We start from the raw sequence: 58336 nt of genomic DNA, 5'->3' as shown, positions 1-58336 counted from the left end.
AGAGCGTCATTCACGCTTTAGTCTTCGTTTGTTCGACTGACAGCGAAGCAAGCAAAATTAGACAGTACTGCAATGACATTACAATTTAAATTCAACGTTTTAGCTTTTTCATATTCCTTTACATGTCACTACGTTTAAATAGGTTGACTTGGGACATTTTTTCGTGGTTTTTGTATTAGACCCGTCGTCCATTTATTTGTAAGTCAACGACTAAATGTGACCAAGTTCTGCTGGCCCGATTTTTTTCATCCCATACAATGAATGAAATGATCCTTATATGAAACTGAGTTGATCAGAACTAAACAAAATTTTAATCATAAACATGAAATGTTAATAGTATGTACAGAATTTTAAATGTAACAAAAACAATAAACACGAAAATAACTCTAGTACATTATGAAATATCACGAAATAGACAATATGACATTTGAAAAGGAATAAATTCTTAATCTTAAAAGTTTGTTTAAAGTTAGCTATTGGCAAAAACCGCACGGACTTTTTAGCAAACCCATTATTTCGTGTGATATACATAAAGTAAATATAAACAATGTGAAATTGTGCTACAGGTTACGTAGTTGCATAATTGGTTGTCTATCACTTAAGTAAATAAATATAATATATACATGTTAATAAATGAGGTTATCACTTACCTAACATTCTTGTCCTGGTACAATGACCTACAGCTGCTCTTGAACTTCATCAAGAAGACACCATTATGATGTTTAGGAGCGGATTTATATTATTCTATAGCTCGGAGCTCGCTCTTTTTTATAATATCAAGTGATTGGACGAAAAGGTTGTGCACCTAATACTGTTGCAGTGTCACTCAGAGCTTCAAATCTCAAAGATCTGAAGGAGACTACCACTGCGCTTGTCACCCTGAGACATAAGTTGACAAGTCCCACGTGCGTGTAATTCCGCCAGCACCCTTAAAACTGGAACGCAGTAATGCTCACAATTTACTGCTTGGCGACAGAAATAGGTAAGGTGGCAGAACTTCTCTGGATGAACTCTTTCATAAGGAGTTATAACACAACCGCAGTGTCCTGTGACAATGTCCGAACATAGCTTCCGTCTTAAACAGTTCTTGTATCGCACTACGGATGTATTACGTTCATTACGCGGGTTTGTTAAATGACACTTAGTTGTCTTGGTAAGGCCTAAGTCCGACACAGTGACCCGCGTTGATAAGATCGGAAGGACGAGATCGCGTGAGATACACTCGGGCACGTCTTAGCGGCACGATCCTGCGTATGCTGCGTCGTTATGTTAATTTTAAGGACAACTCACGTGCCCCACGCATCTCCTCAACTTAGGCCCTCGTCTAGACCGCTGCTATACTATACACGATAGTGTCGCGCGGGATGCACGGGCGTTCATAGCGTTCGGTCACATGCTACCCAGGGTAGGCGAACGTGTTCATCCCTACAGCTAACTATATGCCCCGGCGATTTCCACACCCAGTCTGGGCTTGGCCCAGACACCCTTCCTACCCTGATCTTATCGGAGTGCCCTCCCTATCTCTCGGATTAGTAAATAATTATTTTTCTGTTTAAACCTTTTGTTTATTTTTCTGTTTGGCCCAATTGTTGACTGGTACAGAATCCCCTATGGCATTAAGTCCGCCATTTGTACATTAATGTATTGTACAAAAAGATTAAATAAATAAATAAATAAATAGGGACAACTTGTTACGGACAGCCGAGATTTGTTTAGCCGGTCAAGGCAAAGGAGACTAAAACTCGCGAGATAATTTACGCGCTCTGATAGGTCATGAGCGCCCGCGGTGAATTGATTAGACAGGTGCGGTGTGGAAGACACTACCGTGCCTATATAACAGTACAAATCTTTCTAGTTTCCAAAAAGTTTGAAAGTTTGTAAGACAGTTTACAGTAAGAATTTAAGACAATCAAGATTGTTCGATCCATATCTTAAGTTTCAAGTGTATACGGAGTGGTGTATACAGTCCACTTTTCAAGATTCAATACAATGAGAAGATTAGAACAAGTTTTATTGAAGGACCGAACAAAAACTTGTCACATTGTTACATAATGTTAATTAGGTACCAAAAATGCACAATGGAACCGCGCACTACAACCACGCCGTGTCTCTTATTAGAAATTAAATCAATACCTACGAAGTACAAATGAAATATAAAAGATAATCAGTAGCAAAACTATTTCATTTCAATCTTAACATAAGACGAAGTTTTGATCCTTGTTTCATTATGGGTTTTCTAAATTACGTGTGGCGAAAACTTACCCCTACGAAGCGGTTAGAAATGACCAGCGGAAAATTCGAACTGGTTTTTTTCGATTCTATTTATCGAGCTATGTATTTGACAGGTATTTGTTGAAGTTTTATTTTGATATTTATAAGTATAAACTGCCTTCCATAGTTTGTGCCATTAACCACGATCCTGTGCTAATCTCCGCCATCTACGGCTCGCAACTTTAAGGCTGTCATTCGTCCACATCTCCATCTCGCTACAGAACGTCTCACGTTTCTACAACAATTTCTTGGGTACCATTCGGTTATCACTTTACTGGGTCTGTCTTCACCACGTTTCGCAATATGTCCTGCCCAGCTACATTTAAAGTTTGTTATCCGATCTCCTATGACCTGTATCTTAGATTTTTTTTATAATATCAAGTAACGGGACGAACAAGTCGTGCGCCTGATAATAAGCCCTGCCCCTGCGCCCGTCACCCTGGACGTAAATTGCCAAGTCCCATGTGCTTGTAATTTCACCAGCTCCCTTACCCTTTAAAACTGGATTTCAGTAATGCTGACATTACTGTTTGGCGGCAAAAACATGTAAGGTTATTCTTCGGATTTCGAAATTTGGAATTCGATCTGTATGTTCGATGCTGCGCATGATTCGCTTCATGGCAGTGGCGGATTTACAGTCTTGGCCGCCCTAGACCTCAGGCCATGTAGTGAGAAACCCAGTGAACATGTCTGACTTTTGTCTCCACTGAAATCTGCCGCCCCTAGGACGCTGCCGCCCCTAGACCGCGGCCTATACGGCCTATTTATAAATCCAGGACTGCTTCATGGCTTTGTGCAACTTTCATTCTGTACACAGCATTCTGTCCGTAACAGGCTTTTTAATTTTTTTAATTAAAAATAAGTGTTCATTTGTCCACCATCTGACGATGAAGTCGACACCCAAGTTTTAATGATGAAGTCGAAACCTTATTCATTCTCGCCTTGAAAAGATCCAAGTTATAGCGTTCAGGGAATAAGTCTGCAGGCAGGGAATTCCATTCCATGGCTGTTCGTCATATAAATGCGGAAGCGTAACGCTTCATATATATGCTTAGAATGTCCACAAAATAGGGGCGAAACCCAAAGCCTACGTCTAGTCTGCTAATGATGGCAAGGAGAAGAAGGTATCAAATCTTGAAATTACGCACCTTTTTTGAACTTACTCTCTGTCACTGTCGATTTTATGCGACACAATATAGAATTGATTTTAATTGTAGTAATAATTAATATGGCATTCCTACCGGGATTTTTTCACAAATTGATATACAGTTGTTCGTTAATTACAAAATAAATACTTCGAAATGTGTTACCACAAAGATGTTTCATTTAAAGAAGAGCCGGATAAGAATAATTACTTATTGATTAATTAATACATACAGTTAAAATACATTTCAATAATATTTCAATTATGTTTATTAATATTATACAACTGTTTGATGGCTAATAACATCTAGTGAACCGTGAACCGTGCCAGAAAAGACAAATATTCGCGACTTAGATTTAAAAAAAAGATTAATACAGGTTTTTACCACGATGTGATTTCTTTTTATTTTCTCGATATATTTGAAACCTGTAATTAGTGATAATCATGTAGCGAATAACCACGAAAGCCTCAAAATCTATATTACATAAGAAACAATACTTTGTTTTCCAATATTATAAAAATGGTTTACAGAATTACCTTTTCTTAAAAGGTTTTACAAGAATTTAATATAGATTCAGGCGTCAGATTGTGTAAATGTATATTAATAAAAAAGCAAAAAACCACCTTGCTACATCGCAAACCCTGAGTGAACGTTAAATTGTTGCAAAATAGCATTGATTTTTTTTCCAGTAGATAAATAAAAAAATATCTGCTTGAGAAAATATCTAACATGTCTATCTATTTCCACGTTACTTCGTAATTCGTAAGAAGTGGTACGTCTTAAAAAAACTATCGTATCCCACTTTATTGCGAGATAGGCATTTGACTGTGTTGTACACTCGATTTTGCTCAAACAACTTCTAATGGCTTAGTATAAAAGTGTTGTTCATCCGACATAAAGCACTGTTTGTGCATGACTAATATAAATAATTATTTAATCGGCCCATATTACGTACCATTGGTATAATAAAGCCCCATGTCAAAAATGTTTATAAAGTAATAAAAATAATACAAAGTACATGAAACAAATTTCACAAATCTCCAATTTAAACTTAAGAATTTATAGACTAATTTTGATCATAGAATCTTTAAACCTGTTTTTGTTGAAAAGTTGGCATTTTGCAGATGTGGCCTTATTACACTAAGAGTGCGATTATATGTCCACAATGTCGATAAACAATTCCTTTACAATTTTGACTTTCGAATATTAGTTAATTAATTGACAAGTTAAGTTATTTCTTATATTATTCGGCGAACCCTTTGCAATCATATTGAAAGAAATCCGACAATTTTGAACATAACAGTTAATATGAGTTATGATTACGATCACTAGATGGTATATGATAGAACCTTTTGATTACATTCGCTACGCAGATCACTATTATAAAGAGTTTATTTTGAAAAATGCTTTCTGTAAACATAAATAATTTCATAATAGCATATTAAAAAGCCTTTTAGTGAGGTAATGCCGCCAATAATACTCAACGCAATAAAGCTTACATTCGAAATCTGGTCCTCCTTGGAATCAAAATTTATCTAAAAAGTTTGGTTTTCATCTAGATGTATATACTTCAATTAAGGCCCGTATTGCAAATATATTTCTAATAAGTCCTGTAATTGAGTTTTCCAAAGTGTAATTCTTCTTAGAGCACTGACTCAAATATCTGAAATAAGTATTGGTTGTCACGAATTTTCGTAATTTACGGAATTTCTTAGTTCTAAAGCAGTTGCCAGTCTGGGTTTATTTAGACTATAATACTCCACTGTTTATCTCCAGAATTTCTCCTGACAAACTGTTCACAAATATTTAACTTAGTAATTCTCAGAAAATGTAAAAGGGTAAAGTTAATTGCTTCAGGTATCACGAGATAAACCCAACTTCATTAGAAGTTTTAACTTGTTTGCAGGTCTGTCCCAATGCGATAGAGGATTTTACTTGATTTACAGATACGCAATCAAGTGTATGATATTTATATTTGTCCTGAGCGAGGTGTGGTTTTTTGCTGTTGCGAAGAATTCGAAGGACAGAATTGATAACATAAACGTTACACTGCAACATTTGTTTACGTACTACCGGTATTGGACGATGGTAAGATTATTACAGTGCAATCCCATTGGTCTCTCGGGTCAGTAGATAGGGACAGTATTAAAGGCAGTGAGTATTAAGGACAGCCCCATATCTTTCAAAATTAGTTTTGATTATAGTGACCCTCCCTACCGACCCTTAGATTATACCAGAAGGGCGCTATAACCTGTGCGCGCACAAGAACCTCATAAGTTCAGGTTCTGACCCCAAATGAGTGACGTCACGGACGTCTGTGTGGCTACTTGCTCCTTGGACTTACGTTCAGTTATTATATACAATAAAACATAAACAAATAAAAATAGAAACAGTGCAAATAGTACCTAAAAAACACTTAGTAAAAAGTATCACAGTACCGTGTTCACATTACACTAAACAGCGCGCGAAAGTGTAGTGAATTCATGCAATAAAACAGCTATTTAATCAGTAATTCACCAAATTTAATAGACACTTAAGGTACTATACAAAAACAATTTTAAACAAATACCGGCAATTACAATAAACATTACATTGACTTAATTAAGTACAGCGAAATTAGTCGCACCTATTAGTGATGCCCGCACCTCTAAATCAAAGAGCAAATTCTTTACGGTCAATATGGTAGCCAAATGTAGTGTATGTTGTAAATTTATGCCACCTGCGTGTAGACGATCGTATCATAGGGACTGCGCAGGGGTAAATAAAAATAGGATGGTGCCGTCATCTTGGGTTTGCCCAAGATGAAGATTTTTCTATGTGCTTGCGTCGTGTCTTTGTGGTTTTTCAGCGACTTTTTAGTCGTAGCGCCATCTATGAGACATCTATGAAAGATTTATCACCCAGTTAGTACCTTTACAGCTACCAGTCCTGGCGAGAGATGTCGCTATTCACTGTATTAATTAAATTTTTATTGAATTGATATTCAATTATTTTTTAACATTTTTAAACATTCGTGAGGTGCGTTGGTTCGATCCGTGGCTTAGTTGGTATAGCGTCTGGCACGGTATGCAAGAAGACGTCGGTTCGAATCCAACCGGATCGAAGGATTTTTTCTGAGTGTTCGATCTTTGTATTAATAATTATAACAAACTATTGGAGTAATTTCACAAAATAGAACTGAATATCAATTCAATAAACATTTAATTAATACTTAAACTTAAGTTAGGGTTATTAAATGTGGGTTCATTAGGTACACGCCATGATGAATTTTTGGTTGCAATGAACTGACACGATGTTGATATTAAGGCCATTAACGAGACTTGGTTAAGAGAAGGCGAAGAGGGTCGCGCACCGTCGGTATCTGGTTACCGGCTACGTCATAACCCCGTCCTGGCATGCGTTCGCGCGGTGGTGAAGTCGATTTCTACATACGACAGAGCATCGCGGCCCGTACATTGCTTCATCCGCCGGCTCCACTCGTAGAACAAATGTGGTTGTATGTGAATATTTCTGACACAAAGCTGCTGATAGGGACAGCGTACAGACTCCGTGGTTAAATGTAGACACTTTAGTGGATGTATTGGCAGAGAGTTCTGTTCTGCTCTGCTGTGCTCTGCTCCGCTCTGTTCTGTTCAGTTCTGTTCTATTCTAAATCAGCCAGTGTACAGAGTTGTCATAGACCTCTGTCACTTGACTTCATCCGGTTCACGAGAGGCTAGTACCTTGGGTGAGCCGCCCCGGGTGCACGTACAGCACCCTCCCTATTTTCCAGATAGGTACCGGAGCTGTAGGCACCGCTCACTTCCCGTTGCACGTTGCACAACTAGCGGTTGCCACCGCTAAGCCGTCGACTCTGAGTCCACTACCAAATCTCCTCATTCGTGGCGGAGCTGTAAGGCACGCTCATCCCGACGCCGAAGCGTCTCTCTAGTTCCCAAAAACCTAAGCGGCTGGAAGGACCGAAGGATACTACAGGAGGATACAATCGTGCCATCGCCTCGCTATTGAAAAGCAGAATACTAAAAAATTGCAATCGCAGTTGAATGGCTCGATGGCTAGCCACGGACAAGCCACTAATCTTATCTTTTACAAGAATACCAAACGTAGAAAATGCTGCCATTGACCACTGAGATTATTTAAAATTTAGCAATAGTGGGGCCCTGTTCTCTCGCTGGTCTGTCACTGCTGTATCTAGTATAGTAATGCTGCCTATATTAATAGGATCTTTGTCCTGCAAAAACGTGCGGTCAAGGCAATTTACAATGTAGGCCCCAGAGTGTGTTTCAAAGATAAGTTTAAATAAATTAACATAGAGTAGCGTCATAGTACATATTATATGAAAATGTAATTTTTATTAAGAAGAATAGTATTTTTTTTATCAAAAATAGTGACAAGTGACAAACATAACATTAATACGATAAATAAAAACAAACTGGCTGTCAGTCGTCTTCACAAAGTGACAGATTTTCATTTATTTATTATTATTCATTTAAGGGACAATGTATATACACTCTTCTGTAATGAGATTCCGGTTGATATTGATCACAGACCACATAAATATTGATTTAAAACTATAGTGTAATAAAAACTTGCAAGTCAAAAATCCATTGTAGTAAACCCGTATAGGTTGCCACAATCCGTAACTGCTTCCGTAGCCGAACGGTTACCGTGCTGGACTGCCACGCAGAGGTCCCGGGTTCAATTCATTTAAGGGGCAATGTACATACACTCTTCTGTAATGCGATTCCGGTTGATATTGATCACAGACCACATAAATATTGATTTGAAGCTATAGTGTAATAAAAACTTGCATGTCAAAAATCCATTGTAGCAAACCCGTATAGGTTGCCTCAATCCATAACTGCTTCCGTGGCCGAACGGTTACCGTGCTGGACTGCCACGCAGAGGTCCCGGGTTCAACTCCCGGGCCGGGAGAAATATTTGTATCGCCTACACTTATTTGTCTCGTGAGTTTGGGTGTAATTTGTAGTTGTCTATGTGTGTGTCCATGGCACCCGCGATACAGGGTTTCCCTAGTGTGGGGCTATGAGTGTGTGTGTCATTATTATTATTTACTTTATTCTTCTCAGCTTGTTAGCTGGTTTGAACCACATTTACTAATATAAGTCAAGTAAATGCAGTATGGTGTATATCTACGAGTATGTGGTGGGTGTGTTATTATTATTATTATTATTATGCTCTTGAAATAAATATTATAAATGACAAATGTGTACAAATGTTTATTTACAAAGAGCACAACCCCTAGAGTTTCTTGGTCATTATTCTCAGGAGAATCAGCTTTATGAACTAGGGTGACTATTTCAAATGTGATTTGTTTACATGAGAAATAAATATTTATATAAAAAGACTTTGAATTTGACTGCACTTCTTTATGTATAAGACTAAAGAAAGGTTTTCGGGTTCACACCAAATCTATTTATAAATACTATGTAAATTATTAAATTATTACAATGTATGTATTTAAAATAAAATCATGAAGGCTTCTTAAACATAATGTTGTTATCAATTGTTATGTAAAGTAAGTGTCAGAGCATGTCAAACACGATGTACACACATGTGTTTGTAACGTCTAATTACTTGTATTTGCGTACCGAATGTACATAAATATGTAAAACGTTTGAAGGAAAATTATGAACTACGTCATTATGTACATACATTATAACCTTTTTGTTTTTGCTGTCAATATTTTGAAGTCACGGATCTTTTTCAATTGTGTTTACGTAACAGCTATTGTACCGACTTATTTCGAAGTTGATTCGTGATGAATGTGTGTAGTAATTAATATCAACATCCATTTTGGATTTGGATTCAAGGTCGAAGTCAAAATTCTCTATTTCATAATCAAGTAATCGTTAAACTCTACTGCTCGTTCATAAGGTAAATTCCCCTGAGAATAATGAGCAAGTAACTATAAACATTTCGATGGCTTTATAGAATTAAAATAAAATGCCGAGAAGCATGTGCCGCCCAAAGTTGACGAGATGTCGGCCATTCCAATTCATTCATGCGATTATTCTAACCAGTGAAAAGCTTGGAATTCAATCACAATAAAATTTAGCAGTTCCTAAATAAATCTTAGTAATAAATAAAAAAGGATCAGTTTTGGGTTATTTCACTTTTCTTGCAAAGTACATATTTTTGTACACATTTATCAATTAATTTAATTTATATTCAATCGGAAATGAAACTATTTTTCAGGATTTAAATCGCGTATATTTGTTTTTTCAAACAAACCGACAGACGTTTCGGGCCCTTTACAGGTCCCATAGTCACGGTTGTCCACCGTGAAAAAACAAATATACGCGATTTAAATCCGGAAAAATAGTTTCATTTCCTATGTGTAACAATCGCGAAAACCTAAGAACTCGTTATATTCAATATTTAGTCATCATAGATCGAAGTATCTAAAAGGGTCACTATCACAAATTTTTGCATCCATGTACTTACAAGCTGTATAAATAATAAAGTTTTTGTTTCATTTTCATGTTTCATTTGTTTTTATAGTTGTAAACCTCTTGAATGGCAAATTTTGAATACTAACCGAAATCTTATTGTTGAAGCGTATACATTGTTCCTTAAATTAATTTATGACTTTGTGAAAATGACTGTGACCAAAATGTGGCGTGTGTGTGGTGTGGTGTGTGTTACCCTTAGTTTTTACGAGTCACGGCTTCATTACTTCACAAAGTCTGCGGATATTGTGCAGTATACTATGGGTGTAAACCAAGGCTACACTGAGAGTCGAGTGGTCGGAGTCCCGGCACAAAGTGAATTTTAATTCATTTATGGTGAAAGAACCAACTGAACATCTGTCGATCTTCATGAAGGAAGAAGAAGAAGAAGTGTGTATGTTAATCCTTAAAGTATATATTATATGGCTCATGTTGCCTAAATTAAATAAATGAAAAAATATATTTTATTGAATTTCATATTATGATGAATTTATTTTGTTTTTTTTATGGTACTAAGTGACGGGACGAACAAGTCGTGTGCCTGATGGTAAACGACACACCTGTCCATAACAGTTGCAGTGCCACTCAGAGCTTTAAATCGCAAAGATCTGAGATGCACTGCCTTTGCGCCCATGGCTTTGAAACGTAAGTTGAGAAGTTCCTTGTACCCAAGCCGTTAAAACAAGAAACGAAGATCAGCAACAAACACTAGAAATTCGCAAAGTCTGCTGACTAGTTCCGTAACTCAATTGGCAAAGCGTTAGCCCCGATTTGGTGAAAAAGTCGCTGGTTCGAGTCCAGCCGGATCGAAGGAAGTTTTCTTTATGTTTGTTCGATATTTGTATCAATAATAAAAAAATAATTATGTTTTTATATAACTAGATGAAAAACATTGACATCTATAAGAAACTGGCAAAGGCAATGGAGTCACAGTATTTCGACACCTCGACCCCAGGAAGGCAGCTGATCCTACAATACTGGATTAATAACAATGATCGATATTTCAAGATCTTAATAACTTTAGGCACTTTCTGTTTGGCGGTTTGGTAAGAAGGAACTTCTGCTCACTATTTCTAATTAGTAACCCAAGTGTCTTTGAAGCCTTAATGTACTCTAAAATGCGAAACTAGCCTAAATGTAGGCTAGTTTCGCAGCTGCATATACGGTCCGTACGGACACATACGGTCCGTACGGACTGTCCGCCCGAGGGCCATCCGCTTGCGTAGAATTCGCAGTGTTCTGAATCGAATATTTAATTTAGTGCGGATATTCACGGAAGACAGTTGCCTATAATGAACGCACGGGTAGCTTGTGCGGAGTTCACGCAAAGCGTGTTCCGTACGGAGCAATCCGCGTCACTGTAAAACGATGTTTTATCCGCTCACGCGATGCGCTCCTCCTACCGCAAAATGGCGGCTATTTGGTTTCGCAAATTAGAAAAGCATTCAGTTTAAATACAAGTTTTTATAAATGAAAATTATTATTCTGCATTGCTAAATAAGTACCCTCCGTACTACCAACAAAAACATCTCAAATAAAATGCAGTAATACACTGCAAATCCTGCACTTGAAAAGCACTAATGAAATTTTTGGTGTATTTAGATAAATATGATAATATTCCGTTTGAGTGGTTCTAACGTTAACCATGAAATTACTCCTTAAAGTATAGTTTATAAACATTTATATTCAGGGTAAACTTAAAAAACGCTACTTACGGTATGTTTTCAATAAATAAACACCGAAATCACCAGCCCAAACAATACTCACACGATTGTCGTGACGTATTTTTGAAGTTGTTTATTTTTTTTAAATGACAGACCCAGGCATTAAAAACTTTATGGTTTGCTAGAGTAGTTACCGAAATAGCAATTAATATTAGTTATTTTACCTGTTATAACTTCGATATCCGATAAATAGGTATAAAATCATCACCGGCACCTCTAGGTGTGGTATGCGTCTACGGCTGCATGTATCGCGTGAGCGGCTAATGCCACACGTGTTAATCCGCTCCGGTGCTCCGCGCGAACGGTCCGCAGGAAAATCCGCACTGCTCGGAAACCAGCTCTATTATCTTATGGTCCAAAGTCTCTATCCTGTACCTTTTAGTCTCCTCCAATAATAATTTAACATCAAAGATGAAAATACCGGGAAAAACCGTGGTTTTTCCTAAATTGTGTGTGCACTAAGTTACACAAGATTATATACAATCTTAACCCAAACATTGACCAAATGTGGTTTTAGTGGAACTGTGTCACTTAAAGCTCTGCCTACCCCTATATGGGAACCCAAAGGCGTGACTATATGTATGTACATATGTGTAGGCGTAGTTCAGAGTACGGCAGTTTGCATTTATGTTAGACACAACTGGTTGATGACTTTATTATCACACTCAGCCATGACCTTGGGACCTGTAAAAGGCTCGAAAAGTTGATTTGTTGGAGCGATTAAAAAACTACACAAGTTACGTTAAGATGGCGGCCTTCAACAGCAATACACTGATGTAGATGGTTTCTAAAGTTTTTGGCCACTTTTCGGCACACCTCAAGCGGTATAGCGCTCACTCCCTCTATAATTGGAGGTCTTTTACGAGGTGTTTTTCGCCTTGAGGTCTTCTACGGTGGGAGGGTGACCCTGAAAAACTATATCCTTGTAGTTAACCAACAGAAAACAATTGCAGGGGCTTAAATACAGTAAGTGAATTGACACCCCGTGTTACCTCTGAGTAAGACGATAGGAACAAGCAAAATTTGCCACAGTTTGATCATGGAAATGCAACTGCCTCCGTGGCCGAACAGTTATCATGCTGGACTGCCACGCAGAGGTCCCGGGTTCGATCCCCGGCCGGGTCAATTTAGTAATACCTTTTCTATTATTGTCTCGGGACTGGATGTTTGTGGTGCCGCGTTGTTTCCGATTTCCATAACACAAGTGAATGTGATGTTGTCTAATGTAAAATAGTATATTTATACTAAATATAAATAGTATACATATTTTAGGTATCCCTGTCAACTCTTCGATGACGTGGAATACAATTTAGTAGCTGGCTTGAAAATCCCATTCAACTACCAGACACCGAGTCGCTACGCCGCCACATACCTGGTTGCAGTTATCTTTTTCCACTACACGTCCTACTTCACTATGGTGAATGATTCGATAATGCAAGTGCACTTGATGCAAATGTTGTGTCAATACGACGTGTTGGCAGATTGTTTCGAGAATATTCTCGTTGACTGCAGTACGGATATCAAAGGTTATGATCACTTTGTCTTTGTGCTGTAGTGTACATTTATCCCGGTAACCTCGGTTTCGGACTTCAAAGCTATCGAAATTTATGAGACTTAATTAAATACTTAGTATTAAAAATCACCTAAACCTATAGTATTTTTTTTCATTCCGGTTACACGAACATGACTACACTGTAGAGTAAAGCTTAGTACAATCCGTGGAGATTAAAGAATGATAGTAGTAAAATCAGGTATACTCTCCTTCTTCGTTCGAAACAATTATTACCAAATAAGTAATACTCGACCAAATTAAAAAATACATGACGCGAATGAAGCTTCATACCAGACTTTGTCTTTTAATAAGGTCGAGTTCGTTCGAAATTTCGTTGGCATCGGGTATATAACCAGAAATAGAGACGAAATAAGGGTCATACGTTCCTGGTAACTCATCAGTGATACATCACTTATAAATATCAATTCTCGTTTGCAATGAAATATAGACAGCACCAACAACTGATCTGTGTGTACGTCTTCGCATATTCCAAAAAATATTCTGTATTTATTGTAATAAAGATAATATCTCTAACAGTGGCGTTCTGTAACATTCGATGGTGTGAGGAAAAACAGCAAAACATTTATCATCGGTTATTAAATGTTAAATACGTATTTTTCCAATTTTCGTCCACTATAGCAAAGCTCAAATTAACTGGTCGATTCGAAGTGAAACAATTGACGACACACATTGACAACACTAGCCAATTGTTTCGAATTCGGGCTGGCCAATCGGAGCGCAGTTGTCACAGTAATTATATGGCAGAATAGTTTTCAAACAAATTAAATGACAATTCGTCTGGTTATATACTCGATGTTCGTTGGCTATTCAGCGCGGTAATGCTGCCAGTGTTATGGGGACGTTTGAACCAGCTAAGATTCAGAGCGGTCCATTTTTTTATTGTAATAGTTGGATAAAAATGGCTAAGTCTGGCGAATTGCATTATTAATTTTTATGTGATGAAGCTTGTTGCTGATTTATATTTGTGTCTTCCTGACGAGGCCTACGTTGCGGATTGACATAATTATGTAACTAATTTAGTTTTTAAATGAGTTGATTTGTATTTAGTTTTTGAATGAATAAAAAGCGAATAGCAGTTTATTTAGATTTGGTCGAGCATTACTTATTTGACAGTAATTTTTATGGACGGATGTCAGGCAGAGAATGAAAGTAGTTTCGGATTAAGCGTCCGGGGTTTCATCCGAAACTACATTAAACGCCCTTTGTTCCGTACGTGCGAATTATGGCATATGTAACCAAATACAGTCGTAAAACAAAATTGAAAAAAAAAAAACGCGTTTTAAAAAATAAACATTTAATGGAACTTATTGGGAATAATGTGATTATTTTAATAATAATAATTTAACGAGTTCTTAGGTTTTCGCGAATGTTACACATAGGAAATGAAACTATTTTTCCGGATTTAAATCGCGTATATTTGTCCGGAATTGTTAAATCCGGAAAAATAGTTTCATTTCCTAATAATAATTTAAATTTATATTTAATTGATATTCAATTAATTTTTTTTATGTGGAATTATTCCACTAGTTTGTTATAATTGTTAATACAAAGATCGAACACTCAGAATAACATGGCGAAATACTTTTATAGATTACTCATAGATGGCGCTACGGCTAAAAAGTCGTTGAAAAACCAAATTCAAAAACCATACGACAATAAACACAGAATAATCTCAGTACAGAGTACTAAAAAAATCGACCTCAGAAGTTCGTGGAATAACTTTTATTTGCCAAGTTTTATTGAAATAGCCTCTAGTTCGCCCCTATACGAGACTTGACACAGGAGATAATAAAAATCGGTTCTCACTACTCAAAGTATATTGTGAGAGAGAAAAACGCCTTGAATTTTAGAATAGCAAACCCAGCTGTGGGATACATCGGGCTAATTGTAGTGTAATGTAAAACAAATGTAGCGTAAATTGACATGTTTCTTCGAAAAATTTAAAAATAAAGTATTTAATTAACAATTAACAATAGTGAAAAATAGGGTGGTTTCCATAAGTATTAGACATAACTAGTTGATGATTTTACCTACTCAGTCAGCCATGACCTTAGACGAACTCTTGCACAAGGACCTGTAAAGAGTCCGAAACGTTCGTTTGTTTGAAGAAAAAACAAATACACGCGAATTAGATTCGAAAAAAGAGTTTCAATTCCTATGTGTAACAATCGCGAAAACGTAAGAACTAGATGTGATTATTTTTGTTTATACACAATATTTAGTTATCCATTGATAAAGGAGAATATGTTATTGACTTATTTATTATTTTTATTTTTGATATTTCAAATCATGTCTACGACGTATTCGGTTTCGCGTGCGATATATAGTTTTTTATTTTGTTATTTAAGTTTTAATTATTAAATATAAATCAATTTAAACAATTTTTATAATGTATTTGTTTAAAATATCATGTTTTGATTGCCTTATAGTATGGATACTACTTTTGAAATATTCTCGAAAGTTAACAAAGGTTAACAAAAGGTTAAGACGTGAAGATATGGTACTCTTAAAACAGTTTTAATCGACTTCACCATGCAAATATAGTGTAAATTTTTTGCTTCCTTTGCGATTGATCCGTTTTTTCTTTATACGAGTACATAATCTCAGTACTAGAAATCAGTTACCAGAAAGTGCGCGAAAACGGATTCATCTTCGAGTTTGCCACCCCTAGAGGTGTAATATTTCCTTCAAATTTAAATGGGACTACAACTCTGGGGTGCCCTCTTTTCAACAACAAAACAAACAACAAATTAAGCCGTAGTTATGGCGTAACTAATTGAGAACCTCGTCTTTTTTTGAAGTTGGTCAAAAACAGTGTCTTTAAAAGTAGATGAATTCAGATGATAAATTTGACCACCTTTTCCAGGACTTAATAAAAATAATTTCCATACCAATGAGGCATTTATACAAAAATATATAAAGCGACTCGGGGATTTAGTAAAACAACACAACATGATTCTGAGGTAAACATATTTTATGAGTTACGCATTAACAAATTATTAAAAATTTAGTTAAACAGAAACAATAATCAAATTTTTTATCAAAAAATATTTAAGAAGGTTAGGTGCCAACCAAAGTTTTTCGATTTTTTGACGATTGACGATGTTGCAACGACAAAATTAAGCTTGACAATAAATGGTTATCTACGAGAAATAGACACCTCTGTTGACTCGCAACCTTTCAAGTATAATTGTTAATTCAAAATTTTTTTTCTCAGTGTAAATATTACTTGTATATTTCTTAAAATTGCAGCAACACGTCGGAACTACGCAAGATTCTAAGTGTGCCCATGTTAGTGCAACTAGGAGGGAACGCGATGGTCATTTGTTTCTCGGCGTACCGAGTCACCATGGTGAGACACGGTTGTGACCATAGGTGTGCCAAAGCACATAGTAAAGCTTGTGAGAATTTTCACAAAGTTATATTTGTGCTAAAAAGTCACTAATCATATCCACTATGTTAAAAATACATTACGAGAGTAAAAAAAAACTGTTGGATCGTAGAGTGATGCAAAGAAGACAGCGTAGTGGATGTGGCAACAACTTACACATGCCCAGAATGGATACTTTAGGACTTATAACGACAACAACCGCATGAGTGACCGTGTGTAAGACAAAAATCTCACTCCGCTGTTGCTACGTCACAGGAACCATAATATGATTGACTTATGGCTGGTATTCCATAAATTCTCAAAAATAAAATAGTCTTTTCACAAAAATTGCAAGCTAATTAGCTTTTTGTAATCGAATTGTTAAGTATAATCAATAGTTTATACACACACTCTAATTCAAAATGTTGAAACATGTTCATCTTGCGCATAAATGTTTTTATAGGCGGTGGGAGTCGAGTTCCTGAAAAGTCTCCTGCATTTGGCTTACAGCATGATTATGCTATTTATACTCTGCAAATGGTGCGACGAGATCAAGGTGCAGGTTAGTGTTTAAAGTTGCTTTCGTTCTATGAAATTTTATTGCATATGTCGAGCAATTATAAATTGGCATTAATTATGCCTTTATAATATAAACTCTTTTGCAAAAAAAACGGGCACTTTAGATTTTTTTCTCTACTTCAATGAAGAAGAACAAGAAATAGGTTTTATTAATTTGACGATATATTGGCATGTTATTTGAAGCGTCCTGGCATGATTCTTTACGTTCCAAATTTAAAATTTGAAATTAATAAAAGAAAAATAATGATTATTGTGGATTATTCTAAAATTGCTTTACTAATGGCGCGAATTGCTGAAACGATTTTTAACTGATTACGATATTTTAAAACTTTTTGGATATTTTCTGCGAATTAAATAATTTAATCTTTCTTTTTACATTAAATACCACTTTTTGATATGAGTGATAAAGTGATAAGGGCCGGTAAAATTATAGCCCTACTTGAAGAAGGTTGTTCGCAAACTTACGTGTCTCAGCGGCTAAATGTGATTCGTTCAACTGTCCAGAGGACTTGGCAACGGTATCAAGAGACCGGTTCGGTCAAAAGAAGACCCGGTTCGGAAAGAAAACGATGCACAGAACCAAGAGATGACCGCTTTTTGGTGAGTCAGGAGTTGCGGAATCGTAAGGCGTCAAGTGTGGACCTGAAGAAGAGCCTTGAAGAAGTAAGAGGAGTAGAAGTTAGCTTGTGGACGGTCAGGAGGAGGCTTTTGGCTGCCAATATCAGGAGTTACCGCCCAGCTCGGGGCCCTAAATTACTCCGTGAGCACCGTGTTGCTCGACTTCAGTTTGCTCGGAACTGTGCTTCATGAACTCTGGACGACTAGAATAAAGTATTGTTTTCTGATGAAGCTAGAATTTCTTTGTGTGGAGAGGACCGACGCCGGCGAGTGCTGCGAAGACCACGGGAACGCTATGCGGAAGTGTGTTTCGAAGAAATCACTCCTTATGGCGGAGGCTCCGTTATGTTTTGGGCAGCAATTAATTCGACGGAGCGTACGGAGTTAGTTTTCATAGAAAATGGAACATTAAATGCACACCGGTACATAATGGAAGTCCTAATTCCATATGCACAACCCACATTGACTGCACTTGGGGAAGATTCCATTTTTATGGACGACAATGCTCGCCCGCACCGTTCTAGCGACGTGGAAGCGTACATGCAAGAAGTTGGGATCCGTCGTTTAGATTGGCCAGCTCGAAGTCCTGACCTCAATCCAATTGAGCATGTCTGGGATGTTCTAAAGAGACGGGTAAGATCAATGCAACCTGCTCCACAAAACATCAGGGAGCTAAAAAGAGTCATTGCAGAAGATCGGGAACGTATTCCTCAAAACGTTATTAAAAACATCGTGGAAAGCATGCCCAGAAGGATTCAAGCTGTGATTTTGGCAAGAGGAGGTCACACTCGTTATTAGGTTTTTACATTTGTAACTTTATTTAATTAAAAAAAGTAAAAAAAATCTTGTCTTTATTGCCGACCACTTCTTATTGTTTGGGCGTGTACATCGGTTTTAAAGAATCCATCGTTTTTTTTTCTTTTAATTGCCCGAATTCACTTCACGCGTATTAATTTACACGATTATAAGTATATAGACTAAGTCAAAGAAATAAATTTCATCTAATTAACTCAAATCGACTTTAGAACGTAAATTTCCTTAGGTGCCCGTTTTTTCTGCAAAAGAGTGTATATATATAATATCACAAATTTATGTACATATATTCATAATGAATGGCTTGTGAGACTAATATATTGTCTCAATTCTGCTAGTGTCCGTTATGTGTTAAATTCATAAACATCATGGAGGGGGTGTTTAAGTAAAGAAGGAGTATCGAAGATGTATACATATATAAAACTTAAAAAAAATGGCGCCTACTTTTTAAGTTTGACACAAGTGGAAAAGAAATAGTTAATACGTTTTGTTCTAGGAAGGAAAAAGGACAGTAACTCAAATATATATGTGTATAATAATGAGTGTGAAATTATGTCTAATCTGCTTCTTACTTATAATATCCTGTGATATAATATTGGCCATAAACTTTACCCCTTATTTTCAAATGGCAACCCTGCCAACGACCGTCCGTCCTGGCAGGCCCTCGTTATTGACTGATTAAACTGAACAGATTCAAACGACACGCAGTTTGAGTTTTTTTTTATAATATCAAGTGACACGGACGAACAACTCGTGCGCCTGATGGTAAGCTACATGTCTGTCCATAACAGTCGCAGTGCCACTCTGAGCTTCAAATCGCAAAGATCTGAGTGGCACTGCCACTGTGCCTGTCGCCCTGAGACAAAAGTTGAAATGTCCCATGTGTGTGACGACACCCGTCAATTGTTTCGAATTCGGGCTAGCCAATCGGAGCGCAGTTGTCACAGTAATGATATGGCAGAATAGTTTTCAAACAAATTAAATGACATTTCGTCTCTATTTCTGGTTATATACTAGATGGGCGTGACACTCTATACCTATTGAGAAGGAGCCAGGTAGGCAGATATTATTGAGTGTTTACTAATGATATTTAATATAACCATAGCTGGGTATTAATGTAAAGCCCCTGGCAAACTCGCTATTAATTGTCATTTTACTTTGACCCAGGGGCATTCCGCGTACTATTTTAGAATTATTTATATTACTAAAAAGAAAAACAAATGAAGTGAAAAATATATAGTCGAGTTGTTCAAATTATTGACGTTATGTCATATACTTTTCCTTGCGGAAAGACAAAGTTCTTTGCACCATGCAGCCTAGTCAAGTACATAGATGTCGTTAAGCCATTTTTTGAACCGTTTTTTATATATTTTTTAATTTACATGGTAACCTTACTAATTTATAATAATTTATACATACTCTGTTATAGTGTAGTCAGAACACTCTGTTGCTTATTAATCTGTGATTCATGGTTTGCCTAGTTTTAACACGCGTCATTACATGCTTGCAGAACGAGATGGATAGTGTGAATTTTGTATACTATTTCGCGATTATCAAATATTATAATGCAAAAATTAATCAAAAACCACAACACTGCTCACCGAATCAATGTGAATAACTTAAAACTTTAAATTTATGTTCACGCAATTAGTCAAATAGCGAAACGTGAGCAGCACACCGATGTAAATTAATTTTCAAAGATGACCGAATCTGCGTCTACCGTCTTGAATCTTTGACAAGTAGCTAAATGATATGCAACGTCTTCACTGCACATCAATGAAACCCAGCGTGTGTATGGAACGCCGCATCTAGTACACTAGTACATAGATATCGTTGACCACAACAAAAACAATTCAATAGTAAATTTCATAACTTTGAAATTGTTCTTGTTGTTGTTGTTGAGAAAATATTCGCCAGGTGTTAGTTCCATATTATATTGTAGTACAAATTGGTCATTTACACAGGAACTAAAGAAAGGCAGCGGCAGCAGGTCGTACGAAATATTTGGTTCGTAAATATATTCACGTTCCAAAAACCAGATATAAAAGACCCGCAACTTCATGACGCTTTTCAATTTCTAGTCTAATATCGTAATATAATGGTAAAATGTCAGAGTTTAAGATAAAATTGCTCGCTTTTGTCTAGCATCGCGTTGCTTACTATGATAACAGGTGAGGATGATATGATATGGCATTTACAGATGTCTATTTCAAACTTTCATCCATTGAGTTTCATCTTCAGTTAGACGCTTAAAAGCGAAAATATTGAGCTTAAATCTCAATTCTCGGTATTTTAGATGTGGCGGTTGCGTAGGTTATTCTTAGTATGTTATATGACAACACCCTTGTAGTGGTACTTATACAAAGTTTTAGATAGGCTGTAAACCGACCTTTAAAAGGGTATATTTGGTATCACAATCTTACACTAGCGTCACAGTACATCTATGAAGGAATCTATGAATATTTTATGTTAAGAGGAATAGTAATCTCTTTATGAAAATAGTGACAGACATAACATAATAAGATGATTAAAAATAAACTAGCTGTTCTTGATCATCGTCTTCACAAAGCGACAATGTATACGCTTCTATAACAAGATTCCGGTTGATATACAAAATTTGCCATTCACGAGGTTTAAAATTATAGTGAAACAAAATCTTTATACTAAAGGTTATTATACAACTTCTGCGTACTTGGATGACAAAAATCCGTGGTAGTAACCCGTTTAGCTCATGGAGGTAGTCTCGATCTCTGATGTTTGAAAGCAAAACAAAAAATATATTGTAAATACGTACAAATGTTATTTACAAAGAGCAACCCCTAGAGTTTCTTGCTCATTGTTCTCAGGGGAATCTGCCTTACGAATGAGCGGTAGAGTTTAACCATTGTGACGATTTCAAGTGTAATAATGCTTACCCATGAAATAAAGATTATTTTGATTTTGATTTTTGATGTTTGACAAGGAAAATAAGAACGTGAAGATCGATCGCCGTAGTAAGGAATTTTCATCTTTCGTATCTCATACAAAAATCAACCATTCAATGAATTTAATGAAACAATTTTGTATTGGACAGTATTTTTTAAACTTTCAAAACGTATTTTGTTTTGTTTGCAGGCAAGTGTCTAAAGCTCTATAATAAAGTACGTATTTTTGCAACACAAGAAATTAAGTCTCTTCGTACAATCGAGTCCAGATGTTGTGGATCTGAATATTGACTCGCAATACAGAATATTAAATAGGGTAGGGTTGATATCTTAGTATAAATGAACATTTCTATGATAAACAAGTGAACCCATCTGAAATGCAGGTCGATATCGAGATCTTACTAAGTCAACAGTCTTTATTAATAAATATTGCTTGATAGCCATTGACATCAATGTTGAGAGTACGTCATTTAGTTGTTAAGCATCGTTTCGATGCGTCTAATGAGCACTAAGCCTACAAAATTTTTTGATCTCTATTTTTATTTTGTTTCTTGTTTCCTTATTTTTCGAATTTTAATTCTTTGTTTCTTATAATTATTAATACAAAGATCGAACATTCAGAAAAAACACTCAGAAAAAAATCCTTCGATCCGGTCGGGTTCGAACCGACGTCTTCTTGCATACCGTGCCAGACGCTATACCAACTAAGCCACGGAACGAACCAACGCACCTCACGAATTTTTCTATGTGCTTGCGTCGTGTCTTTGTACTTGGTCTTTCAACGACTTTTTAGTGTCTTTGTTTCTTTCTTTCGAGGAGCATAATATTAGTAAATAAAATAAGGCTGTTTACATTAAAAATAGAAAATGACCTAAAATTTAAAAAAAGTCTTCGTGGCCAAAGGGTTACCATGCTGGACTGCCACGCGGACGTCCCGGGTTCGATTCCTCGGGCCGGGAGAAATATTTGTACGGCCTACATTTATTTCTCTCGTGAGTTTGGGTGTGATTTGTGGTTGTCTACGTGTTACCACCGGCTTACCTAAAATTTCCCGCGTACCTATTACCAGTTGCACCGCGCATACCCCACCACTTAAAAAACATGAATTCAAAATATTCACTATTACACGCGTAATAACTTGTCCCGATGCATCTCAACCAATCAGCGCGAGGTAAGCCGGCGGATCGGCGAGTTCTATTTCGTTCATGAAATCTACGAGCTCCCATCAAAATATATGAAACACATTCGCAAAAATCCGCTTTATAACAGATAAAGAAATGGCGGCCGAGAAGCCGCATTAATTCGAGTTATTGTCAAATAGCGTACACTTAAATTTATACCTTATTCCAACGTTATAGTTTAATTTGTTTTAATGTCAGGATCGTTGCCAGATGTAAAACTCTTTTTAACCGACTACAAAAAAGGAGGAGGTTCTCAATTCGACAGTATGTTCTTTTTTTTGTATGTATGTTACGCGATAACTCCGGTTTTTTGTGAACCGATTTTCATGATTCTTTTTTTGCTGGAAAAAAATTGCTTTTTTTGCTTTTCTTTTATGGTACTTCCATAGTGGTCCCATTTCATTTTGAAGAAAATCATCCACCTCGGAGGGTGGCTGTTCACGCATGAAGATTCATTTTCATAAATAGCGCCTAACATTAATTTAGGAGCAATTATGGTTGATTTTGCTATTTCTCCAATTCAAGGCGTTTTTCTCTCAATATACTTTGAGTAGTGAGAACCGATATTTTATTATCTCCAGTGTCAAGTCCTGTATAGTGGCGAACTATATCTCAATAAAACTTAGCAAATAGACGTAATTCCACGTACTTTTGAGGTCGGTTTTTTTAGTACTCTGTACTGAGATTATTATAAAATAATGTAACAAAATGATTATAATAGCAAATTAATTCAAAATATGGTTAATTTCTATTTTGTAAATCTCAACGATAAAAAGTGTTACGTATGTATCTATATTTAATTGGGTGTTTCTTTTTAATAAGGCTACGTAACGAATGTATGTAAAAGGTTAAGGTAATTCGTAGGTAATTAAAATAGCAACACTTAGCCACCATTTGTTTGTTTACATTGTTCTTTGGTTTACATACTTTCGTATCGCGACGGGAAGCTTAAAATGTAAAATTACTTTATAAGCTATGGTTATTTTATGTTTAGAATAAGTTATCCTGTGAAATGAAGTTATCTAGTATCTTGGATCCTAATAAGGGTTATGTTTAAACGTCGCCAAGCGCCCTTTTTAACGGGAAAAGAAATTTGTGGTAAAAGTGGAAAATTTTCACGCCTCGTCACTGGTGTATGTCCATGGCACCTGCGATACAGGGTTTCTCTAGTGCGCGGCTATGAGTGTGTACGATATGTGCGTTATTATAGGTATGGGTTTGAGAGTTGTCGGGATTGACTTAAAGTCTATGCATACGGCGCGTATTTTTTACGCGCAGACGATGCATAGATGACGCGCGTTAATGCGATTCAGTTGTAGCACCGTAGATCTATTGGCTCGGTCCGTCCGTACCTTTCACAGTGCATTTCGCTAGCGTCTGCCCGTAAAAAACACGCCGTATGTGCTAAGAGCCCTATGTCTTATCACTAAACGTCACTTAGTACTCAAATAACGGACTCGAGAACGATATCTTAGGACTTATCCTAATCAATCAAGTGACTAGTGACCCTAACACTCAAATCTTAGGGTCGTATTTCAGAACTCTACTTAATGCTCAAGTCAGGACTTGAGTATTGTAGTGAGCACTGAAAATCATACTCAAGTCCTTGTCATTAGGGTCGTATTTCCAGTGCTTGAAATCATACTCAAGTCTGCTCAAATCCTGACTTGAGTATTGCAGTGAGCACTGAAAATCATACTCAAGTCTTTGCCATTAGGGTCGTATTCCCAGTGCTTGAATTCATACTCAAGTCTGCTCAAATCCTGACTTAAGCATTGAGTAGAGTTCTAGAATAGTATCATCCAAGACGGCATTAATACAAAAAAAGCATGAGATGTGATTTAGACATCTCAGCCGACACGGACTCAATCCCGACTTTAGTAATCTAATCCGTGAATCTTGTCTCTTTATTTCTGTCACTGATATGTGCCTCTATCCTTGTTCGCAATAACATAAAACTTTTTTGACATTTATAAATGTGTGAGCTTGCAAAAGCTGAAGATGGTGAATGTCATATCGCAAGAAACTGACTGACAGGCGCCTTGACGGGCGCCTAAAAGAGTGTTCCAGGGCGCGCGGCGCGGTGGCGAGTCCATTATGTGTTGTGGTTTGATATTTTTTCAAATATTAATGGACGTGTGGGGTGTTGGTTTTATTTTTTTTTAATAATAAATTACTTTCGAAAATGTATCTATACTTAATGTTCTGACGTCATTTAAAAAATGCTTAATGGGCGCTTTTATGTAGAAATATACGAGTTCTTCGAGCCGTGTTATTTTAAAACTATATAACTTATCGGAAAACCGCTATACTATGATCTTTGATATTAATCTCTAGTTCGTGTGTACTAAATATCATTGACTTTTATTAGTTGATATCCGAACTAGGATCAATTTTCGTCTATATGGATCGAGCGTACAATATTGTCCTGTTAATTTGGATTATAGGGTTTCAGACTTCGGTCGTTATTTACTAAATGATTACTACTAGCTACTAGCTCTTCACCATATATACGGTGTTTTTTTTAAATTGTACAATATGGGCAAACCCGACTGTGTAGGAGATACAGATACTGTCTTACGAACCATTAATGTTATTCATTTCGTATGAAAAAAACTTTTTATTCAACTGGTCAAGTTGAATAAAAAGTTTTTTTTCTTAAACTTCTGCTGTTCCGCTTTTTTCTTCCAACACAATAAAATGGTTCTTATATGAAATTAAGTCTATCAGCGATACAGGAAAATATTGAACTTTATTCATTTTACATGAAAAACATTTTATTAAATGAATTAATCCTTACATAGAAATGAGTCGACCGGCACTAAAAAAATTAAATAATTTTATTCATTTTTGTGGACAACTCACCATTGACCAAAAAAATTAACTATGCCAAAATTGCTTTCACAAAAAAACCAAGATAGTTTCTCTGTATCTCCTACAGTATCGGTTTCCCCATACTATCCCAATAAAAAAGAACTTTGTATATTATAAGACTTCTTTTGAGTGTCCCGATATTTTAACTACAGTATGTGATGAATGTCAACTCTGAGTATGGAGCGTGTAATCATTCCAAAACATCGGAAAATAAAAATAAAATATTCATACAGTGGTAAGCACCTGTAACTAATGGTAATCAATTACAACATTACATAGTACATTGTATTACAAGGGCGGTAAATAGGCAAATACGTAAGTGGTTGTGACGACGACGGTCTGTCCAATTGTATATATATATCAAAGAAAACTTTACATTGAATCCCCTTGATTTACCATTCTACATAATATAATGGATTTAATAATGTTTCTATGTCTGATGACTAGGGCTTACGCATTGGCGATGCAGTGTACTTCAGCGGGTGGGAGGAAATGGCGAAGGTGCCGGGCGTGCGAGCTCGTCTTATGATGGTGGCTGCACGCTCGAATTGGCCTTTGGCGCTCACTGCTGGAGGGATTTATGATTTGTCACTCCGATCTTATACTACAGTACGTACAAGTAATATTGAATACGGGTATAACTTAGACATGGTAATAGGTATAATATGAAGAAGTACAGCAGAAAAGGTACCTACTTTATATGTTAATCCAGGATCCTATTTTTTTAAATAATTTATATGATTTTACTGGCAGTAGAGCTCTTGGAGCTCCAACTCGTGTGCGTGATGGTAAGCTATACGCCTGTCCATAACCAGCGCCTTACCCGACGCTCTCCCAACTGACATTACTTATATACCTCTAGTTTGTAAGGAATACTTTACTAATAGAATTTGGATATATGTCCGAAATAAAGATTTGAATTCAATAATATGCGTATTTACCAACGATATGACCATGAGCCTATTCAATTGTCAGTCTTGCAATATACATAAGTGTGGAATATCCCCGAGCATAAAATGTAATGTGCAGAGAATAATTAAAACTACTTTGTAGCCGCTATTAAAATTCCTTGATATAGGTAGCAAATGTCATTGGACATCGTATGTACTCATAAAATAGCCGAGTTACGAGAAAATTCAATATGCAACGGGCTTTATCAATATAGCAAAAAGGAAATTTGGAAAAATCACATCGACGACAACGCTGCGACTCGAGTCGCATTTATTGCAACTGTAGGATTAAGATTTGTTACAGTAACAGACTTTGAATGCGCGAATCATCATAAACATCATCAAATTTAAGAGTTATACTCTTGTCGGTGGAGCCTCTTCCAGTCCTCTCTCCTACAAGCCAGCTACTTGACCTCCTTATACGACACGACACCGGCCTTAATCAAAGTTGACGATTAATTAGTTATAATATTAAGTTTATTGAATATCACGATGTTTTACTACCGTGATATTCAATTATTTTTTCATGAAATTACTTCACTAATTAGTTCTGATTATTACCTAATACCAAGATGGAACACTAAATTAGAGAAATTAGAGAAATTCTTGAGATCCGAACCAGTGTCTTCAGCATATCGTGACTGACCCTCCCCCAACTAAACTACCGATCGAACCAGCACACATAACGAATGTTACTATGTGCTCGTTTGTAGATCTTTATTTTTTATTTTTAACGACTTTTTATTGCACGCCATCTGAGAAATATATGAACGGTACGGTATTCTGAAGGAGCTGAAAATATTTTTCTTAGTCTTCGATTTTTGTATTAATAATGAAATAATTCCGTACCTGAGAAGCATTACACTGTAAGTAAGTTTGTAATTTTACAAGAGACGTGATTTTGTATCGAAATGCAGCATGTACAACATTTAGAATGGCTTTAAATAAAACTTTTAATAACATTTCGAGTTACCCTAATTGGCGTACAAACTGCTTTTCGACACAAAATCGCTTCCCCCGTAAAATTACAAAAATGGCGCTTACAGTGTAATGCTTCTCAGGTACGGAATTATAGATTATTATTTTCTATGATACCAAGTGACGAGACAAACATGTCGTGCGCCTGTTGGTAAGCGTCATGCCTGTCCACAACAGTTGCAGTACCGCTCAGAGCTTTAAATCGCAAATTTCTGGGGGGGCACTGCCACTGCGTCCTGACATAAGTAAGCTCAGACTTAAGTTGACAAGTCCCATGTGTACGTAATTTCACCAGCACCCTTACCCTTCAAAACCGGAACGCAGTAATGCTTACATTACTGTTCAGTGGCAGAAATAGGTAAGGTGACAGTAGTTCCCTGGACGATCTCTTACACAAGGAGCTCTACTGCTATTAATTTATACATAAGTTTGATATAAGACAATTTAAAGCTTTCTACACACCGAGCCCGCCGACTCAGCGACATAGCCAGGGTTGGTGTTGGCGGGCTTGTTTCGGTTTTGTTGCGTCGGCAGTTGGACCCGTGCGAGCTAGCTGGCGACAATTCGGTGATATGTCGGCGGCTTGCGTGTGGCGTGCGCGCGCGCCCAGTCGCCCGGCGACACATGTTTTGCATTATGGAGTGGAACAATGAAAAAACTGTGACATTAATAAATCTTTATAGTGAAAAAAATTATTGTGGAACCATAAACACAGCGATTATAAAGGTCGTTCAAATTGTTTTCACGCATTGCAAACTATAGCAATTGAACTACTCGTATGTACAGATGTGCTTGGAAGGGATGCAGCGATAATAACTCCACAAACTGTTGTTATTAGATCACTATTATCGTCCATTTTTAAATGTTGAAATTATATAGGCGGATAAATCGATTGACTCAACACAAGATCTATTCACACCCTTTCGTCACTAACTGACGAGACAAGTTGCGAATCTCGTGCCACCGACATGCCGCCTACAAAAGTTCCCGACTTGCAACGATGCAAAGCCGCCAACGAAGTCGCCGACTACAAACCCGCCCGGCTTTGTCGCCGGGTTGGCGGGCTCGGGGTGTAGAAAGCTTAATAATATATACACTGATTTAAACTTTCACGATTTTCACACACTATTTGAATTTTAAATTCGGAATTTAATCGTGTATAAAATGATAAAAGCATATTTTATTTACCTCGACGTTTCGGACGTATTGCAACGTCCGTAATCTCGAATTTAAAATCAAATAATTTAATATAAAATGAAACGTAAGTTTACTTTCATATTTTTTTTGTTCACAGTTAATAAAGACGTCATACAGCTGTCTCACACTTTTACTTCAAAGTCAGAAAGATTAAAATAATTAGTTCATCCTAATGGACACGAGTCTCCCAAGGAGAACTTTTAAGGCCGTTATTTTAACAACAACGATTTTGAAAAGCCAGCACTTGATATTAACATATACGAAACATAAATGAAGACGTATTCAAGTATTTTATGAATTCAGAATTTCACGATGTAGTTTTCACACGGCCAAGTTTATATAAAGCTATGGTAGAAATGTAAGAGGTATTTAAAATTTTCTAGAATTTGCACCCTGGGATGCGGCAACTGTTCTTCTAAATTTGTCCCTATCTACCGACCCGAGAGATAGAGAGTTCTAGGGAGACTACGGGTACAGCGGGTGTCTAGGCCAAGCTCTCCGTCAGTAATAATACGCCTTAGGGCGTCACTGGTGGACCCGGATTTGGACATGGACTCGCCGGGGTTTACGGTTAGCTGCAGAAACGGACATGTTTGTCTGCTCCGGTGGTGGTGTGTGGCCGGGGCATTTGTCTCGTGCGCAGCTAGCGCGTCTTAGTAGTGGTTTCGATGAGGGCCTACGGCGAGGAGACGCGCGGGCACGTGAGTTGCCCTTTAATTTGGAAGCTATGTCCGAATATTGTCACAGGATACTCCGACTAACATCTCCAGCACTAGCCCGTAGAGCTAGTAGAGGATGAGCTGGACATGCTCCGGTTTCTACAGGCGCGTAGGTTTTTGGCAGCTGGAGAGACACTTCGGCGTTGGGAAGTGAGCGTGCTTACAGCTCCGCCATCAAAGAGGAGATTTGGTAGGGGGCCTCAGAGTCAACGGCTTAGCGGAGGCAACCGTTAGTTGTACCATGTACCACGGGAAGTGAGTTTGCCTACAGCTCCGATACCTATTTGGAAAATAGGGAGGGCACTGTACGTGCACCCGGTCGGCTCACTCGAGGCACTCTTGAGAACCGGATGAAGTCAGCGACAAAGGTCTGTGACAACCCTTTACACTGGCTGATCTGGGGCAGAATCTGAACATAGAAGGTTCCTGTGCACGCACAGGTTATGATCCCTTCTCATATACCCTAAGGGTCGGTAGGGAGGGTCGCTATAATCAAAAGTCATGGAGAAAGGTACGGGGATTGCGCTTTTAAACATTGTATGCAAATTAATAGTGGCGCGGCTGCAACTCCACAGTGGCGCTGCTACAGCGTTTCTATAAGCGTAGTACAGAAATAAATTGTACGAACGAAATTAGTCGACAATTATTTAATGCTTAAAGTCTGAAACACGCGTCGGGCGCGTGTCGCGTCGGGAGCACGACGGGTGTAATTTCGTGTATTTACGACGTGTACCCGACCCGACCCGCACCCGATGTCATTGTGTTTTACATTTAAATGGGAGAGTTATAACATTTCATTGATGTGTGCTTTGTTTCATGTAGATTGCGTTATTCTTATGACTCATGTGATAAAAGCACTTCTGACGTATGATCACATGTGCCTTTGTTATTCCAAGGGTACGAAGTATCAACATAGTGATATCTACATAAGTTTACATACGTAGATATGATAATGACACTGCTGTATGTATTTCACCAATTAGATTTGATTGATTTGCCCATTAATTATTAATATTAGTCGTAAACATTTGATTTGAAAATAATTGTAGCTTTAGCTGTAGTGTTTATTCATTTATTATAGCAATTAAGATGAATAAATAAATTAACAATTTACATCGGATTATCAATTGATTAAACGGTAATCCAAAAATCGTGACTGGTAGACAGAAAAAATGCTTAATAAAAGTGACAGTTAAAATCATGTCTGCGCTGAAGTCAGCCTGGCTGGCAGCAACAGCGCCCGCTTTGGAGAAATCCACAGGCAAATTGGAGTTAGCATTTTTTGAATGCGTCTATCGCACTACATATGCAACAGGTAACAAAATATCATCCACTATATACATTGACTTCTAGAAAATGAGTATTGAATACGAAGTTTCTACTCAATTATCTTTATAAGGCGACTTAATGGGCATGGACGAGATCGTTCCTTGACTTCTTAGACGCTATCTTTGCTCCATGGCTAGGTAATAGTCAAGTGTTAGTCCATTTCCTTTAAAAAAATGAACTAGGCAACCAGTAAATAAAATAAAGTAAGTAATTTGGCACGTGAAAATAGATAAATGTTAATTGATTTTGTTAGACCTTATAAGCAAGGTACAGTACTTTTGTAAAAACACTTTTGAATGGATTACTTGAATGCATCTATCCCATATAACAAATTTAGGATGTATAGTAAAAGGTGAAAATTGAAGTGATTATCATTATACGTAATAAGGCCTCGGGGTATAGAAACCTCGATCCGCAACGTCTCCGACGCCTTGCACTTGTTGGGGTTTTTCAATACAAAGGAAAGTAGTTTATCTTATAAAACACAACAGAATTGCATCAAAAGAAAGAGAAGCGGTTTACTTTCCACTGCTTTGATATCGATGTCTGATGTTTATAATTTGTATAAATTTCGATCTATTCTAGGCTTATCCTTCTCTGATAAACAAACCATGTACTACTACATCTACAGCTACACGGTCAAAGTGATTATCGTCCTTTTCATTGCCAGCGAGTTCTGGTATCTCTTCAGCATTTCCTCGAGTTTTGACACCGTTATTGATAACATCACTGTCACTGTTCTTCATTTTATTTATTTGTATCGATATAAGACTATGGTAAGTTGAGTTAAAGAGAGGAAATACGACATATAATAATAATATAATATAATACTCATAATAAGTTTATTGAATATCATGATATTTTAATACCATGTTATTCAATTACTTTTTGTGAAATTACTCCACTAGTTTGTTATAATTATTAATACACTGATCGAACCATAAGTAAAATTCCTTCGGTTCGACTGGATTCGAAACAGCGCCTTTAGTATACCGTGTCTGATGCACTCCCACCACTAACTGAGCTACCGCATAAACCAGCAGACCTTACAATTTTTTTACGTTCTTGCAGATCTTTGTTTTTGGTTTTTAATTAGTGAAAATTAAAATAATTAAAATTTAAATGTGTGTTGATTTGCAATCTCGCCATATTTAAGAATAAATAAAATTCTAAATCATTTAAAAATTTTAAAGAACATATTCTGTTCAGTAATCTGACTAATTGTTTTTAGTAAAGTTTTGCAAAACTATCTTTAAAAGGTATGCACCGCGCGAGGGCTGTGACCCCGACGGGGCCCGAGTGCTCGAACATAATCTTTCTCGACCGCTTAATTACCTATTTTTTATTATTATGATTACGCATTGTTATAATTTTGTTAGTTATTTACAATAATTAGGTAAGTTGACTGAAAATGACTGAAAATGTTTGTTTTTTTGTAAATTAGATTAATACTTACCAATTTTAGATCAAAACCTTCAAGTGTCCACCATCACTGTTTATGAAAATATTCGCACGTTGGCGAGAGTTTCGCTTCAACTTTCTGAACAGTAGTTTGCAAGCTGACTTACAAGTTTCAAAGCGGGGACAGTTTTTGAGTTGAGGTGGCGGAAATATTAAACAAAATAATACCAGGGTTATAACTTAATTAAACTCTTGGAAGTAGAAACCCTAGGTTAGTGTAGTACCAGAGCCCATTATTCATACAAAGCTATATTTTAAAAAAATGTACACCGAATGGAAAACTCAAAGGTTGGCATTTACCTCCTGGAACACGTTACCATAAGGGAGAGCCTTTAGTATTTTGGTAACTCAGTCAAGAGCCCTGCGTCAATTTAACCCACACCTAATATCTTCAATAACCTTTAACATAATTTCATCGCTGCTTTTCAAGAAAAATTGTCCAATTCAAATAGTTTCTTTTGTGACTTATTACTGAAACTAATTCAGGAAATGCTACATATTATTGTGAAATGAAGACTCTCATTTGTCAAAATTATCACGTGGTAATATTGAGATAATCTCTGCCTTTTTAAACCATCATCGAGATTAATTAGGTGTTCTTGAGATAATCGCCATTCGAAACAGCCACCAATATGTTTAAACATTTTTAAGTTCTAAACGGATAACTGAAAAATATTTACCATCAACAATAACATACTAAAACCTCCTTTTTTAATAAATCAGCAATGGAAATGGCATCTACGGCTTAATTACCCGGAAACCACAGCAATATTTCATAGGTTGGGGCTGCGTTTGTTTAAGAGTTAAGTCTTAAATTCTCGAATGAACATTGAAACAAAGAGCAATCCAACCTACATATTATTAACTTAATGTTTATTAACAATTTTGTCCAAGACAAAACCACTTTATTGATTTTCGAAAAATGATATATCTAACTCATTATAGTGTCATGTATTTTTTTGTACGGAGAAATCCAATAAACAGATTTATCTTAGTAACATCGATACACGTTTTAAATTAAGTAACTAATCTATTTACTTAAGTATTTATTAATATAACTTTTAAATTTTAATTAACAAAACAAAATAATGTGCATAAATCTATATAGATTTTTCGTACATAATTATTCAACATAAGCGACTGTATCGATGCAATCGCGCGTTTATATCGATGCAATCGTGTGTTCATATCGATGCAATCGCGCGTTTATATCGATGCAATGGTGCGTTTTATCGATGGAATCGCGCGTTTGTATCGATGCAATCGCGTATAAATCGCAAGTGTAGTAATTGCGCGTTTCAAACACGCGATTGCAAAGCACTCTTAGTTGCCAACCCAGCTTATTATATCATTGAAAAAAGCATGATAAGTATACTGTAATGAGGCACAGTCGATGCTCTAAAAAAACCTAACCCCATAACCGTCTATTTGGTTTTGAAAAGATCAGTGTGAAAAAATTGTTAAACAAAAACCTTGAACCTGTAAGCTGTTAAAATCGTTTCGCTATGATTTCCTTGTTGCACCATCACATAATGACTTTTTAAGCCAATTTGATATTTAATTACATAAATACAAATTTCAACCAGAAACCTTGAATTTCTTTACACTACTCTGTTTAATGCGTAAAAAGACTCTCGGAACCAAAAGGTCGCCTAAGAGTGAGATAACTTAGGGCATCAACTGTATGTCTCGATTTATTATTTTTTTTTTGTTTTCACATTAAGATGGGCTCGAAAGTTGTTTACAAAAAACTGGCTGCTTCATTGGACTCTCCGTATTTCGATGTTACTACAACCAGCAGGAAGAAAATACTACGACATTGGTTGAAAATGCAACACAAATGTATCTGGTTATTGCTTACAATCTCTTCGTGTGGTCTTGTTCTATGGTACGTACTTAAAGGTAATAATCATTAGATGGAAGAAATCCCTTTATGGGATAAGCTCTTCTTTGTACAATCACGTTTTATTTCTTTGTTAAAAATTTGTCTTGTTGTACAATATAATGTAAATGTAAATGTAATATAATTCTTACGCTGTTTGTTAGATCGACGGAATGGAAGGATGAATGGATGTAACTTTTTTACATAATTGTAACTTTTTCATAAAAGTAAACCGACCTCAAAAGTTCTTGGAATTACATCTATTTGTTTACAAGTTTTATTGAAATCGATTACCGGAAAGTGCGCGAAACCAGATTCATCCCCTAGTTTGCCACCCTTAGAAGTGGAATATTTTCTCCAAATTTAAATGGAACCAATACTGAGGTATCTTCTTTCCAACAAAAGAATAATCATCGAAACCTATCATCAAATGCCGGAGTAATAACAGTCCACTTGAGAACGCCTTTTGTTTAAATAGGATAAAAAGATATACATAAATATTTACAAATACGTGTCTATAATTTTTATAAACACAAGCACATATTATTATTATCACTTATTAGCATAAGGTGCTGAACTCTAAAATATGGCATCGTCGTCTGTCCATTATTCATATTTATATCATATTACGTCCATTTCGTAGCAGTAGAGCTACTTGTGAAATTTTTACTTATCCAGGTCGAGCAACGTTCAGGGCGCAAAATTTTTGTCGCGTAGTTTCGGCTAAAGTATTATGGATCGACTGAAAAAAATGTATAAAACCAAAACGATAGCTTTAAAATGCAATTCAGTCAAGTGTCCTTCAAAACCGGAACGCAGTAATGCTTACATTGCTGCTGGGCGTCACTACTTCCCTGGACGAACTCTTTCACAAGGAGCTCTACTACTACTAACTTATTCTATTACTAAATTATTCTTATTATTTTCAGGTATGTCCATCCTCTATCAGATGAAATAGAGTACAATTACCCGGCAACAGTTCGATTTCCATACGATTCGTTAGTGCGGACCACTGAGTGGTACATCGTTGCTTACATCGTCGTTTTGTTCATGTTCAATTACACTTCATATTTGGTAGTTATCACCGACCTCATAATGCAAGCCCAACTAATACCTCTGGTATGCCAGTATGCAGTTCTTTGTGACTGCTTTGAAAATATCATTACTGACTCTAGCAAGGGTTTTTCAGGTATAATATTTGGTCATATTTCTCGTCTATCATGCAACATTAAGTCAGAATATTGCGAGATGTTTGACAATAGCCAACATGTTGTTCACAGATTTAGACGATAAACAATTGTTTGCAAATGACAAATTTCAAAATATTTATTATTCTAGACTGAGAAAATTGGTGGAGCAGCATAAAATTATTTTAGCGTACGTATTTCATTTTTTACGAAACTTAATAATACAACTTTTCTTCAAATTATTTTTATTGAAAATTTCAGCCACACACAGGACCTAAGTCAGGCCCTAAGTGTTCCAATGTTAGGACAACTTTTGTCGAGTGGGATTCTCATGTGTTTGGCTGCTTACCAATTAACGGCGGTAAAAATATCATAATCTGAATTCCAATTTGTTACCTTTCTTATTAAATCCTTGTCACATCTTTTTTGCAGGCTCTGAATAAAAGCATGATCAAGACAATAATGAACTTCTTTTATTTAATATACAACATGTTTATGTTCTACCTCCTGTGCAATTGGTGCGATGAAATAAAATTACAGGTTAGTTTTCAAATGTTTGTTGACGGTGCCTACTTTGTTATTGTTACATTTCTTCTTACTACATAGATTTTAGGACTTTCGTGGTTATACACTAAGTGGTTATCTCTAATCACAGGTTTCTTACCACGGTATGATTTTTTTAAATTTTCTCTATATTTCGAAAAGGTTACATGCTCCATGGTCACGAGTTGACATTTCTTCTTACTGTTGTAACTTTACCAAATAATGTTTCTTAGGAAGCATTTGATATATCAATGTATTGTGTCAGTTATTTCCTTCCACTTATTATTGTATACAAGCCGATTTACACATGATATTTATTCTGTTTATGTAGAGTCAGCGGGTCGGCGACTCAGTTTATTTGTCTGGTTGGGAGCGTGGTGCAGTGGCGTTACCTGGCGTGCGTGCACGACTTATGATTATAGTGTCTAGAGCTTTCAAGCCTCTTGCTTTTTCCGCTGGTGGAATTTCCGATCTTTCATTAATCTCGTATACTACAGTAAGTTAACTTCCTTTTGTTTTATCCTTGCACAAACCATCTGTATAGTAATAATTTCCTAAGCAGGCACACCAATTATCAGGTCTCAAATTAAGGAGTACCAGAACAAAGGAATCCACTACCCAGAACACCCAAACCAGAATGAACTTAGAATAATTCGTTCCATCCAATCGCGTGATACAAGTTTGTTATAATTTGTGTCTTATTTGTTTAATTTTATTTATTTACACATTTTAAGAAAATTTACGGACAAATAATACAATTACACTTAAATACACCAATAGCGCTACACCGCAGTCCTTGAAGACAAAAGTTTTCGAGCAGTGCGTGTTGCCAGCAATGACCTGCGGCTCTGAGACGTGGTCACTTACTATGGGCTTCAAAAAAAAGCTCCAACTCACTCAACGAGCTATGGAGCGAGCAATGCTCGGTATTTCTCTACGTGATTGAATCAGAAATGAGGAGATGCGTAGAAGTAGAACAAAAGTCATGACATAGCTCAAAGTATGACATAGCAAATTGTAGTCGCAGTGAGCAGGTCACGTAGCTTGTGACGGCCTCCTACTAGATGGCCGGATGACCTGGTAAGGGCGGCGGGTAACATATGGATGCACATAGTACCAGATCGGCTAGTCTGAAAATCTTTGGGGGAGCCCTATGTTCAGCGGTAGACGTCTTCCGACTGATATGATGAGAACTTAAATATGAGTAATCCAATGCCATTTACGATTTTCCACCGACATGAAACAACATAAAGTCGAAAAGAAATATTTTAAAAAGAACAAAGTTGTATTATACATAAAAAACTACTAAGTAATTTATCAAATATTTAGATCAAAAAACTAGAATAGACAATTAGACAAAAGCCAGCGTAATCATCGCCAGTCACGCGATGTGTCAAAGTGACGTTTGGTAATTTCCCGCCTGATTGTGTCTATGCTTGTACAGAACAAATCAAATGATTCGCTCTGGACCTTTAGGAGGGAAAAGTGTCGTTTTTATTTTGAGTTTCAATTATTTTGTGAAATCTAGTTTAAAATGGAATAGGGTAGTGCTATTGTGCCTTAATCGAAGATTAAAACGCGAAATTATACGAATCTCGAACTAAAATACCCGTATCGGCCCGTTTTAAGGAATCCCGAGTCAATTCAAGCACGCCGCCTCAAATTGCCTATCCTCTTTGTGGCGGCCATATTTACAGAAACATAATTAAACTTCATGTTTAGGCTAATGGCTTTGCCAAAGCCTTAATAAATTTAAAAAAAAACAAATCAAATTCAGAGTGATTATCATATCATATTATTAAAAAGTCTCAATGCACGCACCATGTAAGTGTTTTGTCCATACTTAGCCTCATCTGTTGCACTGTTCTTGAATATCGTCGCCTTACTTTCACAAAACCGGTATTTTAAAGCACTAGTTACTGAAATGCAATAAATGGTTTGTATATACAAATTTTGCAGGCTGATTTCACATAACATTGCCTTCATATTTAGACACTAGCTTTTACCTATTCTTAAAGCAATGCATCGAAATGAACACCCTTGATAAGAAATTTAAAATAAATAGAAAGTTTTGCCATCTCCTCAATAATCACTTTTTATAAGATATGAGTTTAAGAAAGTAAGGCATCGATATGTAATTGCATATTGAAGATTATACGAGTAGCTCAGCCAAATATTTATAAATTTCGATTAAAACCCTATAAAATACATTAATTCACAAGCGATAAAATAGAGATGCTAACAAAATTTATAAACGCTTATTAGATACTATATTTGTTTTAATTAATAAACACATCGTATAGTTTTTAAAATTCTGGATCTATTTTTGAAAACAGGGTGTACTAAGACTTACGCACACCTTTATTGCCGTATACCCTTGTTTATTACCTCTGTAATCGGACAACTGTTCAGAAAGTATTTAAAATTAACCACAATTGATATAATACCGTCAAGAAAAATATTAATTAGTTTAAATAAAGCTTTTCAAGACCCTAAAACTATATTTAAATGTAATTTAAAAAAAAATACCGCGCGTTCGGCACCGTATGTCAACTCAGAACGTGAGACGTCATTAGTAGGTAAAAATCGAAACAAAAACCCACAGGAAATGCTTGGGCTGTGCCAGCAAGCCACAAACTTATACTGAAACTCTTTCCATTAGGATAGTCAGAGTCTGTCGGTCGCCACTTACAATATTCTTCTCACTAACTATCAATTTGATCTAAGAGTGTTCTTCGTGGCCGTCCTTTTCCGATATGCCTTCCACGTTAGCTCTTATATATGCCCAAACCATGGTACTGATTTTAATAAGCTCTTTATTTGCTTTTCAGTTGGTAAAAACATCGTACAGTGCTCTGACAGTTTTACTAAGTGTTCGTCAGCGTCATATGTCATAAAATACAAGACTAAGTCAGTATTAAAATTTAATATATTAAGATTTGAATTTAGCTATACTGAAATGTGTTGTTGGCATATGTCTGTAGTCGCTTAATTTTGATAAATGTGTCAATTCAATCGCCACGAACGTTCGTCGAAACCTGCATGGCAATCGTAAAACAGCACTCATGAAACCTGCCTGTATAGTGGATAACATTGTACTGGACATTATTATAAACGGGACGGCACGGCAGGGAATTATTAGGTGACAATTGGTAATTTATTATAGTAGTTTATGTGACTGTTACATAATGAAAACCATTAAAATATGAGTGTGGGTTTAAAACATCACACGAGTGTTTTAATACCTAATTATGTACAGTTACATACACTGCTTTATTTATACACATATTATAAGCTCTCTATGATGTGTTTTTTTTAATTAGATGGATTTGCTGTTTACCACTACTACTACTTAGTAGTAGTAGTAGTGGTAGAGCTAGTGCTCTAGAGCAAAGATAGGATCTACGATGGAACGAGCTTGCCCAGAAGACGCCTATTTAGTCGCACCTTAAAGATACCCGGGTTGTATGAATTCGGAAATACAGACGCAGGCAAGGAATTCCATTCCTGGGCTGTGCTCCTAACAAAAGATGATGAAGAAGCGCTTAGTACGCCTGAAGGGAATATCGAACAAGTAAGGACGATATTCCGCCGTACGTCTGGATGTCCGATGGTAAAAGGGGGCGGGCGGGATGAGCTGATGGAGCTCGTGGGCACACTCACCGAAATATATTCTGTAAAAAACCGACAGACGGGCAACTTTGCATCGGTGGGCCAAACTGTGAACTTTAAATTCGAACTTAACGTCGCCAATAAGTCTCCTGGCTCTGCGCTCAATCGAACCAAGAGCCTGATGATACCCAGTTTTTTGGCTGCAATTTGTGCCTTACATTCAATATAAGCGCCAAAGTTAAGGGTTGCGCTCAATGTTATGCCAAGGAGATCTAGGCTGTCGGTAAGAGAGACAGATATACCCCGAAAAGTGGGAGTCGCAGTAAACAGACAGGCCTGCATTTTGGTTTTGTGTTCAGGAACCGCATGTCACGACTGGCAAAATGGCGGTAAATAAAAACTTTTCTCACGCATGTCACACAACAGTAGATTTTTTAAATTCATAGACAAACTAGAGTCGGCCCCAATGATCATATCGTGACGTGTGAAATTTGTCAAAATTGTTTGCTATTGAAATTTCATTTCGATTATAACGTCTTCATCTCGACTGATTTTAGAATAGACGCCGAATCAAATTGTTTTGTTTTTCAGAGATGTTCGAAATTTGAACCGAGATTTAGGATACCGAGTCGGCAGCCACATAGTAGTAGCAGTAGAGCTCCTTGTGAAAGAGTTCGTCCAGGGAAGTACTGCCACCTTCCTATTTCTGCTGCCAAGTAATAATGTCAGTACGAGCACATGGGCCTTATCAATTTATGTGTCAAGGTGACGGGCACAGTGGCAGTGCCCCTCAGATCTTTGCGAGATAAAGCTCAGAGTGCCACTGCAACTGTTATGGACAGGCGTGTAGCTTATCATCAGGCGCACTACTTGTTCATCCCGTCACTTGATATTATAAAAAAAGCCTGCAGAATGCCTCGGCAACCGTCGGGATGATTCGGCATACTTCCAAAGGTAATTCACTCAGAGTCTTCTCCTTTTTGAAATATGGGTCTCTTCCTCTTTTAAAGCAAGACTACCATTTTTAAATACACAACTTGTAATAACTGTAAAGACTGATCTGAAGAGAGGCTCGGTGCAAGCACGATGTCGCGACGGTATACTTCGGTGTACCAAAGGATACTGCAGCACAATTACCATCAGTGGTACCATGCCGTTCCGTCGTTGAGCGCCGCGCCTTATATGTAGTTCTCCTAAATGGGGTCACATCAAAGATTCCAGCTTCAAAGTATTCTCAACCGCTGTAAAGAACACTTCAATAATCTTCTAGATTATCTTGATTATTTGGTGACTCTCGTTAGAATATAATGTCTTATAATAATAATTTTTCTTCTATTTATTGAACGTACCATTCGTTATTGCCTGGTGGTCGAGCTTCGGGTATGACGCATCCCGTAATCGCTCACCTCATAATCTAAATCGAGCACGCGCCGCAGGTCGAGCCCGACCCCACTGTAGTTGGCGTACGTATTTTATATGATTATGTCCATAAAATTGTTAGTAACAGTAGATACTTACAACTATGTTAATTAGTAATAATAATGCTCATATAAATAATATTATTTGCTTATAAATATATTATCAAGTCCACACAGAACTTTAGAATGGAACCATCAAACTTATTTATTAACCTAGATGTTTGTAAGCTGCAAGTAGTACCTTAAGGTTTGTATTGTATTGACTTGTATGTATTGAAGGTTGGCCTTTTATATGTGATGGTTATTCGTTTAATAAAAATTGAAATCATTAATCATGTCTAATTTAATTTCCATCCTTAACATCTACCTTTAACCTTTTTTTTGTAATACTTCTGAAAAGTTTCTCCTTGGCGTTTGACAGAACAACTTTCTTTACCGTAGTACCATTAGACAGTTCCATTGATGGTACTGTAGACTACGCATTATGATTTGTATTAGCGCTGGATGAATGAATGTACGTTTGTATTTGGAATTATACATAAGGCGTACCATAAGTTTCCGGAACTGGCTATTTACATAAACAATATTTAAAAAGTAATTACAACTTTTGAAAATGGAACTCTTTGGCTGTAGAATACAGCTTGTTTCATCTGACTGTCACTTGTTTTTACACTGTGGCGTCATTTTAGAAATTGGTTGTCTACATCACCATGGATTTAACTCGTGAAAATTTTCGTAGTATGATTTTCTACGACTTTCAAGTGTAGTTTAACAGTTCAGCGGAGCTTCGTTCGGCTTCAAACTGCTTTTGGCGATTAAGCACCATGCAAGACGACTATTTATAGCTGATTTACAGAATTCAAACGTGGTCGTGTGAATCTCAGTGACGAATTTCGTGATGGTCGCTCATCCACTGCTGTGAACAACAAAAACATGGATGCTGTGCGCCGTATGATCAAAACAGACAGACATGTGACATACCATGAGATTCGGTCATCTTTAGGCATAGGCATGAGTCAAATACAATCAATACTACACAAACATTTGGGTGTGAAAAAGCTGTGCTCTCGGTGGATCCCACACCGTTTGACTGAGGCTCAAAAAACGGATCGCGTCACTTCGGTGCAATGCCATGCTTACCAGATTCAACGAAGGGAGGTTAAATTTAGTGTAGAACATAGCAACAGGTGTCGAAACATGGATTTATAGTTACGATCCCAAAACAAAGCAGCAATCGAGCGTATAGGTCTTTCGAGATGAGCCGAAACCAACCAAAGTGGCGCGCGTGCAAATTGCCTCGCGCGGATGATTGCTTCTTTTTTAAATACAACTGGACGCGTGGCTACTGTTGTTTTGGAGAATCGTGGTACCGTGAATAGTCATTGGTACACGACCATTTGCTTGCCGGAAGTTATTGACAAACTCCGTTAAAATAACCGTAAATGCAGTATCTGCAAGATGATTGTGAGCCATCCAGCGTACAGTCCCGACCTGGCACCTTGTGACTTGTATTTATTTCCAAAAACTAAGAGCCAGTTACGCGGTCAACGATTTTCATCACCTGAAGAGGCTGTCGAAGAGTATGAAAAATATGTTTCAGAGATTGTCACGTAGGAGTGGCATAAATGTTTTCAAACTTTGTTCATTCGTATGAAAAAGTGCATTAACGCTAACGGAGAATATTCTCCGTTAGCGTTATCCATTTCTAACCATTTATAGTATTTTTTTCTTATTCATTCCTGAAACTTATAGTGCGCCACACGTATATATAAAAAAAGAAAACACGCAGTAATTCTTTATTCATGAGTATAATGCTCGTTTATCATTGAAAAGTGCCTCTCGCTACGCTAACTCAGGACTATGTCCCTTACAGTACAGAGGCCATTTTTTTTATGCCGTCACCGTTGACAGTTCCAAGGCAAATGTTGTTTTTTGTTATCCGTAGTACCTACAGTAAGGAATTAAGTGATAAGGACCAGAAACAAAAAAGAAATTATTTTTTAAATTTATTTATCAAATGAAATTACAATAATTTTTTGAAATAAATCGTTGCATCAAATCAAATAAAATAAAATAAAGAGAAAGTTTTAAACCTCTCTTTAACCCTCTCTTATCTGACGGTTCTAACACGTACTGTCTACTTTCCTGCCACATGCGAGTCCGTCTCTTATGCACCAGTGTGTTCAATAGCCAATTTTACATTTAACAAATGCAAAAAAATGAATAACTGCCAGTACGAAATATACGAGAAAGATATTAAAAATGTGTATATTAATGTACGAGTAAATATACATTTATATTTGTAATAATGTAATAATCACAACTTGTTTTGCCGTAGTATATTCAAAGGTATGAGTTAAAAAAAAAACTTTACACCATTAATGGGACAGTGGGAAAAAAAATTACCTAAGCACCATCAATGGAACTGTCTGATGATACTACAAAGAAAGGACAGAACATAAGAAGAATTTTTGTATTTCTGTAGCGTGTGGTTTTTAGCACAAATTCAGAAAGCGGCGCTGTTCGATACAACAAGTAACGTTCTTTAATTCTTGAACTTGAGTCTCCCACCTCAGCCGATAACGCCATTAAAAAAATTCAAAATAAATATAATTTAGGCCATAGGAGATGAGAATATGAAACAGATGCCCAAAGTGATAACAAAAATAATGTGTCAGACAACCATAGCAATCACGGGGTCTCGAACTAGGTAAACTAAGCTATGAGTACCAGAGATCCCAGAACCGCCAGCCCAGAGAGTTCGTATCCCAAATTGATCTTTACGAACGAACTCGTGCACTATCTAATTGATATGAGGACCTTGATTTAACGTCAAAACTGACAGACAGGCAATATAAGCGGAATGTTCCTGGTTGGCGGACCGGACGGTTAGCCATTTTTTTTCCACATGGTATAAAATATTTATGGATATAAACTTTTGCAAGACATTTTCCACTTTTCCTTTTTCACGGTTTTCCAAAATCCATAAAAATATTAGTCTTTAAAAAATGGCGTTGGACCCTTTTATATAAAAATTTACGAGATGCTGAGCCGGATTAATTTTTAACCGACTTCAAAAAAGGAGGAGGTTCTCAATTCGACTGTATTTTTTTTGTATGTATATTACGCGATAACTCCGGTATTTGTGAACGGATTTTCATGATTCTTTTTATGTTCGAAAGAGGGTTGTCGCCACGTTTTATATCCTACATGTTTTGTCATGATGTCGGATAGCCTTGGTTCAATGTAATGTCAATTCTCATATGCGACAAAGTCTCATGCTTAATAATATGATAACATAGAGATATAGGGATTTATAATTGCGCTAATGCATACTACAATTATCGTTAAACCTTCTGCGTGCCTCGACCGACACCACAAGTAAACCCGAGAGCCACATAGTGGTAGGATCCTCTCATCAGACGGGCACACCTGTTGCCAAGAGCGACGCGCAGAAGGTTGGGGCCCTGAGGCCCCTTGTTGATCCTCCACCTTCCCCTTAGATCAACCCAAACCTCCAGCAAGATACAATAATCCTTTCATCTATATCTCAATATTACCATATCTCTTTATTAGTACAAACACTCACCAGATTAGAAAACACTTCACCATCTGCTTCGCACTAACTACACCTCCTCTCACCCTTTTGCTACTCTAAAAACTAATCTCCGTCTTTTTTCTCTCTAACGTTCCTTTCCATTTTAAACATTTTTCATTCCCCCATTCCTCCCTTTGTGTTGCCATTTTTAACATTCCGTTCAGAAAGAATATAGGCGCTCACCAGTAGCTGTCAATCGCGATCGTACGCGACACTCCCGGCGGCGGCTTGGCTTACAGCAAGGCGAACAGCTGCCGAGTCCACTCAGCAATCTTCTCCCTCGCTCGTACAGCTGCGTTGCGCCTTACTCTCCCATCCTCCGCTGGAGACTCAGGTCCGTCCTCTGCTGAAGACTCAGGTCTACCATCGTTATTGTCCTGATTGGAAAGTTCTGCACCAGGAGCATCTACTGGGGATGTATTCACAAGCTCATCTCCTACGTCATTCATTTGATCCTGATGTGATCCAGTTATTTCTTCAATAACTCCTCCAAGTTGCTCTACATCCATGGCTACTTGATCTTGAAGAGGGTAGGCAGGTATTTGGTCAAGCTCCACTGCCGTAGGAACTTCAGGTACTTCAGGTAGGTTTACACTATTAGGTGCACCGTTATGTTCACTCACAACTTCGGCTTCGAGTGGGTAGAGATGACCAATAGAGCGAATGAAATCAGTATTTTCCACTCTGACTCTTGCCACTCTAACTTCTCCGTCCGATCCTTTGATCAACTCTGATATCCTTCCAACTTTCCATTGATTCCGGTTTTTCTGTTCACCTTTAATTTGCACTATATCGCCTACACAAGGTTTGATGTGTGACATTACTCTGGGTTGTTTGGGCGAGTGCTGATACTTTTCTCTAAGGTTGAGATATAAACATGTTCTTAAACTCTTTCATCACTTTCTGGCCCCTTCTCCATCCTTCAACGAGTGTTTCCTTTGTAATGGTTGCAGGAGTCAACTGGTCAATAGGCAGATCTGACTCTAAACATTTACCCATCGATAAAAAGTCTGCCGGTTTCAAAACATAGTCCACGTCTGCTCCCACATAAGTAAGAGGTCTTGTATTGACTACGGCTTCCACTTCCTTCAGGACCGTCAACAGCTGGTGGTCGCTCAACAGGTGCTTCTCCAATGTCCTCTTCAAACAGTGTTTCACCACCGATACAAGTCGCTTGTATACGCCACCATGCCAGGGTGCTAATTGTGGTATACATTTCCAAGAGATCTTATTTTGTGTACAGTAGTTACTTGACAAGACTTCAGACATCAATTTAAACTGCATCGCGTTGTCAGACATAATATGTGAAGGGGCTCCTCTGGAAGCCACAAATCGCCTAAGTGCCAGTAGGAATTCCTCCGCTCTCATATCTTGTACTACCTCCAGATGAATGGCTCGTACCACCAGGCATGTAAATAAGCAGATCCACCTCTTTTCTTTGCCATTACTTGTTTCAACATGCATTGGGCCAAAGTAGTCTACGCCTGTATATGTAAATGGACTTGAATACTTTACTCTTTCAACTGGCAGAGCCGGGGTTTTAGGCAGCTGGTATGGGCCTCCGCCGTGCTTAATACACTGTGGGCATTTTTGAATAACCTTTCGAACCTGTACTCGGCCTTGAGGTATCCAATATCGGTGACGTATTACAATCAGTGTATGTGGTACGCCTACATGGTAGTGCCTTTCATGAGCATCTTTTATTATCTTTGTCGTGAATTCACAATCCTTCGGTAGTAAGATCGGATGCTGAGTTTCGTATGATAAGTCCGCGTGCATCAAACGACCTTTACAACGAAGAATACCGTCTACATCTTTAAACAATCCTAGGTTTCGAGTCAGATGTGTTTCTTTGCCCTTGAATTCTTCAGGAAAGTGACTGGATTGCAAATCTATGATTTCCTGTAGTTGAGAGTTCATCTGTACCGCTGACTGTGTCCTCTCAATTTCTTCACTAGGACCATCGTCGAGAATTAGTGTCTGTACCTCGTCCAGACCCTCCGCCGCTGCTGAAACAGACACGACGTGGTCTTCCAGGTGCATATTTCTCGGCCACGTTCTTTTGTCTGCGGCAAGGAATGCTGGTCCATGGAACCATAAATGTTTTTTCTCAATCCATGTTTCTGGCCTAGTTGCAATATCTGCAGGATTATGCTCCGTGTTGATGTAGCACCGATGTACTTCCATGTTCTGTTTTATTTCTTCCACTCTTCTTGTAACAAATGGAGGCAATAACTTTTTAGATTCTATCCAACTGAGAACGACCAGACTATCAGTCCAAAGAAATTGTCTAACATTAGGGAGTGCTATGGACTTCACTAGGTAGGTGAGCAGTCTGTTACCAATCAAATAACCAAGCAACTATAACCTTGGTATCTTTAAGTTTTCTTTATCTTTAGTGGAGCTACACGAGCTTTGGACATTAGCAGTGTCACTTGAACGCCACTTGTATCTTCAGATCGTAGATACGCAACAGCTGCATAAGAGTTTTGGCTTGCGTCAGTGAAACAGTGTAGCTCAAACTTAGCGTTTTCCTTTTCCTTATCATGGCCTAGATGTCTTGGTAATTTAATATGTTTAATGTCGCTTAAATTTGACACTGTGTCTTTCCACTGAGATAGAAGATCTTCAGGTAGTTTGGTTTCCCATCTGTACTTTTTTCGCCATAGTTCTTGAAGTAAAAGCTTAGCCGGCATTGTCAAAGGAGACACAAAGCCACAAGGGTCGTAAACGGAGGCTAAAGTTCTTAAAACTTCTCTCTTGTTAGCTTTCAATATCCTTGTCTCATTAAATATGTCCTCCTTGAGTTTCAACTGAAGTGTATCGTCTTCTACATTCCAAAGTAAACCTAATACCTTGACTTGGTCTAATTCTTTGGCCCTATATTGCTCAGGTATTTCCTTCATTAGGGATTTATCATTGGAAGTCCAATCTCGAATATTCATTGACAATTCTTGGAATGCGGTTATTGGCACTCGTAACTAAATTGTCCACATAGCATTTATCTGCAATACGTTCCAGAATACCACCATTCTTCTTAGACAAGTGGTAACGTATAGTAGCTGTGAGTAGAAAGGGGCTAGAAATAATGCCGAATGGTACACGACAGAATCTCAGGTGAATAAGATTGTCATCTGAAATCGGTTTCGTGATATCTTTTATCCATAGAAACCGAGTCACGTCTCTAGCTTCAGGCTGTAACCCAACTTGTAAAAAAGCTTTTTCAACATCCGCAAGTATCCCAATTTTATTTGTTCTGAAGTTCAATAATAAGGCAGTCAAGTCTTGTAGCATACATGGCCCTTTGTACATGCATTCATTCAAACTTCGCTGGTTCTTTAACTTCGCAGATGCATCGTATACCACGCGTCCTCGCTTACCGGCTTGTTTTATTAAATGATGCGGTAAATAATGAATCGGAGGTCCTTTTTCATTTTCTGCATTCATTTGTGGGTCTATTACTTCGATAATTCCGGAGTCACATTGTTCCCTCAATATCTCGTCATATTCTTGTAATGTAGCAAAATCTGAACGTTGTAATAAACCTTTTAGTCTACCATAAGCTAAGCCATAATTTGTTGGTAAGTTTGAAGTATGCTGCGTCCATGGCCATTTTACATAGTACCTCCCTTCATGGTACTGAACTGTATCATTAAAATGATGAACGGCTTCCTCTTCTCGTGTTGTTTTTGCAGAGTCGGTTATGCCAATATTCTCTAAAGTCCACAAGAATTTGATGTCCATATTTTGTAGAGGCAGGTCAGGGTCAGTAAAATATGAATAACCTGGATCAGATTGGTGGTATGTCACTACTGTGAGGGTATCTTCATCTTTGCCAGTATCCACACAGTCTGATAAAATCCAGCCAAATTCAGTATCAGCCAAATATAACTCTTCATCCAACTTAATCCTTTTCCCTGTGATAAATGAGAAGTAATAATCATTACCGATAAGAATGTCAATTCCTTGACCACCCGAGCCATCATCAGCCATGACATCGACTGAGTCTAAGGAAGTTATCTGTGGTACCGGTATCCTCTCTGTAATGTTGGGTACAATATTGACCTGTATCTGTTTTTGTATGCTTCTATTAGTTTCTATTGTGATCTCGATTGAAGGGCTGAGCATTTCCAAAGGGTTTTCTGATCCAAAGGTGTAAATCATTAGCAGGTCTTCTCCAGAAGGTGTTATGGATAGCAGGTTTGCTAGGCGTGTAGTTATGTAGCTTCTCTGGCTACCACTATCCATGAGAATTCTGCAAGGATGTTTCTTATTGTTACTCAGGACCCTTGCCGTTGCCGTCTGTAAGAAGGATCTACAGCTATGACTGTGACATGTAACATTTGGTATTTTAGTAAGACCAGTATTCGTACCTGATATCTTCTTACGACATAGGGCGCGGTTATGGGGTCCTGCGCAGTGGTAGCATATTATCCTTTTTTGACACTGCTTACTTCTGTGTCCTTCTTGAAAGCATTTGAAGCACTCATTCCCTATCTTCTTGATTCTCTCTTCCATACCTTTAAAGGTATTATACTGGTCATTATAATGTCCACCATCACAGAATATGCAGGACCTACGTGTCCTTTTCACATTGCTATCTGCACCAGTTGTAATATTTCGCTTCAATTGTATTTTGTCAGCTGTCGATGTTCCAGTTTTTAACTTATTGTTATGCCAGTTCCTTCCTTTATTGCGCGTTTGTGTCCGTATGTGTAGGGCATCCGTTGAGCATGTAGGTCTGTTTTCTGACACCACATCTGACTTTGCTTGAGATAATTCCATTGCAGTAATTATGTTATCAAGCTGTTCTCGTATTGCTAAGACTGTACTATCCCTTTTAATAGCAATATTCAACTGAAACATTACTTTCTCTGGAAACTTGTTCAGCAATATAGTCCGGAACCCATTGCCATTTATGTCCTCGCCCAGTGACTGCAGCACTCTCATATTTTTCTCAACGCTGTTGAGGACTCGTCTACAATCACTAGGTGTCTCCTTAGCACACTCCAACTGATGTAGCGCATTGTAGTGGGCATCAACTAGGAACTGCTTGTTGCCGTACCGGTTTTTTAAAGTTTCTACTGCAATGTCGTAGTTTTGGTTGGTTGTTCCCAAACCCTCAATAGCTTCTAGAGTTGAACCTCTCAGTGACGCAACAAGGTAGGCCATCTTCAATGCGTTGTTGGTGGTTGCCATGTGCACACTTGCTTCGAACTGGTCCCAAAAATCATGCCACTTAAGAATATCTCCTTCAAATACAGGCAGTTGTAGTTTGGGCAGTTTTGCACAATTACTCTGCCTCGGCTGCTCGCATTGTTCTTGTGAAAGGTACATAATGGCCTTTTCAGCTTTGAGTTCCAGTTCTGTATAGTCCTTAATTATATCCGTTGATACTTCAGCAATCTTATCAATGTAGCGGAGAACTTCTTCCTTGAACTTTGATGTGACTACACTCAACTCATATTTGATCCTCTTGACTTCTGACAAATCAGCTCCTCCATGTTCAACCTGTCTCAACACCTCCAAAGCCTTAAGAAAGGTTGCATTCAGCTGATTCTTGCTAAGCTCAAGCCGTATACGAAGAGCCTGTTCCATTTTGCTTTCCTCTATGTGACGCTAACTCCAAGTTTTTTAGCGATTTGCAACGAGTACTTCTCTTAGGCAAACTTTAAATTCTTAAAACTTGAACTAGCGTAATTCCAATTACACACTAATTAAATCTTCAAATTTAATCGTCCGAAAGTAGTGGTATTTTCGAGGTGCCGACTGTAATAAACTCAGTATCATTTAGATGCACATAGAAACACCATATAAAATTCAACATAAAAAATGGCTACTTTTACCACATATTCGTACCAGAAATTTTTCTACGAATATTTGAATATCTCGGTTTTAAACAACTCCCTGTCCACCATTCAAGGACGCTACGCTCAGTATTTCCAAATTTGTATAATATAACTTCCGTAACACGCGTTTTCATATAGCTACCAAACTTTTCACAGCACACGAAAATTTTCACTGCTAACTTAAAACTTTTACGAAACAAACAAGTTGTTTTTCTTTCTTTACCGGAAATCACGAAACCACGCGGTGTTTCGTTTTTAATGTACACTTATTCGTCCGACGACGAAAAATCGACCAATCACAAAATTACATTAAGTATAAACAACCAATAAGGGCACAGATATGATACTCGAAATAGCGTTTCGTATTCTCATATATATTTTAGCCAACAAGAACAGACCGCAACAAATTTTTTTTTTTTTTTACGGGCATGTGCTAATAAATAAAAACGCAACAATATTCCTCTATTTTTCAATAAAGCTAACACTACTGTTAATTAAAATATATGTTTGATACTTACATATATTTTAATAAATCTAAGGCCTTAATCTACTAGATATACATTTCATGCGAAGGTTTAAAACCAATTATAACATTACTTTCACATTTGTCAATAAGCAACGTCAGTACAACTTGAAAATGTAACTTTATTGAACTGAAACCTTTGTATTTTGTACCAAGTAATTCTTTCCATTATGCCAGTGCGTTGTTACTGTTAAATCCAAGTGCATGCCGAGAGTGCGACCTCGGCAGCGGCAACATGAGGTTCGCACACCATCACGTGCCCCAAACTCATATTATACCGACTAGATTAGCGGCTACTCAGGGCATGTTAGCCAGTACGAATCCTGTATTTTCTCCTTGTTACCTATCAGCAGAGAACGTCGAAGGACCGCTAATCAGAGGAAACCAATATCTCTGGTTAGCAACGCGTGAAGCTCGCAAGCTACCACACGCCTGTCTTATACCTCGACGGCTGACGGAATGGACTCACTCTGGTATACTGTAACTGCTGGCGAGGGGACTCCTAACTATCCCGATGCCAGCAGCGCGTGGAGGACGCCACCCGTCACGTGCCTTGTCACAGCATGCCATTCGACTGCTACGCGCCTGTCGATTTACTGGCGGCTACCAGAGTTGGTCTTTCTCTCCGCCAGCAGCACAATAACTCAACATGTGCCCTCTCTCTATCTAGCAACGGCTGACCCAGAATTCGTCTCTGGACAGCAGCAAGTGGGGGACGCTGCCCGTCACTTGCCTGTCGCCATCCCTACCTACACTAATTACTTAAAGACAACATCTTATTACTCTGTGTTACTTTAACCAGCACCTCCACCAATTTTGTCGCCACGTTTTATATCCTACATGTTTTGTCATGATGTCGGATAGCCTTGGTTCAATGTAATGTCAATTCTCATATGCGACAAAGTCTCATGCTTAATAATATGATAACATAGAGATATAGGGATTTATAATTGCGCTAATGCATACTACAATTATCGTTAAACCTTCTGCGTGTCTCGACCGACACCACAAGTAAACCCGAGAGCCACATAGTGGTAGGATCCTCTCATCAGACGGGCACACCTGTTGCCAAGAGCGACGCGCAGAAGGTTGGGGCCCTGAGGCCCCTTGTTGATCCTCCACCTTCCCCTTAGATCAACCCAAACCTCCAGCAAGATACAATAATCCTTTCATCTATATCTCAATATTACCATATCTCTTTATTAGTACAAACACTCACCAGATTAGAAAACACTTCACCATCTGCTTCGCACTAACTACACCTCCTCTCACCCTTTTGCTACTCTAAAAACTAATCTCCGTCTTTTTTCTCTCTAACGTTCCTTTCCATTTTAAACATTTTTCATTCCCCCCATTCCTCCCTTTGTGTTGCCATTTTTAACATTCCGTTCAGAAAGAATATAGGCGCTCACCAGTAGCTGTCAATCGCGATCGTACGCGACAAGGGTACCTCCATAGTGGTTCCATTTAATTTTGAAGAAAATCATCCACCTCTAAGGGTGGCTGTTCACGCATGAAGATTCATTTTTATAAATAGCGCCTAAATTTTATTGTAAGGAGCAATTATTTTAATGGTTGTTTTGCTATTCTCCAATTCAAGGCGTTTTTGTCTCTCAATATACTTTGAGTAGTGAGAACCGATTTTTATTATCTCCTGTGCCAAGTCCCGTCTAGTGGTGAACTAGGGGATGAAACCAGGCTTACTCACTTTCCGGTAACCGATTTCAATAAAACTTGGTAATTATATGTAATTCCACGTACTTTTGAAGTCGGTTTTTTTAGTACTACGGACTGAGATTATTATGAAACTGTATAATTCACCGCATTCCGATTGCATTTTGTGACTCACCATGTAATCCATTTAATAGATCACATTTTTCGATTGCTTGTAATATGACCACTCGATGACACTCTGCCGCTTCCGCTGCTAACTAGTGTTATCAGTGTAAACATTATTATTAATGATGTAAACAATGTTGTAAAGTTTTTATTTGCAGCTTTCTTTTTAATTGTAGTTTGTGGTTTAGTTATCGGTATGTTGCGTTGTGGTATGGTCGGTGACGTAGTATTCGCCTCTTGTAAAGATTCAGCTTCCAGAGGAAGCAGTGATAGTTTCACGATAGGGCGTTTGATAACGCCAATTTACGTCTTGACAGTAGTGACTCACACAAGGGCATCGGAACCTGGATGGAGCTTTATAATGCGCCCCATGGCCCATTTTCCTGGAGGTAAGTTGTTCTCCTTCACCAAACAATATGCCCTTTTCTTTGAAGTTTGTAGTTGTCTTGTTCCACTTGCTGCGACTTTGAAGTTAAGTACTCGTTGAACCAGCTTTTCCAAAATTGATGAAGCATTTTTTCAGTTAATTGCCATCGTCGCCGCAAGTCAACATGTCTGTCATCAGTGTAATCAGAGAAGGGTAGCGACATCACGGCACCGCCAGTTAGAAAGCGTCCCGGTGTTAAGTAGTTGTAAAATTCTTCCGGGTCTTCTGTTAGTGCACACAGAGGCCGTGAATTCATATCTGTTTCGATTTTTGTCAGCAGCGTTGACAATTCTTCATATGCGAGTTTCTGATCACGAAGTACGCATCTCAGATGGTGTTTAATGATCTTACAGCAGCCTCTCAGAGTCCATCTGCACTCGGTCATGCAGGGGCATTGAAGTGCCAATTAACTTCAAGTTTCCCGATATCTGTGAAAAATTCAGGTGAAAGAATTTATTTGAAGTGTTTAAATTCTTCCCGAAGCAACTTAGCAGCGCCAATCCTTAGGTGGCTGGTTCATATCCGGTTCGAAGGACCAAAATGTATGGGCCACCTTACTCCATACATGGATTGTAGTGGTAGTAGCAGAGAAAGACTTGCAAAGACAACGGTAAAAGTATATTGTACGTAAAAATACAGATACTACGGTGGCAAATCTTTTCTCGATGTCGTGTATAGGTGGACAGTTGGTAAAGTACTACGTGAAGATACAGAGTATGAATTGCATATTTAAATAAAAGTGCGGCACGTGGTTAAAGTACATCGCCGCGTGCGCAGAGTTATACTGAAGAATGTATGAAACCATACACTCACATAAAAGAATACTATATGCATAACTCGGCAGTTCTATTGCGATAGTAGAAAAAATAAAATCGCATGATTCTATGTCCAGATTCGGAATGCCAGGGACCTTGGTATGCGGTAATGGCACAGCTTTTTGTTCAGTGGAATGTAAATAAATTTCGGTAGATTCTTTTATGCGAAAATTTACGAGCTGTCGAACTTGTTTAATTTTGAAACTATTTTATTTATTTATTTTCAAAACTCAATCTATTATTACTGGTTATCTTAATGCTATAAACCAGAAAAATTACTACATGTAAATATTAAGATGTAAAAGTTCTATTATGGGCCAATTTGTTCCATACATGTGCTGCAGTGGTAGTACGCAGAGAAAGACTTGCAAAAAAAATGGTAAAAGTATTTTGATATAAAATACAGGTGTTATGTTGGCAAATCTTTCCTTGATGTAGTGTATCGACTGACAGTTGGTAATGTACTACGTAAAATAAAGTATGAATTACGTGTTCAAGTGCGGCACGTGGCGTTAGCACCTCGCCGCGTGCATAAACTTATAGCGAAGAATGTATGAGCCATATACATGTTGGCAACCCAAAAGAAATTGTTAAAGTAAACAATTATGAATATAAGGACTAACAAGGTAAAGATATGACAGCACAAAGAAAAAAAAACAATTATCGAAATTGTACGCATTGTACTTTTTAGCAGTACAATGTAGGCGAGGGCGCATGATCCGTGACTGCGGGCTCGACTCCCTCTGTACCACTCGCTGTACACTGGGACACTGCAGTTCCATATCGTCTATATAGGCAACTCCTGTCTGCTACGACTGCGGCACATCCGGTGACGCGGCGCGCCACACTCAGGCAGAGTGAGCAGCTTCGGGCACTCAGCGGCACTCCTTGAATGCCATAGTGGGAGAAGATCTCTCGCTGCTAACTATCATGGGCGCATTGCTCGATTGCGAGAGATGCTTGGAGGCAATGGTCTCCTTTTGCGAGAGTGTAATTTCGCATTGGGCCTCGAAGCGGCTTAGTTAGGACGACCCACTTGCTAAACCGCTTCGGAGACGACAGTCGGGGAGATAAAGGAGGCAGTGCGCCCACCTTCTTCCCCCGCTGTAGACTGGAGTCGGGGGACCCTTACCACCAAGTTTGAGGGTGCCCTTATACCCCGGGGCGCTGGGGCGTCTCTCTATGGTGGTGGGGTTAACCGGTGGGTTTTAGTGGGTCGCTCGCTGTTCCCTCGAAACGAGTGGTATAGTAACGCATTTCCTAGTGTCAAAAAAAGGTTTGGAATCTTTAGTATACAGTATTTGAAAATGAACAGCCTCAGATATTTTGTGGACGTATTAGGAAAACAAAAATTTGGGCGCTTAGACCCCACAACAATGTGAAATGAATTAATTTAACTAAATTAAAGAGAACAATTTATACCTGGCTTCTTTGTCTTCTTTATCTGGCTTCGGTTAAAAAATATAAGATATAACATTAATGCGAGTGATAAACGGGGACAACCTCCACCTGATTTAAAAATGTTAGTTATTACTCAGACATTATTATGAATTGTTTTTGTAATATTTTATAGAGTTGTATTTGTTGTATCTATTTACCGTTCAACTAGAAGACGTTTTCAGGTTCTGAACTGGGAAGGGCTAGGCATCGACATTAATCGCCAGTACATCATTCACCTTCGTTTCGCCGATGATATAGTATGGCTGAGACCATTGAGGACCTCAGTACAATGCTTGATGACCTCAGTAGAGCCTCCGAAAGAGTCGGTCTTAAAATGAACATGGACAGACGAAGATCTTGTCGAATAACCATGTACGGCCAACTACCGTGAAGATCGGAAACTCTACACTCGAAGTTGCTGATGATTATGTGTACCTAGGACAAATTATCTAGTGGTTAGGTAGATCCAACTTCGACAAAGAGGTCAATCGTCCAATCCGACTCGGGTAGGCAGCGTTCGGGAAATTACGCCTTATTTTTTTTCTAAGTTCTTGTCTAACATACCACAGTATCTCAATACAAAAGTCTTCGACTAGTGTGTGTTGCCAGTGATGACTTACGGCACTGAGACGTGGTCCCTCACTATAGACCTCATAAGAAGGCTCTAGGTCACTCAAAGGGCAATGGAAAGGGCTTTGCTCGGAGTTTCGTTGCGAAATCTAATCAATAATGAAGATATCCGCAAGGGAACCAGAGTAACCGACATAGCTCTAAGAATTGCAAAACTTAAGTGGTAATGGCAGAGCACATTGCTCGCAGAACAGATGGTCGAAGGGGCTGAAGAGTTCTCGAGTGGTGACTGCGCAAAAGTAGACGCGGCGTGGGCAGACCGGGTGGTCTGCACAAGGTGGTCTGACGATGTAGTGAAGGCAGCGGGAATCTGCAGGACAGATCGTTGTGGCATTCTTTGGGGGAGGCATATGTACAGCAGTGGACGTGGTGATGATGATGATAGAATTGTCTTGTTATAAGTAAGAGCACACTGCATAGTTTAGTAGAATTGTAAGTTTATTCTGGTTTCTTATTTCTTGTTTATTTTATTATAAGCGGCATGGTTTTTAGTACATTACAAATGACCCTTTATTGGCATATTTGATTTGAATATAATTACAGCTTCCACTGATTCATTTATTCATTTATTACAGCAATTAGGAGGAATAAATAAATATTTCCTCTATATTGTCAATTAATTTACCAGCTTCGATAGTACAATGATAGTGGTCAATAGATGTTAATGTTAACTTCGTAGGAAGGTGAGAAGTCGTCAGTAGAACTATAGGAGTCACAGTGAATAATTTTAGTTGAATTTGCATTGCGATCACTTATTCAATAACCAATCAGAGAGCTGAAAATCGTTTAATAATTGTAGTAAATCTGATTAAGAATTCTTTTAAATTACCGTTTTCAGTTAAAATCATGTCTCTGCTAAAGTTGGCTTGGCTAGCGATAACGGCGCCCGCTCTGGAGGAAGCCACTGGCAAATTGGAGATAGCATTCTTTGAATCCGTCTATCGCATCACTTACGCATTAGGTACCAGATTGTGCTATTATTTCTATCACTTATGTTGCTTCGTTTTGTTTACATACATACATTAAACGCAACACTAGAAAAATCCACAAAATAACGCAGTAACCTGTTTTAGTTTTCTACTAATGTTTGTCCAGTGGTTCGAAGTTGATTATGTGTGCTCGTAAATTTTGTATTGAAAAAGTTTTTTTTATCTATTAAGCTTTGATTTATTATACTGTTACAATTTTTAAATATTCAGCAGTTTATGCTTTGTCACAAAACCTTAAGAAATGCATTTTGTTTAATTTTGTTTTTTTTTCAATAAATGTTGAATATAGTTGTGCTAAGTTAATAATTTGTTTTGTTACTTTGTTTCTAATTCTTATTAATTTAAATATGAGCGTTGCTTTTTTATTTTCTCAGTTCTTTTTTCTTTGTCTAAATGCGCCAATGTGTATTTTCAATGTTGAGTTTTTACTCGGTTTACATTTTTTTTAAAAAGTAATTAAGTAATTTGACCTCCATTTCACCTGATCCGGAAAGGAATCGGTATCAAATGATTATATTTTCAAAATGACTGATCAGCATACGGACTAGATCGCAAAACGACTAACTCTGTAGAAAGACTATAACTTACAATGACTTGGTAGCAAAACAAGTACATGTCGAAATGATCATATCGTTAAATAAATGACATGATACAACGACAAGGTACAATTTAGTTAAAAATTTGCTGTTAAAAAAATACGAATGAAAATAAAGTTATGGAATGGGGTCGAAAGTTACTATAATGAGGTCGGCATTTACACATATATAAATCACTCAATTAGGCGGGTAGATATTAATAACGAAAATTGTGTCTTTATGAAACAACTACGCCAAACTATTTTTATTGTCAGTTAATTTTATTAGATCCTGTATTTTTTAAGTTTATTGAATGTTTGACCACCATAATATTCAATTATTTTTGTGAAGTTACTCCACTAGTTTATTATTATTATTAATACAAAGAACGAAGACTAAGAAAAAATTCGTTCGATCAGACTGAATTCGAACGAACGTCTTCCAGCAAACTGTGTCAGACGCTATGCAAATTAAACCACGGAACGAACTAGCGGACCTTACGAATTATTCTATGTGCTTGTTTGTTGCTTGTTGCAGATTTTTGTTTTTGGTTTTTAACGACTTTATTGCCGTAGCGCCATCTGTGAGAAATATATTTCTTCACTCATTAGATCTAACAAAAAAATCACAAAATATATGATAACACGCTTTCAAAACGATGATATGATAACGATGTCTAAAGTTTCTTTTTTACATATATCGTAATTTCCAGGCTTATCCTTATCCGACAAACAAACCATCCTCTACTACATTTATAGTTCTACGGTCAAATTCATAATTGTGCTTTTCATTGCCGGCGAATTATGGTATCTCCTCAGCATTTCTTCAAG

The 58336-nt window shown here is 37.6% G+C and overlaps 5 protein-coding genes across 5 annotated transcripts in view; 3 read left to right on the top strand and 2 right to left on the bottom strand.

Moving 5' to 3' along the window:
- The first annotated feature begins 2227 nt into the window (after positions 1-2227).
- Positions 2228-28824, top strand: LOC113232065 (odorant receptor 94a-like). The gene is made up of 9 exons (XM_026466691.1): positions 2228-2345; positions 5323-5504; positions 10772-10935; positions 12886-13124; positions 16053-16149; positions 16439-16538; positions 17020-17124; positions 25993-26154; positions 28768-28824. Exons 1-9 carry the CDS (start codon positions 2228-2230, stop codon positions 28822-28824), a joined length of 1224 nt encoding a protein of 407 aa, XP_026322476.1.
- Positions 28825-30589: 1765 nt separating this feature from the next.
- On the top strand, positions 30590-38688 carry LOC113232064. Its single transcript, XM_026466690.1, has 8 exons — positions 30590-30704; positions 31304-31494; positions 33904-34067; positions 34991-35250; positions 35342-35442; positions 35681-35788; positions 36123-36287; positions 38623-38688. The coding sequence occupies exons 1-8, from the start codon at positions 30590-30592 to the stop codon at positions 38686-38688; spliced, it is 1170 nt and encodes a 389-aa protein (XP_026322475.1).
- Positions 38689-45277: 6589 nt separating this feature from the next.
- Positions 45278-46606, bottom strand: LOC113232063. Its single transcript, XM_026466689.1, has one exon. The coding sequence runs from the start codon at positions 46604-46606 to the stop codon at positions 45278-45280; it is 1329 nt and encodes a 442-aa protein (XP_026322474.1).
- Positions 46607-47335: 729 nt separating this feature from the next.
- LOC113232062 lies at positions 47336-50017 on the bottom strand. Its single transcript, XM_026466688.1, has one exon. The coding sequence runs from the start codon at positions 50015-50017 to the stop codon at positions 47336-47338; it is 2682 nt and encodes an 893-aa protein (XP_026322473.1).
- A 6119-nt stretch (positions 50018-56136) lies between these two features.
- The window catches only part of LOC113232061 (odorant receptor 13a-like), a 9242-nt gene continuing 7042 nt past the window's right edge, over positions 56137-58336 (top strand). The window contains exons 1-3 of the mRNA XM_026466687.1: positions 56137-56311; positions 56781-56903; positions 58219-58323. Of these exons, the coding sequence (XP_026322472.1) occupies positions 56137-56311; positions 56781-56903; positions 58219-58323 (403 nt within the window). The remainder of the gene's footprint in view (positions 56312-56780; positions 56904-58218; positions 58324-58336) is intronic.

The sequence above is a fragment of the Hyposmocoma kahamanoa genome, unplaced genomic scaffold (assembly GCF_003589595.1).
Source record: "Hyposmocoma kahamanoa isolate Upper Pololo Valley unplaced genomic scaffold, ASM358959v1 66, whole genome shotgun sequence".
Lineage (NCBI taxonomy): Eukaryota > Metazoa > Arthropoda > Insecta > Lepidoptera > Cosmopterigidae > Hyposmocoma > Hyposmocoma kahamanoa.
The sequence above is the reverse complement of the archived record's forward strand: the minus strand, read 5'-3'. Positions and strand labels throughout refer to the sequence as shown.

What these genes read in the sequence shown, in the direction of transcription:
- LOC113232065 (XM_026466691.1), top strand. Translation starts at nt 2,228, where the DNA reads ATGGGTTTTCTAAATTACGTGTGGCGAAAACTTACCCCTACGAAGCGG. An exon ending in TCGAGCTATGTATTTGACAG is followed by an intron (nt 2,346 to 5,322) that starts GTATTTGTTGAA and finishes ACTTGTTTGCAG; the next exon opens with GTCTGTCCCAATGCGATAGA. An exon ending in CACTCCGATCTTATACTACA is followed by an intron (nt 26,155 to 28,767) that starts GTACGTACAAGT and finishes TTTTGTTCACAG; the next exon opens with TTAATAAAGACGTCATACAG.
- LOC113232064 (XM_026466690.1), top strand. Translation starts at nt 30,590, where the DNA reads ATGTCTGCGCTGAAGTCAGCCTGGCTGGCAGCAACAGCGCCCGCTTTG. An exon ending in TCGTGTGGTCTTGTTCTATG is followed by an intron (nt 34,068 to 34,990) that starts GTACGTACTTAA and finishes TATTATTTTCAG; the next exon opens with GTATGTCCATCCTCTATCAG. An exon ending in CTCTAGCAAGGGTTTTTCAG is followed by an intron (nt 35,251 to 35,341) that starts GTATAATATTTG and finishes TGTTGTTCACAG; the next exon opens with ATTTAGACGATAAACAATTG.
- LOC113232063 (XM_026466689.1), bottom strand. Translation starts at nt 46,606, where the DNA reads ATGGAAGTACATCGGTGCTACATCAACACGGAGCATAATCCTGCAGAT.
- LOC113232062 (XM_026466688.1), bottom strand. Translation starts at nt 50,017, where the DNA reads ATGGAACAGGCTCTTCGTATACGGCTTGAGCTTAGCAAGAATCAGCTG.